Source organism: Phocoena sinus, chromosome 8 (genome assembly GCF_008692025.1).
Source record: "Phocoena sinus isolate mPhoSin1 chromosome 8, mPhoSin1.pri, whole genome shotgun sequence".
NCBI lineage: Eukaryota > Metazoa > Chordata > Mammalia > Artiodactyla > Phocoenidae > Phocoena > Phocoena sinus.
The window spans coordinates 99,773,367-99,845,455 of NC_045770.1; the positions used below are offsets into that span (position 1 = coordinate 99,773,367).

The following is a 72,089-nucleotide window of genomic DNA, read 5'->3' on the forward strand; positions in this document are numbered from 1 at the left end:
GTATCTTTATTTCAAGACCAGGATGTCTGGAAGCAAGTGTAAAAGCAGCGGTGATGTAGCTGGTAGTGCTAAGAAGTGCCAAGCGGTAACGATGGAACTTGCTGTGCAACACAGGGAACTCATGAATGAAGACCTGATGGAATTGGAGGCCCACAGAAAGGATGAGGAGAAACAAGAGAAAGAAAAAATAACTGAAGAAGCGAAGAGATTCACGATGCAGGAAATGGCAGGGGGATTTTCTTTATTTGAGGAGGCACTGTTAGTTTTTGAGGCACAGGACCAGAACATAGAATGGTACGCAAAGGCTGCAGCAGCGGTTCAGAATGCAATCCAGCGCTACGGTGTCACCTACGACGAGAACAAAAGAGCTACTACCCGGACATCACTGGATGGTTTTTTCAAGAGGGCAGATAGAACTGAATCCAGCAAGGAACCAGAACCTGTGCCCTCAACGTCAGGCGTGAGTGAAATTGCAGCTTGCTCTCCATCTGTTTTCTCTATTTCTTGTGTTTGTTTTTATATGTATTATTTGTGTGAAAAGTATTATAAACCTATTACAGTACACTATATAACTGATTGTGTTAGTTGGGTGCCTAGGCTAACTGTGTGGGACTTAACGAACAAATTGGACTTAACGAGTGCGCTCTCAGAACAGAACTCGTTCTTATGTAGGGGACTTACTGTACATTATATGTGCAGGCATTCTAGAGCATACAATGTAACAGCAACAAAATTGATCATGTGCAACTATAGTTTTAATTGTATATCTCAAAAAGTTTTTCACACAGATTTAGGGAAGATGGATATGAGAAGAATCTTTAAATCCTTACAGTGGTGAGAGGTTGGATTCATTTAGGTGTTCATCTCTGGATTGCCGGTCAGGTGAAAAGTGGCCAATGTGCACTAAGGAGGGGCATTCAGCAGCTGAAGGCAGCAGAGAGGACACAGAGAATAAAGATGACTGGGGATTCATGGCAGAGGTCAGCAGAGAAAGGAGATAAATGAAATCTATAACACAGTGGCATTTATGTACATTAAAAATGTATGATTCACTTTGTTATAAAGCAGAAACTAACACACCGTTGTAGAGCAATTATACTTCAATAAAGATGTTAAAAAAAAAAAAAAAAGAACTACCATATGACCCAGCAATCCCACTACTGGGCATATACCCAGAAAAAAAAAAAATGTATGTATGTATGTAAAACAGAAATATGCATTTCATAAGGATACAAATAAAATAATATGCACTAAGCTTATTATAATTGCTGCCTTTGATGCAGAGGAGAAAGCAGACAAAAAGCAACGGATAAGAGAGAGAGAGAATAAACGGTAATTCTTCACTTAATGCCCATTTTGCATCACAGAGGACATACTTATCAGTATGAAGTTCTACAAAAATAGCTGTCAATGGGTGAAATCTGCTTAACTTCAAGCTAAGGTTCAATTTTTCCCCCTAAAATAAAGTATATGAGCCACCTTGGTAGAAGGGACAATCTTTTTTGGAGAAATTAATTTTTTCTTTCCTATCTCATCCTCTAACCATCTGATTTTAATGATCTTTCAAATTTACCCGGTGGTACCCCAATCTGGCTTCACATTAGAATAACCTTGGGACCATTTTAAAAAGTGTCCGTGTGGGATGGTCTACTCCAGTGATACTGATTTAATGCCTTATAAACTCCCCAGAAAATTTCACTGGGCAGTTGAAAGTTGAGAACCACTGCACTAATGTTTTCTTATCTAGGCTATTTCTCTTTCTTCTAACAAATATCATGATAAATTCTCCTAGTTTCCTGAGGCACTCTAAAAACGCAATGTCTTCCTTCGAATTCTAAGACTATACCTCTACCAAATGTATTTTCCCCTTTATCCAAAAACAACATGAGGTCAAAACAGGAAACAAGGCTAGTTTCTGATCTTTGCTTTCTTTTTATTTGATGGCTCACTGTTTCCCACCTCTAGTTACAACAGTCCTTATCTATCATAACTTTTTAGTGTCTTACAATTACACAGAACAGTGTCATTTCTAGCAGGGCATGTGACTGAAAAAGCAGTGACTGAAAAACTTGCAAAGTTATAAGCTAATAAGCAGTGAATCAAACACATTTAACATATTCCAAAGTCAGAGACTTTATATGGTTAACTGATGGTTTTTCTCAACTAGAGTTTATATACTCGTTAAGACATATAAAGGTATTACCCTAGAAGAGCATAATTTTAGTAAGTATGTGTATACATCAGCATGCGTGGGTATAGGGATCAAACCAACAATGCAAGCATTGCTATTTAGTAACTGGATTAAGACAAGTACGTCTTGAGAAATACATCAGTTTTCAAATTGTCTGATGGGTCCCTTGTGAATGAACAGCTAGAACGTTGATTCCACTCACATAAAGATTTATTTTTTCCTTTTGGAAATCAGCAACTCGAATTTTTTGTTTTGTTTTGTTTTTTTGTTTTTTTTTTGCGGTACGCGGGCCTCTCACTGCTGTGGCCTCTCCCGTTGTGGAGCACAGGCTCCGGACGCACAGGCTCAGCGGCCATGGCTCACGGGCCCAGCCGATCTGCGGCATGTGGGATCTTCCCGGACAGGGGCACGAACCCGCGTCCCCTGCATCGGCAGGCGGACTCTCAACCACTGCGCCACCAGGGAAGCTCCAGCAACTCGAATTTTGAACTTGATTATTTGTTATGATATTTCAGCACCAAAAGCTAGCCCGCCTCCTTGAAAATATTTCCTCTTGTAATTAGGGGATATTGCACACAAGTGGAAGAAATCCCTACGAATCTTCTTTTGGAAGCACTTTCTCATAATCATTCTCTCTCTAAAAAATTGAAGCAGCTTCTCATTTTCATTTATTTATTTTGAGTTCACGTGAAGACCGTAGTTCCTAAGACCTCAACGTGCATTCTGTCTTTAATCTTGATACTGTTCCCTGAGGTGGGTACTAGGATCTGAAATTTACAAATGAGATAACTGAAGCCTTATTTAAGCAACTTCCTTTCTAAGCTCTTTCTTTCTACAGCTCTAAATTTAAACATGTTGAAAGGAACTGCTTTTGGGGGGTTTACTTCCTCATATTTCTTCCTTTCCTTCCCTTTCAGCACTTTTTGCCCTTCCTTTCTTCTTCAATATTCTATTTGTAATGGCTCTGGCTAACATGAGGCAGGGAGGGTCACAGTTTTCCTGCCATCATTTTAGCTATTTCTTTATGATTTCCATTTGTTCTTCTCTGTATTCAGTCCCTTCTTTCACTCCCAGATAGTTCCTTCAGAGGCCCTGCTCCAGGCTCCGTTGCCAGCCCTGTTCACAGAGTTCCTGTACGTTATGTTTTCTTGGTTGCTGGGCCCCTGCTCACTTTATATTCGGTGCCCCAGACTTCACAATCCCCCTTCCCAAGCTGTCTCTCGGTTATGGCATCTGGCCTTCTTTCTCTTTCCTGTGACCAAGTCTCCACTTATGCTCCAGTTTCTAGAACTAGAACTTCGCCTAGTTTGCTGTGAACAGTCTTCTTTTTCTCATAGACTTTCCCAACCTGACATGCGGATCAGGGACTGAGCCCCAGTTCTAGGCCTCCCCCTCAGGTCCTGCCTGGGACCTCACTAAGGATTGCGGTTTGAATCTTCACCTGTTATCTCTTTCCTTACTCCCTGCCTCTTTCCTCTGATTTTTCCATCACCTATTTCAGGACCTTATTTATTTAGGATGACTGTACCATTTATCTTCTAAACAGCGACACTTCTGAAAGCGAAAGGAGGCGTAATTAAAGTCCCACTGGGGGAACAGGCCTGACTGTCACTTCACCTGACCCAGAACCTGAGTTTTGCACACAGCTTGACTGTTTACCGTGTGATGTTGGGAAAGCTGGTCAACATTTCTATGCCATACTTTTCTATATAAAATTGGGTTGACGGTTATACCTAGAAGAGCTAGGTGTTACGAGAAAGAAAGGAGTGAATACATGGGAAGCATTTAGAATGGTGCCTGGTACATAGTAATCATTAAATGCATTTAAACTACAATTTGCATCATCTTTATGTTGTTGGCGAATGCATTAGCCTTTCTAAGACTGTGTGAATTGAATGTGATAATGAACCTAACCGCCCTCCCTCCTCCAGACACGACTCTTATAATCCAACTTGGTCTCTTCTTACCGCGCAAATAACTACCTCCATTCCTCAACCCTTTCCCACCCACCTCCCCATATTTCCGCTTGTATTTCTTGTCCTAACGATGTATTAAGCAACATCTCAAAGCCAGAAGACAGTTACTCCTGACACCAGTTTCCTAATCAACACTCAACCTTTGGGAGAGCACAGTGGAATCGAGAGGCCGCAGAGCCAGATGTGGTTAGCACACTCTGTCTGCAGGCCACCGAGAAAACATTTTCAATGACTCCTCTAAGGCAAAGGTACATCAAGCCTGAGGCAAAAGAGGCTGCTGTCTTCCAGAAAAGACACCATAAGTGATCCTTACTGAGTGGCTCCTGCTTGCAACGAAATGGGTTTGAGAGGATAGAATTTGGCCAATGCCTGAAGCCTCCAAGATAAATCCTAGAGATTCTCTCTCCACAGAAAGCCCCCTTTCCTTATTGTCTGTCAAAGGTGCCACCCAGTGGGCCACTGAGAATGTCTGCAGACTTTTTTGTTTGGTTGTTGACTAGAGATTTGGAACATTTAGTATGAGGATGGCTTCCCCTTAGAATTTGATTGTTACTCTGATGCCAAAGTAAAAAAATGCTAGACATAATTACGTAGTTATTGCTTTGGAGAATGTGGGCATGGATACACAGACACACACCCCTTAGATATATTAAGTCCAAATGGCTGTACCCACATTTGGCTGCCAGCTCTAGTAATGAGGGATGGTCTTCATATACTTGAAGTGTCGGATTTGGTGAGTGAATTTCTGCACAAGCTCAGAGGGACAGAAATGATACTCAAGCCAGATTACAGTTTCTGATCTCTAGCTCCTCAAATTTCTGGCTGTGTGGCCTTGGGCAAGGTACTTAACTCTTCTGATGTTCGGCTTCCTTGTCTGTAAAATGGAAAGGATCATAACGGTAGCCCCTTTCATATGGATATTGTGAGAGGTAAATTGGTGAAAATGAGTAACACTTATAGAACAATGTCTGAAACACACTAAAAGCTAGATGGGTGAACTTGGCTGAGGGGTTCTTAGGAAACCCACACTTCTCTCATTTAAAAAAAAAAAAAAAAAAAAAAAAAAAGAAAGCTAGGGCTTCCCTGGTGGTGCAATGGTTGGGAGTCTGCCTGCCAATGAAGGGGACACGGGTTCGGGACCTGGTCTGGGAGGATCCCACATGCCACGGGGCAATTGGGCCCACGAGCCACAACTACTGAGCCTGCGTGTCTGGAGCCTGTGCTCCACAACAAGAGAGGCCACAACAGTGAGAGGCCCACACACCGCGATGAGGAGTGGCCCCTGCTTGCCTCGCACAGAGACGAAGACCCAACACAGCCAAAAATAAATAAATAAAAATAAATAAATTTATTAAAAAAAAAAAAGAAAGCTAAATTGACCAAATTGTAGAACACAGTTGATTTTACCTGGAGGCTGAAAATTCTCCTTGATATTTATGGTTATTTTAGAAAGTCAGACTAAATAATGTGGTTAGAATAAATAGATAACCAACAAGGACCTATTGTATAGCACAGGGAACTCTACTGAATATTTTGTAATAACCTATAAGGGAAAAGAATCTGAAAAAAATAGTTATATACGTGTATATAACTGACTCACTTTGCTGTTCACATGAAACTAACACAACATTGTAAATCAACTACATTTCAATTTAAAAAAAAAGTGCTTAGAATAGATTTTCTCCCTCCAGAACTGCTCTGGAGTTTCTCTGTATGAGGGGTTCCAATCCTTGCAAACATATTTTCTATTATCATCCATAAGACGTGACTACATCAGGTTGGACCAAAAGTTTATTTATTTATTTGACGTGTACTAACTGAGTGCCCACCACATGACAGACTGCCATTTCAACGCTGAGAAGACAGAGAGATACAGTTAAGTATCCAGTCAGTTGAGGCTCAGACTCATAAGTGTATGACAAGGGAAAATTCTGAGAGTATCTAAAAGGGGTGCTTCATCCAGACTTGGCCAGGACCAAAAAAGTCTTCCTTTATCAAAGTATGACATGTGGGCTGAGATTCAGGCCGGAAGAAGAGCAGAAATTATTCAGGTGGAGCTTGAGGGGAAATGTGTTTCAGGGAGATGGGAATAGTACTGATGAAGGTTCCAGACTTCTGAGAGTTTGGGAGGATTGAAAGAAAGAAAAGGCTGGACTGAGCTCTGAGCTAGGGAGTGGTGAGGAAAGAAGCTGGAGATAGAACCAAGTAATTCTCTGATGATGAAGGAGCAATGCTCCCCACATTACATACATTTTAGCATATTAGATATTCTCTCTAAAATATATACCTATTTCCCAAGGGATAGTTTTTGAGCCTGGGCTTTGCAATGTTAATATGAAATTAAAATTATTTCCATCTTACACATGTGAAAACTGAGATCCCCACTACTAGGTCATACAACTAGTAACTGGTCAGATTTGGATTTGCAACTGGCTTCTCCATGGTTCTTAAACTTTTTCCATTGTGCTGTATTGCTATCCAGAAAGGTATCTTCCATATACTACCATATAATATAATGACTTAAAAAATGTTGGACCTTAAAGAATATGTCTCAAGTAGAATCTGAACTCACGAGCTGTATAAGTTTGAGAAAGTTGCTCAAGCCGTCCATGCCTCAATTTTCTCATTTTTAAAATGGGAATAATAATATTGTGACATAAAGTTGTCGGAGGGATTAAATATGTTAATACAGAAATTAGACAGTGCTTGGCACATAGCAGTGAGTGAGTATTCAATAAATGATACCTATTATTATTACTAGAATGTGACTAAAGCTATCTTCCTCACATAAGAGATCACTGCTCAGTGAAACCATATATGTGGATGTCCAGGATTGAAGAGAGGCAGGGACTACATAATATATCCATGCATGTAAGAATGAAAAAGGAATGGCTTTTTACTGTTCCAAAGTTAAGCGCCATGCCCCGGCCTGTTATAATGGTCTGATGATGCCTGCTATTCCAAGATAAAATGGAATTGAACAGTGTAAAAACTCTGCACCTCTGCCCCATTGGTGGAGAGTCATTTTGATGTATAGACAAAATGGAACGCTTTTGTTGCACTCAAAAAACATTATTAGTTAGTAGTAAAAGGGAAAACATCAAACTCTTGGATTTCTTTTCTATGACAGCCATCAACAACCCCACATGGCCTCCCAAGAAGTTGACAGTGCAGAGCTCGGGGCAGCCTTGGCAGGTGGTGGCCCAGGAAGCCAGGTGGAACCAGAGGTGGTGAATAATTCTGCCTACTGGCCCATTAATTGATCATAAAATTACCAAGAGGGGGCTTCCCTGGTGGCTCAGTGGTTGAGAGTCCGCCGCCGATGCAGGGGATGGGGGTTCGTGCCCCGGTCCTGGAAGATCCCACATGCCGCGGAGCGGCTGGGCCCATGAGCCATGGCCGCTGAGCCTGCGTGTCCGGAGCCTGTGCTCCGCAACAGAAGAGGCCACAACAGTGAGAGGCCCGCGTACCACAAAAAAAATAATAATAATAATAACCAAGAAGAACCAAAAGCCCTCAGGGTAAGTCAGCCTCAGTTAAAAACTTGGCTTAAGATGGAAAAAAAGAAATATCATGTGGAAAACCTTGTTTATGCCCATAAGGGGGAACTTCTGAGTTCCTCATCACTGAATCAATAATGCTGTTCCTTTAAGAAAAGAGTGGGGAATATATTAGACCGGAGGAGTAGAAATGCAGAGGCATAATCTCATGGTGGGGGACATCCTATCAACACTGGAGAATGGTTTTCATCATATTATGGCCCCAAAGTATGCTGGGAAGACAGTTCCACCCAGTCTATGTTATCAGCCGTATCTCCTTCACTCTTCTGCCACTTTCTGAAAGGAGTCTGTGAGAATGAGCAGAAGTAGGAGGAAAGGGGAAGTTGAAATGTTGCCACTGGAATCGGTGGGATTCCAGGGAACAGAAACCTCCCAGAGTAGGCTTCTGCCCAGTTAATTTAGGCTTCATTTTTTTGACCATTTCAAGCACTGATATCTCCCTTCTGAGGAAAATTAAAATGATCTCTTCTCCAAATACCATATGATATCGCTTATGTGTAGAATCTAAAATATGACACAAATGAACTTATCTACGAAAGAGAAACAGACTCACAGACATAGAGAATAGATTTGTGGTTGCCAAGGGGGAGGGCGGTAGGGGCGGGTTGGATTGGGAGCTTGGGATTAGCAGATGCAAACTATTATATATAGAACGGATAAACAACAAGGTCCCACTGTATAACACAGGGAACTATATTCAACATCCTGTAATAAAACCATAAAGGCAAAGAAAAATAAATAAATAAATAAAATGGTCTCTTCTCAATGTACACTAGTATTGGACCATTTATGCATTCTCTTTTTTTGCTTCTTACAGGCTATCCAGATCCTGAATGGAGCAATAATTCTGTCTCTGGGTGTTTTTATGGGTTCCTTACAAAACTTGCCCCATCCATCCAATTACATATTTTTCTTGATCGCTTATACAGGCTATCAGATATGGAGCGCTATATCTGTGAGTATTCAAATTTCACTGACCGTAGGCAATTTCTTAGATACCACTACTAGAAATGTATTTTGGCAACTTTTCTCTCAAATTTTAGGGGTGGCTTGGTAAACGATTGTGAGACTTATGAATTAAAAACTAGAATGAAGTTCTGAGAGGGTCATGAACATGTAGAGAGTTCCATTTATCAAAATTAGAGTCATGGAACTAACAGCAGGTCAAAATAATAACTAGGAAATTAGTGGATATGGATACTGAACCAAGAGGGCGGAGGAGAATGACGTGCTCTCACTCCCTCTTGCGAGAAAACCAGAATCACAACTAGCTGCTGGACAATCATCGACAGGAGGACACTGCAACTCACCAAAAAAGATACCCCACATCCAAAGAGAAAGGAGAAGCCAAAATGAAATGGCAAGAGGGGCTCAATCACAGTAAAATCAAATCCCATAACTGCTGGGTGGGTGACTCACAGACTGGAGAACACTTATACCACAGAAGTCCACCCACTGGAGTGAAGGTTCTGAGCCCCACGTCAGGCTTCCCAACCTGGGGGTCCAGCAACGGGAGGAGGAATTCCTAGAGAATCAGACCTTGAAGGCTAGTGGTATTTAATTGCAGGATGTCGACAGGACTGGGGGAAACAGAGACTCCACTCTTGGAGGGCACACACAAAGTAGTGTGTGCATCGGGACCCAGGGGAAGGAGCAGTGACCCCATAGGAGACTGAACCAGACCTACCTGCTAGTGTTGGAGAGTCTCCTGCAGAGGCAGGGGGTGTATGTGGCTCACCGTGGGGACAAGGACACTGGCAGTAAAAGTTCTGGGAAGTACTCATGGCGTGAGCCTTCCCAGAGTCTGCCATTAGCCCCACCAAAGAGCCCAGGTAGGCTCCAGTGTTGGGTTGCCTCGGGCCAAACAACCAACAGGGAGGGAACCCAGCCCCGCCCATGAGCAGTCAAGTGGATTAAAGTTTTACTGAGCTCTGCCCACCAGAGCAACAGTCAGCTCTACTCACCACCAGTCCCTCCCATCAGGAAACTTGCACAAGTTTGCATTCTTAGAGAGCCACATCCACCAGAGGGCAGACAGCAGAAGCAAGAAGAACTACAATCCTGCAGCCTGTGGAACAAAAACCACATTCACAGAAAGACAGACAAGATGAAAAGGCAGAGGGCTATGTACCGGATGAAGGAACAAGATAAAACCCCAGAAAAACAACTAAATGAAGTGGAGATAGGCAACCTTCCAGAAAAAGAATTCAGAATAATGATAGTGTAGGTGATCCAGGACCTTGGAAAACGAATGGAGGCAAAGATTGAGAAGATGCAAGAAATGCTGAACAAAGACCTAGAAGAATTAAAGAACAAACAAACAGAGATGAACAATACAATAACGGAAATGAAAACTACACTAGAAGGAATCAATAGCAGAATAACTGAGGCAGAAGAACAGATAAGTGACCTGGAAGACAGAATGGTGGAATTCACTGCTGCAGAACAGAATAAAGAAAAAAGAAGGAAAAGAAATGAAGACAGTGTAAGAGACCTCTGGGGCAACATTAAACACAACATTTGCATTATAGGGGTCCCAGAAGGAGAAGAGAGAGAGAAAGGGCCCGAGAAAATATCTGAAGAGATTATAATCGAAAACTTCCCTAACATGGGAAAGGAAATAGCCACCCAAGTCCAGGAAGCACAGAGTCCCATACAGGATAAACCCAAGGAGAAACATGCCAAGACACATAGTAATCAAATTGGCAAAATTTAAAGATAAAGAAAAATTATTGAAAGCAGCAAGGGAAAAACGACAAATAACATACAAGGGAACTCCCATACGGTTAACAGCTGATTTCTCAGCAGAAACTCTACAAGCCAGAAGGGAGTGGCATGATATACTTAAAGTGATGAAAGGGAAGAACCTACAACCAACATTACTCTAACCCAGCAAGGATCTCATTCAGATTTGATGGAGAAATCAAAACCTTTACAGACAAGCAAAAGCTAAGAGAATTCATCACCACCAAACCAGCTCTACAACAAATGCTAAAGGAACTTCTCTAAGTGGGAAACACAAGAGAAGAAAGAGACCTAACAAAAACAAACCCAAAACAATTAAGAAAATGGCCATAGGAACATACATACTGATAATTACCTGAAATGTCAATGGATTAAATGCACAAAGCCAAAGACACAGGCTTGCTGAATGGATACAAGAAAAAGACCCATATGTATGTTGTCTACAAGAGACCCACTTCAGACCTAGGGACACATACAGACTGAAAGTGAGGGGATGGAAAAAGATATTCCATGCAAATGGAAATCAAAAGAAAACTGGAGTAGCAATACTCATATCAGATAAAATAGACTTTAAAATAAAGACTGTTACAAGAGACAAGGAAGGACACTACATAATGATCGAGGGATCGATCCAAGAAGAAGATATAACAATTATAAATATATATATATACCCAACATAGGAGCACCTCAATACATAAGGCAACTGCTAACAGCTCTAAAAGAGGAAATTGACAATAACACAATAATAGTGGGGGACTTTAACACCTCACTTACACCAATGGACATATCATCCAAACAGAAAATTAATAAGGAAACACAAGCTTTCAATGACACAGTAGACCAGATAGATGTAATTGATATTTATAGGACGTTCCATCCAAAAACAGAAGGTTACACTTTCTTCTCAAGTGCACACGGAACATTCTCCAGGATAGATCACATTTTGGGTCACAAATCAAGCCTTAGTAAATTTAAGAAAATTGAAATCATATCAAGCATCTTTTCTGACCACAATGCTATGAGATTAGAAATGAATTACAGGAAAAAGACGTAAAAAACACAAACACATGGAGGCTAAACAATACGTTACTAAGTAACCAAGAGATCACTGAAGAAATCAAAGAGGAAACCAAAAATACCTAGAGACAAATGACAATGAAAACACGAAGATCCAAAACCTATGGGTTGCAGCAAAAGCAGTTCTAAGAGGGAAGTCTATAGCTATGCAAGCCTACCTCAAGAAACAAGAAAAATCTCAAATAAACAATCTAACCTCACACTTAAAGGAACTAGAGAAAGAAGAACAAACAAAACCCAAAGTTAGCAGAAGGAAAGAAAACATGAAGATCAGAGCAGAAATTAATGAAAGAGAAACAAAGAAAACAATAGCAAAGATCAATAAAACTCAAGCTGGTTCTTTGAGAAGATATACAAAATTGATAATCCATTAGCCAGACTCATCAAGCAAAAGAGGGAGAGGACTCAAATCAATAAAGTTAGAAATGAAAAAGGAGAAGTTACAACAGACACCACAGAAATACAAAGCATCCTAAGAGACTACTACAAGCAACTCTATGCTGATAAAATGGACAACCTGGAAGAAATGGACAAATGCTTAGGAAGGTAAAACCTTCCAAGACTGAACCAGCAAGAAATAGAAAATATGAAGAGACCAATCACAAGTAAGGAAATTGAGATGAAAAATCTTCCAACAAACAAAAGTCCAGGACCAGACGGCTTCACAGGTGAATTCTATCAAACATTTAGAGAAGAGCTAACACCCATCTGTCTCAAACTCTTCTAAATAATTGCAGAGGAAGGAACACTCCCAAACTCATTGTATGAGGCCACCATCACCCTTATACCAAAACCAGACAAAGATACTACAAAAAAAGAAAATTACAGACCAATATCAGTGATGAATATAGATGTAAAAATCCTCAACAAAATACCAGCAAATACAATCCAACAACACATTAGAAGGATCACACACATCATCAAGTAGGATTTATCCCAGGAATGCAAGGATTCTTCAATATACACAAATCAGTCAATGTGATACATCATATTAACAAATTGAAGAAGAAAAACCATATGATCCTCTCAATAGATGCAGAAAAAGCTCTTGACAAAATTCAACACCCATTTATGATAAAAACTCTCCAGAAAGTGGGCATAGAGGGAACGTACCTCAACATAATAAAGGCAATATATGACAAACCCACAGCAAACATCATTCTCAATGGGGAAAAACTGAAAGCATTTCCTCTAAGATCAGGAACAAGACAAGGATGTCCACTCTCACCACTATTATTCAACATAGTTTTGGAAGTCCTAGCCATGGCAATCAGAGAAGAAAAAGAAATAAGAGGAATCCAAATCAGAAAAGAAGAATTAAAACTGTCACTGTTTGCAGAATACATGATGCTATACATAGAGAATCCTAAAGATGCCACCAGAAAACTACTAGAGCTAATCAATGAATTTGGTAAAGTTGCAGGATACAAAATTAATGCACAGGAAACTCTTCATTCCTATACACTAATGATGAAAAATCTGAAAGAGAAATTAAGGAAACACTCCCATTTACCATGGCAACACAAAGACTAAAGTACCTAAGAATAAACCTACCTAGGGAGACAAAAGACCTGTATGCAGAAAACTAAAAGACACTGATGAAAGAAATTAAAGATGATACCAACAGATGGAGAGATATACCATGTTCTCGGATTGGAAGAATCAATATTGTAAACATGACTATACTACCTAAAGCAATCCACAGATTCAATGCAATCCCTATCAAATTACCAATGGCATTTTTTACAGAACTAGAACAAAAAATCTTAAAATTTGTATGGAGACACAAAAAACCCTGAATAGCCAAAGCAGTCTTGAAGGAAATAAATGGAGCTGGAGGAATCAGACTCTGTGACTTCAGACTATACTACAAAGCTACAGTAATCAAGACAATATGGTACTGGCACAAAAACAGACATATAGATCAATGGAACAGGATAGAAAGCCCAGAGATAAACCCACGCACCTATGGTCAACTAATCTATGACAAAGGAGGCAAGGATATACAATGGAGAAAAGACAGTCTCTTCAGTAAGTGGTGATGGGAAAACTGGACAGCTGCATGTAAAAGAATGAAATTAGAACACTCCCTAACACCATACACAAAAATAAACTCAAAATGGATTAGAGACCTAAATGTAAGACTGGACACTATAAAACTCTTAGAGGAAGACATAAGAAGAACACTCTTTGACATAAATCACAGCAAGATCTTTTTTGATCCGCCTCCTAGAGTAATGGAAATAAAAACAAATATAAATAAATGGGACCTAATGAAACTTCAAAGCTTTTGCACAGCAAAGGAAACCATAAACAAGACGAAAAGACAACCTTCAGAATGGGAGAAAATATTCGCAAAGAAATCAACGGACAAAGAGTTAATCTCCAAAATATATAAACAGCTCATGCACCTCAATATGAAAAAAACAAACAACCCAATCCAAATATGGGCAGAAGACCTAAGTAGACATTTTCCAAAGAAGACATACAGATGGCCAAGAAGCACACGAAAAGCTGCTCAACATCACTAATTATTAGAGAAATGAAAATCAAAACTACAATGAGGTACCACCTCACAGCAGTTAGAACAGGCGTCATCAGAAAATCTACAAACAACAAATGCTGGAGAGGGTGTGGAGAAAAGGGAACCCTCTTGCACTGTTGGTGGGAATGTAAATTGATACAGCCACTATGGAGAACAGTATGGAGGTTCCTTAAAAAACTAAAAATAAAATTACCATCTGATCCAGCAATCCCACTACTGGGCATATACCCAGAGAAAACCATAATTCCAAAAGACATATGCACCCCAATGTTCATTGCAGCAGTATTTACAATAGCCAGGCCATGGAAGCAACCTACATGCCCATTGACAGACGAATGGATAAAGAAGATGTGGTACATATATACAATGGAATATTACTCAGCCATAGAAAGGAATGAAATTGGGTCATTTGTTGAGACGTGGATGGATCTAGAATATGGGTATTTATTATATGATAAATTATGCACACCCATATAAACCTGTAAAAGGCCAAGAACAAAACAAAATGAAAATCTTATACATTTATTCAAAATTTAGACTCATTTAAAATTTTATTTGTATAAAATGATGAGCAAAGTCAAGTATAATTTTGTGTTCTAGAATGCGAATTTGAAAAGGAAGTTTGTACAAGTACCGCTAGGTATCTGCTAACCAAGGAAAGATCAAGAAAAGATGGTTGAGACTTAACATTCCTTTATGTGCTTCACTTCCTATTTGTAAGCAGTTTATTGTTTCAGGAACCTTATCTGTCGTAGTTGGGAAAAAAACCCATAAAAACACTGGTAAGTGAAGTTCTTCTTTTTCTACGGTCATAGGAGTAGAAATAAGTCATCCATTAACAGTAAGAGAGTTGAGGTTGGTGAATCCAGCCGAGACCCTGAGTGTCACTTAATGTGCAAGAAAGTTAATTTTCTTTTCTTAAGGCATTCAGGTGGTAGATCATCAGAAAATCATATAGATTGTGAATCTGGGATGATTACTACGACTATCTGATGAATCTGAAGCTTAGAAAAAGGCTTTTTGATATTTGTGTGTTCTTAAAGTTAACAAATTCTAATGATTTTCAGGGGGCACTCTCCTGCCATTAGTTTCACAGCTGAAAGCTAAGTAGTCTATATTTTTAGTGCTCATTAAACACTTAGTAAGTCTCTATTATGTGTTCCCACTCAAGCACCTGCCCATTTATACTACTTTTCTAGCCCATTCACATTTCTACTCTATCCTCAAATGCCAATGCCTTTTTTCTCATCTCTACTCTGTGTAGATTCCCTTGCTTCCTATTCCGAGAAACTCAAGCCATTGGAGGAGATATTTCAGACCCCCACTATAACTACTTCATGGGTCAGATCTGTACCGATATATTTTTTTTCATTCTAACCTCTTACCGTAGGTGATTCCTCTATGATTTTCTTCAAACCAGCACCCCTTCTGGAATGCTAGATTCTGTTTCTTTTTCTCCATGCAAGTGCATCACTCCAATTCTCTTCCTACTAGATCTTTTTAATCAGCCCATAAGCATCCAATAACTGCTAAGAAAAAAAAAATCTTGACCTTATTTTCTGCTGCAAGCTACAGTCACAATTCATCTTCCCTCCTGTAGCTAAACTCCTTAAAGGAATGCTCTACACTCTGTCTCCAATTCCTATCTACCCAGTTTCAACTAAACCCACTGCAATAAGGCTTCATTTTCTTCCCTATCACACTTCTGTAACTGCTCCCTTTAAGATCGCTGAACACTTCCACGTTGGTAACACAGAGCTCAATTCTCAGTCTTCATCTAACTGACCCGTTAGCAGTACTGGTCTCACGCTCCTCCTTCCAATAATTTCTTCACTTGGATTCCAGGAAAACTTGATTAGCTGCTTTTCCTCCTGTCTTCTTCTTTCCTCCCTCTCAATCTCCTTTCCGAGATCCTTTTCTTCTCTCCAACACTTTAATGTTGGGGCACCCCAAAGCTCCGTTCTTTGTCACCTCCTCTCTTCACTCCTCTGGTGATGTCATCCACTCTCATGGCTGTGACTGGCATCTACATGCCCACAACCCTGAAATAAACACTTCCAGCCTACATCTCTCTGCTGAACGTCAGACTGGCACACCTAATTGCTTAGAGTCCTAAAAAGTTCAAAACTCAACCCCTAATCTACCTCCTCAAACCATCTCCATCCACTGTCCTCATGTCAGCTGATGGGAACCCCATCCTTCCACATTGCCAGGCCTCAAACCTTAGAATTGGCTTAGGTTCTTCTTCCTTTGACAATCTTGAATCCAGTTTGTCAGCCAATCCTGTTGGCCCTACATTCGACGTATATCTGAGTTTGACATTTTCTCATCTTTCTACTGATAACACCTCATCTAATCTCCACCACCTCTCTTAACTGGGCTCCTTGCTTCTACCCTCGGCCCTCTCTAACTAGACTCTCTTGAGATATCAGTGTTCCCTTTAAAATAGAAATCAAATTGTGTTGCCACTTTGCTCAAAATCCTCTAGCTCTATGTTTTCCTTGGAGTAAGAACAGAAGTCCGTTGTGTGACCTGTGGGCTTTATGTGATCTGGCCCTCTGTTCACTTTCCACCTTCATTTTCTAATGCTCTTTGTTTTGGTCACTCCCCTCCAACACCCTACCCCCTTGCTTCCCTGGACCATACCTGGAACACTCTGGCCTCAGGCCTTTGAACTGACTGCAAGGACATGCCCCCCAGATGTCCTGGGGGGACTAACTCCCTCAGCTCCTTAACGCCTCTCCCCAGGGGTCATTTCTATTTAACATCACAAACTCCACTCCTCTCTCTGGATTTCCTGGTCCTCCTTACTTCCCTCTATTATCCCATAGCACTTAATCACTTTTAAAAATGCTATATAATTTATCTATTAGTATGCGTAATTGTCTTCTTTGTCTTTGCTACTAGAACGTAAACTCCATGAGGGTGGGGAGTCTTTGTTTACTGATGTTTTTCCAGGACCAACCTAGGTTATAGCTGGGTGTGTAAACCACTTTCAATGGCTATTTATTTAAATGACTGCAACCAAAGGAATGAAGTATGTGCTGCCTATATTAATGGAAATTTCTGTTTCTTTTTTAGATGGAAAGCAATTTTAGGGTGAACATCGCCAGTGCTACTATTGCACTAGTTGGACTTGTTTTTCTCTCAATAAATTTATTCGCTAATGACCCATTACTCAAGGATTGTCAGTCTTCTCAGCCACAGGACTTATGCATTTACAAAGAAGCTTCCTCAAGTGTATGCCTTTAAAAATTAGAGAAAGCCCACTCACAGCAGCGAAGACCCAATGCAGCCAAAAATAAATAAATAAAATAAATAAATTTTTAAAAATTATGTGTAATTATAAAATATTTCGACAATCTAAAATGTAGAGAAAATATACATCAGGTACCATGCTGCCTTCACTTGAATCTTGGTTCTGCCACTTAGTAGCCCTGTAATGAAGGGACAAATTAGATAACCTCGTTGTGTTTCAATTTTCTCATCACTGAAATGAGGATAGTGGTAGTATCAGTCTTAAAGGGTTGGTGTAAGGATTACGTAAATTAATATTTGATAAGCAATTAAAACTGCATATTATGTACTACTACTGTTACATTCTCCAGAGAGATTACATTTTTTAAAAATTTTATTCACATCTTGCATAATGAAACTAACTTGAGAGATTTACAATTTTCTGCGTGGTCTGGGATTTTCAAATAGTGACTCGTTGAAGTTTTGAATGGCTTCACTTTTGAATTTATTTGAGTATGGTATTTTAAAAGGGAAGTTCTTTAATAACCTTTTCAAAGTATTTTTTGTTCATGTTTAGGTGTTCTCCCTCTTCTGTGGTCAACTGAGAAATTAATATTTTCCTCCAAATTTGTCCATTTTCCCCCTGATGATTTATGAACTGTTATTTACTGACTTACTCCTAATCCTCCTGTTTGCTGATACTACTCATGCGAGTTTGTGTCCTCACATTTTTTTTTTTTTTTTTTTTTTGCGGTACGCGGGCCTCTCACTGCTGTGGCCTCTCCCGTTGCGGAGCACAGGCTCCGGACGCGCAGGCTCAGCGGCCATGGCTCATGGGCCCAGCCGCTCCGCGGCATGTGGGATCTTCCCGGACCGGGGCACGAACCCGTGTCCCCTGCATCGGCAGGCGGACTCTCAACCACTGCGCCACCAGGGAAGCCCTAAAACTCCAATTTTTAAAATGATTATTTTATAGGTTGCAATGTGCTTCTACTTATCTTTTCTTCATTGAGTCTTACCAAAGTCCTTCTGTCAAGCCCAGGTTTTATCTTGGGTAGGCTGGGGACAGGGAAGCAGTAGAGTGTGGTTTAGAATAGTTGGAATCCTGAAATCAATATTTTGACATTGCTTAGGGAGGGGATATTTTAGAAATATCTCAGAAAGAAAAAGAAATATATTACTCATAATCTGATTGTGACAAAAATGTAAGAGCTAAAAAACAATAGAGGAAAAATAAAATCAGAGAATGCTAAAGGGAGCAACTGGAACGCTTAAGGGTCACTGAGAGAGACAGAGAATGATGCCTTGATATTTAAAAAATATAACATTTTTTATTGCTCTTTGAATGTTCCTGGTGAACCTTTCTCCAAAGAGAATCCTCTGAAAAATCTCTATGAAGACCTATTGTCTCTGATGAATTAGCAGTTTGAGAAGACCTTGGAGTTTACAATCTGTAATTTGTGTACTGAGTCCAGGCATTTTCCTCCAAGTTTACCAGTAAGCTGGGGACATGGGAGAAGTGATTGATTGATCCATGTTTGGTTATCACTCATTCATTAACTCATTCAATAAATATAGTGTTCCTACCATGTGCTTTGTCATTGTGCTAAAAATTCAGAAATAAAATTGTAAGTTGTAGAATTATTTTGTTCCTATTTTCATTGAACGATAATGCATTTAGTCAAGTGTTTAAAATAAAACCCCAACCAAATAAGGGGTTATGTAAATGGCAACAATTTGATACTGATTAAAGAAGAATTTGAGTCATTAATTTAGGCATTTGCCTCAGAATGAATTGTCTCAACCATATCTGATTCAGAGGATATTTAGATGAGACTTTGGACTTAGTCCTGAAACAAATTAAGGCTATTGGGATGGACGGGTATATTCTGTATGCAAGGAGAACATGGAAAAGGCAAATTCTGGATGCCTGCCATCTCCCTAATAAGATGTTCACAAAGATTAAACAAAAGTTTATGAGGAACTTATCCAAAAAGAAAACATGGGAATTTTTTCCCAATTGTTTCTTTTAAAAATTAAATTAAGAAATAAATTTATTTTTTTAAAGTTTTAAATATTTTATAAAAATTTTAAAGGTTACTTACAGTTATTACAAAATATTGGCTGTATTTCCCATGCTGTACAATACATTCTTGAGCCTGTCTTACACCCAATAGTTTGTACCTTTCACTCTCCCCCCACTGCATTGCCCCCCTCCCCATACTGGTAACCACTAGTTTGTTGTCTATATCTGTGTCTGCTTCTTTTTTGTTTTATTCACTAATTTGTTGTAGTTTTTAGATTCCACATATAAGTGGTATCATACAGTATTTGTCTTTGTCTGACTTATTTCACTGCCATGGGAACATTTTTTAAAACAAAGCACATGGCTCTCTAGTCTGAAAATGGTTACTGGCTATCCAGTAAGATTAATGCATAAGATTTACAGTAAATCTTAACATTAGGTATGTCTTACCTCTATGGATTAAAAGGCATTATAAAAGTTTTCAGAGAGAAAATGCATGGCACATACAAATATCTGGAATTAAAAATTAGGGTGAAATTCTCAAAATGAAATCTAGATGCTGGAAGAAAACGGAGTGAATGATTCTGGGTCAAAAACATTTTCTGGTTCAAACTCTATATGTCTTTAGAATTCAATTAAGTCTAAGGGTATTAAAGAAAGGAAATGTTCAGGCCAACAAAGACTCAAAAATACCACCCAGGGCTTCCCTGGTGGTGCAGTGGTTGAGAGTCCGCCTGCCGATGCAGGGGACACGGATTCGTGCCCCGGTCCGGGAAGATCCCACATGCCGCGGAGCGGCTAGGCCCGTGAGCCATGGCTGCTGAGCCTGTGCGTCCAGAGCCTGTGCTCCACAACGGGAGAGGCCACAACAGTGAGAGGCCCGCATACCGCAAAAAAAAAAAAAACAAAAAAAAAACAAAAACAAAAAAAACACCCAGATACTGTTTCTCAGCATGTGACCAGGGAATATATTCTATCAACATGCAATAGCCTACTAAGAAAGAGTAAAAGGTGATATGGAGCAGGACCCTGTGGGGCTTCTGAGCACACAAGCCTTTCCGTGTCCCCCATTTCTTTGATTAGGAAATAGACTTCCTTCAGCCTCCAAGACCTTCCCTGAGTTCCAGCTGGGCAGGTTCAAACAGTTGTTAATTAGAAGGGAGGGGGATGCAGGACAAGGGAGCAGTCAAGAGAAACAACAGTGCAGCCTTGGGGCAGGGTCCTGATTCCCCTCAAGGGATACACACACGACAATATCTTTGAGCTGTTTGGCAGATACTGAAACGCCCACTAGGTGGCAGAAGTAAACAGTGTGCTGCCCACTAGCTCGGAGACCCCAGATGGGTTGGAACCAGAAGGATGATGACGTTGACTCCCGCTTACCTCCCCACCATCCAATCAGAAGAATGTCCACAGGCTGATCACACCCTCTTTGAACCATTACGATAAAACTCCTCACTACCCCCCTCCAGGTTGGAACACACAGTTTTGAGGGCATTAGCCTGCTGTTGCCTCCTTTGCCTGGCAAAGCAATAAAGCTGTTCTTTGCTACTTCACCCAAAACTCTGTCTCCGAGATTTAATTCCGTGTCGGGGTACAGAGGCTGGATTTGGCTTCAAAGGTGGGGCCAGGAAATAGGAAATCCGGTATAAAACAGGGCAATGGGAAGTCCTAGGATCATTCCTGAGTGGCATGTTTACTGGCAACCAGTCCAGATTGAAGCATGAGGTGACACAGGGGACTCCAGGAAAAGAAACATGTGATACATCACTCTCCAGGGTTAGCAAAATGAGGACTGATAGGCACTTTATGCAACATGTGTAAGGTATTAGGAGATGAACTTATGTCTAGAAAATAAGCCAATAAAGAACAGGAAGTCACTAAAAGTTGTGAAATAATACTGAAAATAGTAAAACTGAATTTGAACAAACATTCAGATATAATTATGTTACAAGGATAGGTAGAAAGGAAGAATGGGTTTAAGAAAGCAAACATGCTAATGATCCGTAATAAAGAATAGAACAGTTGATGTCCACGCCTTGTCTATGATGCTAGAGGTCTCATAATTTTCCTCTCTGAGCAGATGTTCTTCGTCACAAGTGGACAAACACAGTTCACACCTATAATTTTCCTTGTTGAAAAGTGTCATTTTGGAGAATAGAAGGAGTGTGAGCTAATAAAGAATTAACATGTGCTGGACCTTGGCAGTTAAGTGGCCTAGAGGCTGAGACAGCAGTTAAACTCCAATTTTAGAAAGAGATCAAAAAGATTTTAAGCCCTTGGATAGTCTACATAAATATTTCCGAAGTCATATAAATGAAGAGACAGAGGTTTTCTCTTCAAGTTTGAACTCAGCTCTAGGCCTTTTAGAAACACTCATCTTGTTTCATAAACAGTGTTTTCTCATTTCCTTCATTTTAATAACCACGTTTCCCATGGAACATTGGGAGCTTGTATCAGTCTCAGCCTCTCTCACCTGTGAACCATATTTATTGAAGCCATACTTGGCTCTGGGATGTAGAAATGAGAGAGAGAGAGGGGGGTGGGGACTGGAATTCCTTTGGGAGTATCAGAAAATAGCTCGAAGACATAGCAACTTACAATTTGCAACATGTAAATTCGTGCATGTTTAAGTGAACTGAGCATTCAGTTTGAGAAAACAATTGTTCAGATGGGATCTCAAAGCAAATTTCTTTTGCGTTTGGGGAAGTAAACCCAGTGTATATCTGAGAGAAGAAACTTTGCTTGTGAAAGAGGAAGCCAGATGATGACTGGGTGAAAAGCATGGACAGATGTGCTGCCAACAAGAGGAAATATAAGCTGTAGGAGGGAAGTGTTAGGGCCATTATCTCTTCCTTTCAGTCAGAGGCATGGTTAAAACTCATCTTGATAATATTGCCCCCACCAAAAAAAAAAAAAGACATTTTGTCATAGGCTTCAAAGCTTACTATTGTGAAAGATGAAAGAGTATGTCTATAAGGACCAAAAGTGAGGGCACAGAGATGATAAGCATCTCAGAAGGGGGTAAGAAGAAGATGCTGGTGAAAACTGAGATATGAAACAAGTTGAAGATCACGAGATACATCTCAGTTACAGATTTGCATGCTGCAAGTTTCTGTTGAAAATTCTCACAAAATAGCATTGTGTCCAAAGACCATCCTCAATGTTCCCTGTCTACAACTCAAGTTTAATTTCTAATTATTCTCTGCAAACATAATGAACTATTATAGACTACTCCCAGAAAACACCACAAACAGGCATTTTTTCAGGCCCTGTTTTAGCAGATGTGGTGTTAATTCCACTGAGGGAGAGGCAAATGAACGAAAACTCCTGAGGTTACCATTTGAAGTCTTGGCTGAAATGTGAACTTTCTCTGGGAATCTCTTACTTGACTTCTACATACCCTCTAAGAGGTAGAACTGTACATCCTCCTGTGTGTTCCAGCAGCCTCCGACATGCTGGTAATATATTATTTATCTTTGTTCTACTCTGCCAGATAGTGAGCCAGACAAAGGCGGGGACCATGGTGTTCATCTCCGCATGCTCAGTGACAAGAGCAGTGCCTGACATGGAGCATTAAGTCCCTTTTGGGACTTAATGTGTAAGTGAATGAGTTTCATTAACTCCAACAACATACTGGTCAGGTCCACCGATTCTGGAAGACACAGTGGGAGGATGGCATGTGGGTTAATACATTTTTGTTATGAAAGGTGCGCTAATGTATCTTTTAGTGTCCCCTGTTCACACAAACATCTTAAGTTTCTTGGAGAAAGAGAAGAAATTTGTATCACAAACCAGAGAGACAGTACAGATGTACAGAGGTAAAATTTATAGTATCTTTATAGTTTAATAAAGAGCCATTCAAGATTATGTCTATAATAAACTGAAATAAAAGAGTCCCAAATCTGTGAATCTCACCTGTACATTCATTTTGCTATGGTCTAGCTAGATATGCTATTAAAATAAGCACGTCAGTTTAGCTCCGACCCTAATTTAGGCATACTGCTCAGGCCAAGGCTGCTTAGATCTACTCATAGAATTTGTTATGAAGTTCATGCTCCTCAGTGTTTCCATGGGCCCATCCTTGCCATCACAAAAACCAAGGCAGTAGAGAGTCAACCTAACCTTTTAGTAGACAACGGAGTCTTCAGTGTGAAAACTTCTTAGCTTTCACACTATCAGGAATGGTTCCCAGGCCTTAGAACTCTGCCTGTCCAGTTTCTGAGACCATCTGCTACAAACAGCCATATATAAGCACTGTCCAAAAGACAGGAAGAAAGAGAAAGACAATAAATATTGAAGTCAAGGACAAATCCAGAGATTCAGAGACTAAGACACACTCATACTTGCAAACTGTGCTTCAGCCTTAGATTACGTGTGAAGCCAAGTCTTCCAGGGACAATTGGAGAACTTCTGGCATAGGAGTGGCTGAACCAGGTCACAAGCAGAGAAAGCACCAGGAGAGAAGCCAATCTCTTTATGTCCCGCGGTTCTCTCTCACCTTCTCAGTCCCCACTAAACCGACTCATTTTTAGGTTCTGTAAATCCTGCTGGTTTCAGGCAGAATTATCTTCCAGGAGTCTCAAATTTCCCCATTTCACTCTCATCCCTATTCAGTAGCCCACTCAACTTGGCTCTTCCTTATAACAAGAAAAGCCCTATTGATCTTAGCCAGGAAAATTATCTTTCTGACCAATGTCTTAAGCATGAAGATAGTTATCAGTGTCATGAGTCAACCCATCTTAACTGACCATCCGGAGACTCTGTGAGAGGGACCCCACCAAGGCTCATTGTAACACTGCTCTTCACCACCATATAGCTCAGTTAATGAAAAAATGGACACAGAACTTGCGAGAAGAACAGATCTTGCTCTCCCAAACCCACAAGAGCCCACAAGGTAGGTACAGGTTATTATTTTCTTCTATTTCCAGTCACTTAGTGAACCAGAGACAGTCACAGTGCTGGGGAGATGCCAAATCATGAACATAGGCATGGACCCATCAGGTTTAACTAAAATACAGTGTATAAAGAAGTTATTTGCTATACTTTTTCACTAGTTCTCTCTGGTTGATGGGGAAGAAGGTTTTTACTTAGCTTTTAAATTGGGAACAACTTAAGTTTTCTAACAAAAGAGGTTCCTATTCTGGGTATGGGGTAGGGGAGTTTGTGTTGGTTTGGCCAATTTTCTGTACGACATTACGGGAAAAAATCGAATGAACTTTTTGGCCAACCCATACTATCAGTAGAGATCTCTTGCCTATGTGTCTGATGTGTGTTAAGGGACAGAAGGTTTTCAAAATGACCTCGGGCTTCTTTCTGGTTAGTCTTTGTGAATCTCAAGCTGCGGGATCCTGCCCCACTGTTTAGAGGGGAAATGTTCCCAGAGTGAAATCTGGTGGAGATGTGCATAGTCTAGTTTTCCTTCGAATACCAAAAGTTAACACATGTTAAGACTTTCTTCTTAAAGGTTTTAGGAGAAACTAAAGACAGAGCTTTGGGAATCAATATTGGCTTGAATATCATTGCAAAATATTGAGTAGACTCTGAAGACACAGTATTTCCAGTTAGCTTCCTCTGAGGATGAAAACAGGAGTAGAGATCAACAAATCCTTCAAAACCATTCCTTTATGCACATGAAATTGAGTGTGTCATTGACAAAATATTTTCAGATACATTTCTATGTTAAAAAGACTGAGAGATGCATAGGTAAACATGTCTGTTGGATTATTTTTAGTTGTACGCATCAATACACATTAATGAGAAAGAACCTGGTAATAATTCTAGATTAAGAATAAGACTTGGGGGCTTCCCTGGTGGCGCAGTGGTTGAGGGCCCGCCTGCCGATGCAGGGGACGTGGGTTCGTGCCCCGGTCCGGGAAGATCCCACGTGCCGCGGAGCGGCTGGGCCCGTGGGCCGTGGCCGCTGAGCCTGCGCGTCCGGAGCCTGTGCTCCGCAATGGGAGAGGCCACAGCAGTGAGAGGTCCGTGCACCGAAAAAAAAAGAATAAGACTTGGCCTGGGGCTTTTGTTTTTGTTTTTTTTCCCTTTTGTTCCATCTAATCATTGATGAGACAGTAATCCTGGCCACTAACTTGGACCCTCTGAGCCTCAGAATCTCTTGTACTTTACAGTGAAGATTTTCATTGCAGGATTGTTTTGAAACATAAACAAGGACAATTCCCCTGTCAGTTGAGAGCTTTGCACAGGGAGTTAGAGCATTTTCTCATGGCTGCATTTCTGTTTAAACTTCATAGTGCGCCTGAAATTGAACTTTCAATAGTATCTCTCCATGATAACAACTTACCGGAGAAAGCTGCCCCATCCCCACCACGCCAAACGTGGCTGACTCTTTTGAAGAAGGAGCTGGAATTCCTGGGGGTGAGTGAGCCTCCTCTAATCACAACCAGAGTAAAGACTGGCTCTAAGGAAGTGTATTTGTTGGCATCCACATAGTTTCCCTACTCAGACTCAAGAGGAGTGAAATACCTGGTAGACGAAAACTTGACACTTACTGCACCCTGTTGGGTAAAAAGAAGCATTTCCTCATGAAGACCAGGATAAGAATAACAAATAGGATCTGTCAACTCTGGTCAGTTGCCAGTTGATTAATATCATGCTGTGAAGCATTTCTAATCTTTATCTTCTCTTAGATGGAAAGAGCCATTATTGATGTCTACCATGAGAATGTAAATAAAGACACAGGAGAAATGTACTGGCTATTCCTGCCTTAAGTCGTGCCTACATAAATTCTTAGAGTGGCCAGACGATAGTGGAAAATATTGCATTTGGATACTTTCTCAGGGCTGCCTAAGACACCAAAGCAATTTCTTACATTTCCCCTTGATTATAAGGAAATTGATGTAATCTTAGGAAAACGTCTTCTTATTTCACAAAACTTATGCATTTTTCTACAGGTAACACAAATTCTGATTAGTTTGATATGCCTTTACTTTGGAATAATCGTCTGCTCCGTGTTCAATAATTCAGAATTTAAAGAAGAATTTTTTTCATCATTTAAAGCAGGCTACCCATTCTGGGGAACAGTATTTGTGAGTATATGTCTAAAATTGTCTCTGAAATAACACTGTACATGGCTTTTCTTTTATTCAGATCAGATCTGACCAACTGTTTATTCTAGTATTTAGGATATATGAATATATTCTAATATGGAGATATGTAAATATACATACATATTTGCAGTTTACGAAGCACTTTGGGTTGAATGTGCTAACACATGTTTATCAGATGAGAAACCTGGGGTTAATAAAAGTTAAACGTATTACCCAAGAGGCATTTAGCTAATAAAAATTGAAACTAAACTTTCAGAACTCAATTTCAGAAAAATTTCCCTAACGCTATCCATCAATAAAGTTATCTTAGTGAAGGGAGGGGCAAGAGATTGCTGAGGTGAAGAGAACAAGACTGACATCTGAGGAACTTCTATTGTGCCCTAGAAACTCTTTTTTTTTTTCTGCGATACGCGGGCCTCTCACTGTGGTGGCCTCTCCCGTCGCGGAGCACAGGCTCCGGACGCGCAGGCTCAGCGGCCATGGCTCACGGGCCCAGCCGCTCCGCGGCACGTGGGATCTTCCCGGACCGGGGCAGGAACCCCTGTCCCCTGCATCGGCAGGCGGACTCTCAACCACTGCGCCACCAGGGAAGCCCCTTAGAAACTCTTTTAGGTGCTTTCTCGTTGTATCTTTTTTAGTCATTGTACTATTTAGAAACTAGACGGCTGAATGAGCTCACAAAAATATATAGCTTTATTGAAGTACAACTGACATACCATAAATGGCACATTTTAAGGTGTACAATTTGATAAATTTTGACACATGTATACACACGTGAAAACCTTACCACATCCATATAATGAACATACTCATAACTGCCCAAAGTTTCCTTGTTTCCCTTGGTAACCCTTCCCTTCCTCAAGCCCTATCTTCCCATCCTTAAGCAATCCCTTGTTTTTTGTCACTATAGATTGGTTTGCATTTCCTAGAGTTTTATATAAACGGAATTACACACCACGTTCTGTCTACTGTCTGGCTTCTTGCACTTGCATAATTATTTTCAATTAATCCATGCTGTTTTTTGTATCAACACTTCATTCACAAGGATATATTATTTTAACCCTAATCACATTGGCTTGGCACTCCGCTAAGTACTTAGGTCTCTGGTCACTCGTTCAAGACTCTCCTTGAACCTTTGCCATATTTTATTTGAAACTTCCTTACTGTCTTTTCATTTCAAACAGCTTATTAGCTGTCTCTCAGCTCATCACACAATCTGAATCTTTGGAATTTTGCTTTAATTTGTGCTACTGGCGGATACCTTCACTAGATCTTTCACCATACGCATTTTCATAATTACCACATGTCTATACGATACATGGCAGACTCTGGAGACAGACACATGTTTCTGGCCCAAAGGAGTTGACAACTACAACACACAAGTTGCTCATGAAAGCAAATGATCACAAAAAAACTAGAGTAGTGATATAACCATGCACCAGGGCTGCTGGAACTCGCAATATTTAATAGTAACCCATGGACTGTTCAGGGTTGGCATCACCTGGGAGCCTGCTAGAAATAAAGAATCTCAGGCCTCATCTAGGACTGAGTAAGAATTTGCATTTTAACAAGACTCTCATATAATTCATATGTACGTTTAATTCTGAGAAGCTCTCTCTAGGAAATAAAAAATAAAATAATAAAATTTAAAAGTAAAGGAGAGGGGCTTCCCTGGTGGCGCAGTGGTTGAGAGTCCGCCTGCCGATGCAGGGGACGCGGGTTCGTGCCCCGGTCCGGGAGGATCCCACGTGCCGCGGAGCGGCTGGGCCCGTGAGCCATGGCCGCTGGGCCTGCGCGTCCGGAGCCTGTGCTCCGCAACGGGAGAGGCCGCGACAGTGAGAGGCCCGCGTACCGCCAAAAAAAAAAAAAAAAAAAAAAAAAAATAAAAGTAAAGGAGAGCTTTATAGAATACCCACAACTTTACCTTCTGTTTGGAGGATGGGGGTGAAAGGGACACAGACAAGAACAGAGACTCACTGTGCTATTTTTTCTTTCCTCCTCCCTTTTGAACAGTTTGCCATTTCTGGATTTTTGTCAGTTATGTCTGAAAAGAAACATGCAACATATCTGGTGAGTTGCATTCTGTCTTTGTCCATCCTTGAGAAGGTAAGAAAAACCTAATTTTGAGAGTCTTGAAAAAGATATGTCGCCATCTCTTATGAGCAAATGTGGATATGCGATGTTTTTCCAATCTACTTGGTATTTCATGTAATCACTAAAAATAAAATCATTAGAATGCCAATTGTATCATTTAAAAACAATAAATGTAACTACTCTGACACTTGCTGAAAAAATAACCTCACACCTTCTCTGTCCTCATAATCTAGTCCTGTGATGAAATAGAGGACTCGTCTCCAATGAAGGAGTCTATTTGAGGAGAGGCTATGAGTATCCACGTGGCTTTTCCCGAATGCAGTCCTAGCAAGAAAGTTATAGGTCCTTATTACACAAGTACATTTTCAAGATTTCCCTTTTTCATCTATATTTTAAGCAAATGCAGAGTTTATTGGATATATCCAGCCCTGAAATGCAGATAGGTTTATTGAATACTGTGGCAGGTGCAGGACCAAGTCTAAATGTTGTTCTTTGTCATCAGATACGAGGAAGTCTGGGGGCAAACACTGTCAGCAGCATAGCTGGAGGAATAGGAATCATCACCCTGATCACTAACCTAAAGAACAGCTCAGCTTATATCTCCCGTTGCTGGGATATTTATGAGAACGACTTCTGCTTTGTGGCTTCTATTTCCATTGTATGTATTTCTTGCGGGAAGACTGAGATTCTGGGTCTTAATCTCAGTAAGACGCCTTCTCTTCCTTTCCATGAACACAATCCTTTCTTGCATCCTCAATCGCATAATGCAGTGTTCCGGAGGCTCATACCCAGAGATGTACCGGCCTCCTTCCCCTGCCCCCTGAGCTGATTTCTGCAAGGGTGGAGTCATCTGCTTTGAGTAACCATCTCCTGGTTTTCCCACGTGTCATCTTATAGGGACTGGTCTTGAGGGTGGGCGGTCATGAAAACAAGGGTTGCTGTAAGGGAATGTACTTCTGGGACACCTACCTTGTCACTCTAATTGTCTTTCTGGTTGTTATTCAACAGGAAATTGTGGCAATGATCCTGTTTCTCACCATTCTGGGGTTTTGCAGTGCTGTGTCACTCACCGTCTATGGGATTGGAGAAGTAACTGAAGGAAATAAGGTAGGCAGAGGCCTGAGATTAAATCCTAAACAATAAGCTAAAGAATTCGAGCTTTGTTGCTTAAAAGCATGGCCTGGGTTTCCTGCGACATTTCTTCCAGTTTCAGCATTCCGTTTCTCCAAGTTTCAGCACTTTGATTTCCAAATCTCAAGTTCTGAATCAAGTTTTCCACTCACAAATCTCATGGTACGTCCCTGCAACTGAGAAGTTTAGGAAAATCGGATCTTCATCATTTCAGAAAATGCACATGCTTTGAAGTTGATGAGCATGAGAGATGAATACACAGGTAGCAAGTGGTGGAGACACTCAGGTATCTGGGCTCATTTGCTTTCCCAGAATAGTTCTATTTGTTCCTGCTCTCTTTTTTCTTGGCTTTCACCTTCCCACTTGCTCTGAAACCTCAAGCTTGTCTCCTCCCTAATCCGTGACTACCAACTGCATTTCCACTTGTCTTACGCATTTTACACCTTTGATGTATGAAAAAGACTTACCAATACCTGATGCACATACATTTACTCAGATCTTCCAGATAAAACATGCTCTCTCCATCTGTCCACTTGCCTGAAGCATTCAAGTCTGGCTGCCTTTTCTGATCACTTTCCTCCAGAGATAAGACAAGAGATATACCAAAGTTCAGACACAGAATCTTCTCACCAACTTCTCAATGACTGACAGTTTCTTCTGAGCCCACTTGGCCAGACAATCTGGCTTGGTTTGTTAGAGATGGAGGTATTAATTACAGTGTAATGGGAGATGGTGAGATTCAGAAAGGCAAAAGGAGATGAGATATGCCTCTTAAGAAAGTCTTCTCGTGGCAGGAAGTTCTTGGTGATTGATAATGATTTTTTCCCTCATCAGATTCCAGAAGATCGTCTTTATGAAGAAGTAAACATCTATGCACCAATTTACAGTGAGTTGGAAGATAGAGGGGAGGCAACTTCTCCCACTGATTCGTAAGAATCGTGACTCCAGAACATTCTGATTCATAGCAAAGGATCTAGAAAGCCAAGGTCTTTGTTTAAGGGACTACTGGCAAAATTTCAATTCTTTCTGTGACCTGCCAATTTTACATTATGATTTATTCTCCAGATGACAAAATTCTATTTTTGTTGTTTCCATTCACTTAAATCCCCCTCCATTTGTAAATACGAAAGACTCCTATTTTTCTTGTTTTCTGTGGCTGTTTCACACCCATCCCTTCTGGGACGTCAACAGAAAACAAGAAAAATAAGCATTTACTCTGTGCCTAGAACTGTGCAAATAGAGAAAACAAGAGGAAGGCTGGTTGAGAGTGGAGTTAAACTTAACAGTTTGGTAATATTTGTCTCTTAGCCCCTTTTCGAGTTTACAAGAGCTGCAGCTGTCTGTGATAGATGCCCCCCACCCCTACGGGCTTATAAGCACCTTGAGGGCAAAGTCCACTCAGCAAACATAAACTGAGAACCAGCTAAGTAAAGTTTTTCATGTCTGTCTCTTTCACTTTGTGTATCCCAGTATTTTATCCATAGTGGGTGCTCAGTGTGAATTTATGGAGTGTAGGGGTGAATATTCAGGGAGGGTATATCACCAGGTCAAGACAGAGGTAGGGGAGAAAAGGAGAAAGAAATGATTCTGAAGGGAATTTGGAGGTGATAAGAAGACCTAATTGACCTATATTAAGAATAGAGTTAGTAGGACAGTCAGATGGCGGTTTGAATAGAGATTCTTCAGGTATGTATTAAACATTTTGGTGGAGCCGCATCAGGTTAGCAATGGATGCTTCCTGCTTGTGTTTGGTCTTATATGGACAAAACAACGTGGTATGTTAGAAGGATCACTGATTTATAAAGCGCAGGGAGTCTGCATTGGAATCCCAGGCCTATTGCTTATTAGTTGAGTGAGTTGTGGCAAATCATTTAACCTTTTACTTAATCTGGGTTTTCTCATCAGTAAAATTAACATATTAGGAATAATTTACCTGCCAGTGCTAAAAGTGTGTGTGGAAACACACACACACACACACACACACACAGTATAAATTAAAAGTGCTCTAAAAGAGAAAGAAATTATTAATAAATCAATTAATTCTTATATACATAAAGCAATCTACAAATCTTTGTACTCGCTAATGATATAAAATTTAAGTCCATTTGATCTGAAAGGCTCCACTATTTTTTTAAACAAAAATTTAATCCTAAGAGCCAAATATGTCAAGAGTAGTCAGTGAAAACAAAGCCACATTTGCTCAATGAAATCAGCTATGTTAAACAACAACAAAAATTTAACCCATTCTATATGAAAAAAAGTATGTCATTACCTTTGAAATAATTGTGTCCTCCATATGTTATTATTATTATTATTATTTACAATAGGTCCTTGTTGGTTATCTATTTTAAATATAGCAGTGTGTACAGGTCAATCCCAAACTCCCAATCTATGCTTCTCCCCCACCCTTCCCCGCTGGTAACCATAACCTGTCTTAAAGTCTCCACTTTCTAAACCCACTTCACTTTCTCTTTAATATGCTTTGTGCTTGACCACCTCATGTCAACATCCTAGCTTCAAATGTTCTGCCTCCTTCCCTTTTGTGCTTGCTTGAAGTTCTTCTTTCTGTAATGCTTATCTTAAATCTCACCTGATTCTTTAAGTTTTTCTAGTTGATTGCTCCTCTCTCTAGAAGATAAGTTTTTCTAATCGAATACACACACCCCTTATACTCTATATTAAACTTTCTATATGCAAATATTTTATGTCCCCTCAATGATAATATATTTTTTCAAAGGCAAAAAGTCTCATAAAAATCTGTATGTTGCATGAATCAGCAACACATTCACGGACACCATATTGTTCAGTAGTGTTTGCAGATTCATGAATAAGCAGCAGGGGGTTTTATTAAGTTACTCAGTATCTGGAGATGGAAACCGTAATGGAGAGATCACTTAATGAAGAACTTGAAAGAAGAATAAATTAACGAAGACATGAGCTAAAATGAAGTCAGTGGAAATGGAGAGAAATGATTGTGTCCAAAACATGGAGAGAAAGAGTAATTGGTCTTCTTGCTAACAAGCTGAATTAAAGGATAAAGTTAGAGAAGCAACTGGTCAATTAACACATTATGTGTTTAAGTCGATCAGAGAACAACGGGTAATGTTGAAAGAAATGATAGGAAGTGAGAAATATGAATTAATAAGTGAGGTGTACAGACAGACCCAGATTAAGTTCAGTTTTAGACTGTCCTTTTTAGGAGACCAAAGACAAATGCAACTAAAGAGTGCCTGGTGGTATCCAATGTAGAGTGCTGGTAAAGATGGAATTTGGTAATAGAGATTTAGTGTTGTTATAAGAGAGATCATTATTAAATGAAGCAGATTAACATTCTAAGGGAATTATTTTGAGATAAAAGTAAAGCCAAGTTAACCTGTACATGCCTGGAATCAGAGGGGAAAAGGAGAGAAAATATCTAAGGTAGAATATAAGGGAATTAGACAGAAAAATGCACTGTGAAACAGTAGATAGCAGGTAGCCCAAAGCAGAGAGAGGTTAGACAACAGAGAATAAATAATCATCAGAGACGGTATCTGCTGACTTGGGTAAGAGGAAAGTCTATAGTGATAAATCAAATCCAGTTAAGATGTAGAAATTGGGCAAAGAAATAGCAGTAGTGAATGAGTGCAAAAGGTGCAGAGAAATTCAAAACAGGGTTATGGTGATGAGTAGATGAATAAAATATTTGCAGAGGTATTTAGAGAGAGAGAATGGTGGTATGTGTGATGTAACAAATAAAGAGAGGAGACTGTGAATAGAAGATAACGAAGAAAAATTAAGTTCAGCCAAATGATTTTGTTGTTGTTGTTATTTTTATTTTTAAGAGAAGGAAAAAGTAGTTCACACCTTTAGCCTATGTAAAAGAGTCCTGTGGAGGGACTGAAAAAAATCAGCTGGGGGTATTATTCACAGATTAATTACTAAAATAATTAAGTACATTTAATTTACTTGGGATGCCAAAATTAAAAAGTGATAAGTAGATGTTAATTTCCCCAGATTATGAAAGTGATCACCTAACCACACAACCAATGACTTAAGTGAATTGTCATGTTTTTCTGACCTCAGGACCCTGGGTTTTCTACTTTCATTTTTCTGAAATTAAAATTTTGTTTCTCCAAACTTGACAGCAGCATAAAAATATACCCTTTCACTGCACAGCTGTATCACCATACTTGATCATCTACAATCACATCACTTTCATGGCATATGTACTCGAATCCACACTCCTAAACCTGGCCCACCAGGACCTCTAGAAGTGAATCCAGTCTATCTTCATACTGTGTGATATTTTACACCATTCTTTCCCCGACTCAATTAATGTTTTAACCACATCTTTGACTGTATTTCTATATACGTCACACAGTTTTGGTCTCAAGACCATTCTGACGATTGTTCTGCCCCTGCCCGCTTTTTATCACATGCTCACTTCAGGCACACACTGAGAACACAAATAGCATGCTCTTCACATCGTTAGTGCCCCAAATTATCTTTTTAAAAATGTCAACCTAAAGGTTATCTTCTCCATGAAGACTGCCTAATGCACACATATTCATCCAGCCATAAGATCCTGCTTCATAATCACTTTACCCCATGACTCAATGTATTATCGTGTATTGTTAGTATACTTATGACCTCCTTGGTGTATCCTCAGTCACTGGTATTTGTTCAATAAATCAGACTCATTTCACTTGATTTCTTCTCTGTGTGCACGTGTGTACACGAGGGTGGGGGACTGATCAAGGATAATTGGGAATCAAAGCATCAGTTCAGTGATGCTAAGGACCAAGAACAGTTTCTGGAGTCCTCCTTTTAAACAATGCTTTATCAAATGGGATAATCTATAAACAACCCCACAGACAGAAAAGAGCTTGTAAAAAGAATCATCAGCCATCTCGTCAATAAATGGTAGGATAAAGTTGAAAGGAACCTGGACCATAAGTCACATTTTACAAGTTAGCCCTGACTCTGATTTATTTGTTATGCTATGTGAACTTGGGACTGTCTTTTCCCTTGGAGGACCTCAGTTTTTCCATCTGAAAATGAGCAGTTTGGAACAAAAAAATCCCAGCTGAACTTCCTGCTTCCATATTCCCTGCTTTTAGATACTTAAGACTGTCGGCAATCACAATTACTAGGTTTGTGACTGGGATAGCAACAGCAATCAGTTATTTGATGCTATTTGATGTATGGTCCAGCAAGACATCTGGGACAATAACATTCATTCTAGACTCTCCTGACAAAAGCTAATCAAAGGTCTCTTTCTAAAAACTGTCTCAGAAAAAAACATTCCCAAATAATTCCCATTCTATGAGGTATGGCTCTACTTACAAAAAATTCTAATAAAACAGGGTACCATATTCATAATTTCAGCCTGGTTTAGAGTGTTGAAGTAAATTTATATGTACAAGGGTGTGAGAGGCCACTGGTAGTCACCATCTGTGTTTCATGAGTATTTCCCATCACTGGAAGACCTCTGCTCACTCCACAAACAGTTAAGTGGGCTCAACTTACGTCTCCTAAACAACTTTCATCTGGGACCCCCTGCATAGGGTTGTGTTGAACAACATTGCGGGGCAGGGATCGTTTAGAATGTGAATGTGGAACGTAATATACCCAGAAGCAAATTGTAGAAGCTACATTAGATACTAGCTCTATGATCTTGGATAACCCTTTAAATTTTATCTCAGTTCATTTTTCTTATCTCTTAAATGATTATATTAACTATAATTACTTCAAATGTACTATACATGCTCATAGATCGTGTAGCCAGTGCCTAGACTGGTGTATGGGACATATTTTTGCATGCATAAATATTGACGCCTAATCCTGAACCTACCCCAGCTCCTCAGGGGCCCTTGACAAGATGTACCAATACCTTGTTATTCCTGGTTGGAGGAAGTGGTTATGGGACAATTATGGTTATGGTGGTTATGGAAGGAAGCTATGAATATGCTGTGAATCCTGCCTTTTAGGAGTTCATATTCAAATATATATAGAGAAAGTTTCACTTGGCAAATAGAAGATTGTATTAGAACATAGAGGAAGAATACTTCTAGGATGGGGAGTCACCATGGGAAATTAACAATTAAATTAAAAAGCTGAACTGGAATTCTAAATCTTATGAGAGCATAAGAAAGAGAATAAAGCTAAGATTTAATTGAACTTCTGTTATGTCTTGACTTCTGCTGGAAGCCTAACTGGTGTTACTTCATCTTAATCTATAAAACAAACTTTTGAGGTAAGCAAATATCTCTTTTTTTAAAGCCGTAAGCTTCTCTACACAACAAGGATAAAACCAAGTTGCCCATGGTTGTTTAGTCAGTAGATCACAGAACTGGGGTTTAGATCCAGGCCAGTTTGTCTTTCGTATCCATGTTATTTCCACTTGGCTCTACTACCTCGCTTAGTTAGGGGAAGTGTGTAATAAGTGAGTCTTATCTTCCAAGGGATTGGTCATTCTTTCCTGCTATAGAAAACATGAGCGTTGGAGTGACACCAGCATCATGGCAGCATAAGACAGCCCTCCTTTGGTCCCCGCTTTTAAACAGCGAATTCTGAATCCATCCATGAACAAAAGTACCTCTGTGGGAGTTATGGGATTCAGCACCATACACCAAGGGACCCAGGAGTCTCACCCACCCAACCATGCATCAGACGTTAGGCAGACTGAGCTTGGTAGGGGCTGTGGAGCTAGCAGGAGTTTGTTAACTGGCCACAGCCCCTCTCAGCCCCAGCAGGCAAAAAGCAAAAGAGGGCTGACTTGGAAAGACATCCATAGATGAGAGAGGCTTTGTAGAAGTCCAGCCTCCCCAAGGAGAGAGTCCAGCTTTCCACTAGAGAAAAAAAAAAAGAACTGGACACATTGAAGAGGGCAAGAGAAACTTTGCTAGTGGTGCCCCTTCCTGGCGGTGGCACAGCATGGGGATGAAGTAGTCAGTGATGGCTTCTCCCCTCAGGAAAAAGAGAGAGCAGTGAGTGAGTTCCCAACTACCACAGCTATGGGGGATGCTGCTGGAGAAACCTGTTTCTCTCCTGCAGCACCCTGAGTATGAAGGCAGGACCTCCATAGCTGGGAGAAAGAAGAGATCAGGAAAGAGATAGATAAGAATATCAAAGGGCATTAAAGGAACATGGTTCCTGCTGACTGCCTCTTAGACTCAGCAGGAAGCCCGCTCACACTGCTGGGAGAACCTCTTCTGAGGTTCCCCACTTGGCCCGTGGGTAACCCCAATGCCCCAAGTGCTAAATCCACCCATTCCCCAACACTGTGTGCAGCAGCAAGAGAGCCCCAGTAAACAGTCTTCTCAAACAGGTCAGGGTCTGTGGACAAGGGAGACCCTGATACTGAAAAAACACAAGGGAGGTTTCCAGTAGCCAGTTTGGTGAGTTGTAACAACCAGAGAAGACAGAAGTTTCAGAATTTTGCCACAAGGAGTAAGAAGTGTGGAGCAGGTATCCATACGAGGTTGGAGGAAATACCAGCTATAAGCAGAACCAAGAAAACAGTATCTCTCTCTGGAAGACAAGTAGAGATTTGAGGAGGTGTCTGCTGATTCAAATGAGAAAACAGCAACACAAACTCCAAGGTACATGAAGAATCAAGGAAATACGCTACCACCAGAAGATGACAAGAATCCTCTAACAGCCGAATTCAAAGGCATGAAAGTTTGTGATTTAGCTGATAAAGAATTCAAAATAGCTGTTTTGAGGAAATTCAAGGAGGTACAAGGAAACAGAAAAATAATTTAAAGAAATCAGGGAAACAATTCATGAACAAAAAGAGTTATTGAACAAAGAGATAGAAATCATAAAAAAAGATCCTAACAGAAACTCTGGAGTTGAAGATTTCTTTTTCTTCCAGTTTTATTAAGATATAATTGACATACAGCCCTGTATAAGATTAAAGTGTACAACATACAGTAATAGTTCAACTTACATACATCATGAGATGAGTACCATAATAAGTTTAGCGAGCATCCATCATCTTGTATAGATACAAAATTAAAGGAATAAAAAAAGCTTTTCCTTGTGATGAGAACTCTGAGGATTTGCTCTGGTCACAACTTTCGTACGTAACATTCAGCAGCGTTCATTGTATTTATCATGTTGTGCATTACATCCCTGGTATTTATTTATCTCATAACTGGAGGTTTATACCTTTTGACTACCATCGTCTTTTCTTTCTACTGACTAATTTATGTTCCCTTTTATCAGGAAGAAGGAGATTTAGAATGGAACAGGGTGCTAGGGTGGAAGCAGATGTCTGTCCCCAGAGATGACTCTCCAAAACTAAAATTGAGGGGTTTAGTATGTGTGGAAGTACAAATACAAGCTATAGGTTCAATGTTGCCTTTCTTCCATGTCTTTGTGAAAGTGTTCAACTATATTTGTGGATCTATAGTGCTATACCTAATGTCAGGCCCAACTTTTACATCTCGGAGATTAGTCGCTAAATATCAAATTTTTATTCTTGGTTATTGTTAAATATTGGTTCTGTATGTTACCACCGATGGTGTTGAAGATGATTCCATTTCCAGTGTAGGAGAAGGTGACCTCATAGAGTTTTGTAGAAAGGAGAACGTCTCTGCAAAACAACCTTATCTTTCTTGCCTTTCTTCCTTTTCCAGTCATAATGTAGTAAGATATGCAGTCTCTTATAATAATTATGTACTCTTTTTTATTTGGCTTTTTTTTTTGGCTTTTTTATTTGGATTTCACCCAGCAAACTTATCTTGGTGCTCATCCATGTTTTTGTGTGTACAGGGTAGTAGTATTCCATTGTATGGATGTACCACAATTTGTTTATCAGTTTGCCTATTGATGGGCATTTGGACTGCCTCCAAGTTTGGGCTCTGACAAATTAAACTATTATGAACATTCATGTTCAAGTCTTTATAGGGATACAAGCTTTAATTTCTCTTAGGTAAATTCCTTTCCACTTAAAGTGAAAAGGCTGAGTCATATGGAAGATGTTTGACATTTAAGAACCTGCCAGATGGTTTCCAAAGTGATTGTACCATTTTACATTTCCACCAGCAGTGTATGAAAGATCCCATTTCCCAACATCAATGCCAGCACCTGGTATGGCCAGTCTTTAAAATTTTACCATGCTAATAGATGTGAAGTATTACCACACTGTGATTTTAATTTGTATTTACCCAGTGACTAATGATTTTGAGCTTCTTTTCATGTCATCATTTGGTGACGTATCTGTTCAAATCTTTTGATTTCTTTTAGACTGAATTGTTTGCTTTCTGATTATGGCGCTTTGAGAGGTCTTTATATACTTGCATACAAGTCCTTTATCTTAAATATGATTTGAAACTTTTTACTCCCAGCCTTTTGCATCTTTCTATTCTAGAGGAATGGACACTCAGGTTGCTTCCATGTCCTGGCTATTGCAAACAGAGCTGCAACGAACATTGTGGTACATGACTCATTTGAATTATGGTTTTCTCAGGGTATATACCCTGTAGTGGGATTGCTGGGTCATATGATAGTTCTATTTTTAGTTTTTAAAGGAACCTCCATACTGTTCCTCATGGTGGCTGTATCAATCTACATTCCCCACCAACAGTGCAAGAGGGTTCCCTTTCCTCCATACGCTCTCCAGCATTGTTTGTAGATCTTTTGATGATGGTCATTCTGACTGGTATGAGGTGGTATCTCATTGTAGCTTTGATTTGCATTTCTCTAATGATTAGTGATGTTGAGCATCCTTTCATGTGTTTGTTGGCAATCTGTACATCTTCCTTGGAGAAATGTCTATTTCTCTGCCCATTTTTGGATTGGGTTGTTTTTTTGATATTGAGCTGCATGAGCTGCTTGTATATTTTGGAGATTAATCCTTTATCAGTTGCTTATTTGCAAATATTTTCTCCCATTCTGAGGGTTGTCTTTTCGTCTTGTTTATGGTTTCTTTTCTGTGCAAAAGCTTTGAAGTTTCATTAGGTCCCATTTGTTTATTTTTGTTTTTATTTCCATTTCTCTAGGAGGTGGGTCAAAAAGGATCTTGCTATTATTTATGTCATAGAGTGTTCTGCCTATATTTTCCTCTAAGAATTTTATAGTGTCTGGCCTTACATTTAGGTTTCTAATCCATTTTGAGTTTATTTTTGTGTATGATGTTAGGGAGTGCTCTAATTTCATTCTTTTACATGTAGTTGTCCAGTTTTCCCAGCAACACTTATTGAAGAGGCTGGCTTTTCTCCATTGTATATTCTTGCCTCCTTTATCAAAAATAAGGTGACCATATATGTGTGGGTTCACCTCTGGGATTTCTATCCTGTTCCATTGATCTATATTTCTGTTTTTGTGCCAGTACCATACTGTCTTGATTACTGTAGCTTTGTAGTATAGTCTGAAGTCAGGGAGCCTGACTCCTCCAGCTCCATTTTTCTTTCTCAAGATTGCTTTGGCTATTCGGGGGCTTTTGTGTTTCCATACAAATTGTGAAATTTTTTGTTCTGCTTCTGTGAAAAATGCCAGTGGTAGTTTGACAGGGATTGCATTGAATGTTTAGATTGCTTTGGGTAGTATAGTCATTTTCACAATGGTGATTCTTCCAATCCAAGACCATGGAATCTCTCTCCATCTGTTTGAATCATCTTTAATTTCTTTCATCAGCGTCTTATAGTTTTCTGCATACAGGTCTTTTGTCTCCCTAGGTAGGTTTATTCCTAGGTATTTTATTCTTTTTGCTACAATGGCAAATGGGAGTGTTTCCTTAATTTCTCTTTAAGATTTTTCATCATTAGTGTATAGGAATGCAAGAGATTTCTGTGCATTAATTTTGTATCCTGTTACTTTACCAAATTCATTGATTAGCTCTAGTAGTTTTCTGGTAGCATCTTTAGGATTCTCTATGGACAGTATCATGTCATTTGCAAACAGTGACAGCTTTACTTCTTCTTTTCCGATTTGGATTCCTTTTATTTATTTTTCTTCTCTGATTGCTGTGGCTAAAACTTCCAAAACTATGTTGAATAATAGTGGTGAAGGTGGACAAACTCGTCTTGTTCCTGATCTTAGAGGAAATGGTTTCATTTTTCACCATTGAGAGTGATGTTGGCTGTGGGTCTGTCATATATGGTCTTTATAATGTTGAGGTAAGTTCCCTCTATGCCTACTTTCTGGAGGGTTTTTATCATAAATGGGTGTTGAATTTTGTCAAAAGCTTTTTCTGCATCTATTGAGATGATCATATGGTTTTTCTCCTTCAGTTTGTTAATATGGTTTATCACCTTGATTGATTTGTCTATATTGAAGAATCCCTGCGTTCCTGGGATAAACCCCACTTGATCGGGTTTTATGATCCTTTTAATGTGCTGCTGGATTCTGTTTGCTAGTATTTGTTGAGGATTTTTGCATCTATGTTCATCAGTGATTTTGGCCTATAGTTTCCTTTCTTTGTGACCTCTTTGCCTGGTTTTGATATCAGGGTGATGCTGGCCTCGTAGAGTGAGTTTTGGAGTATTCCCCCCTCTGTTATATTTTGGAAGAGTTTGAGAAGGATAGGTGTTAGCTCTTCTCTAAATGTTGATAGAATTCGCCTGTGAAGCCATCTGGTCCTGGGCTTTTGCTTTTTGGAAGATTTTTAATCACAGTCTCAATTTCAGTGCTTGTGATTGTTTATATTTTCCACTTCTTCCTGGTTCAGTCTTGGAAGGTTGTGCTTTTTTAAGAATTTGTCCATTTCTTCGAGGTTGTCCATTTTATTGGCATAGAGTTGCTTGTAGTAATCTCATGATCCTTTTATTTCTGCAGTGTCAGTTGTTACTTCTCCTTTTTCATTTCTAATTCTGTTGATTTGAGTCTTCTCCCTCTTTTCTTGATGAGTCTGGCTAATGGTTTATCACCTTTGTTTATCTTCTCAAAGAACCAGCTTTTAGTTTTATTGATCTTTGTTATTGTTTTCTCCATTTCTTTTTCATTTATTTCTGATCTGACCTTTATGATTCGTTTCCTTCTGCTAACTTTGGGGTTTTTTTGTTCCTCTTTCTCTAATTGCTTTAGGTGTAAGGTTAGGTCGTTTACTTGAGATGCTTCTTGTTTCTTGAGGTAGGATTGTATTGCTATAAACTTCCCTCTTAGAACTGCTTCTGCTGCATCCTATAGGTTTTGGGTCATCGTGTTTTCATTGTCATTTGTTTCTAGGTATTTTTTTATTTCCTCTTTGATTTCTTTAGTGATCTCGTGGTTATTCAGTAACATATTGTTTAGCCTCCATATGCTTGTATTTTTTACAGATTTTTTCCTGTCATTTATATCTGGTCTCATAGTGTTGTGGTCAGAAAAGATACTTGGTATGATCAACTTTCTTAAATTTACCAAGGTTTGATTTGTGACCCAAGATATGAACTATACTGGAGAATGTTCCATGAGCACTTCAGTAGAAAGTGTATTCTGTTGTTTTTGGATGGAATGTCCTATAAATATCAATTAAGTCCATCTTGTTTAATGTATCATTTAAAGCTTGTGTTTCCTTATTTATTTTCATTTTGGATGATCTGTCCATTGGTGAAACTGGGGTGTTAAAGTCCCCTACTATGATTGTGTTAGTCAGTTTCCCCTTTTATGGCTGTTAGCATTTGCCTATGTATTGAGGTGCTCCTATGTTGGGTGCATAAATATTTACAATTGTTACATCTTCTTCTTGGATTGATCCCTTGATCATTATGTAGTGTCCTTCTTTGTCTCTTGTAATAGTCTTTGTTTCAAAGTCTATTTTTTCTGATATGAGAATTGCTACTCCAGCTTTCTTTTGATTTCCATTTGCATGGAATATCTTTTTCTATCCCCTCACTTTCAGTCTGTATTTGTCCCTAGGTCTGAAGTGTGTCTCTTGTAGACAGCATATATATGGGTTTTGTTTTGTATCCATTCAGCCAGTCTATGTCTTTTGGTTGGAGCATTTAATGTGTTTACCTTTAAGGTAATTATCGATATGTATGTTCCTATTACCATTTTCTTAATTGTTTTGGGTTTGTCATTGTAGGTCTTTTCGTTTCCTTGTGTTTCCTGCCTAGAGAAGTTGCTTTAGCATTTGTTGTAAAGCTTGTTTGGTGGTGCTGAATTCTCTTAGCTTTTGCTTATCTGTAAAGGTTTCAATTTCTCCGTCAAATCCAAATTAGATCCTTGCTGGGTAGAGTAATCTGGGTTGGAGTTTTTCCCTTTCATCAGTTTCAATATGTCCTGCCACTCCTTTCTGGCTTGCAGAGTTTCTGCTGAAAGAGCAGCTGTTAACCTTATGGGGATTCCCTTGTATGTTATTTGTTGTTTTTCCCTTGTGGCTTTTAATATTTTTTCTTTGAGTTAATTTCTGATAGTTTGATTAATATGTGCCTAGGCATGTTTCTCCTTGGATTTATCCTGTATGGGACTCTCTGTGCTTCCTGGACTTGATTAACTCTTTCTTTTCCCATATTAGGGAAGTTTTCAACTATAATCTCTCAAATATTTTCTCAGTCCCTTTTACTCTTCTCCTTCTGGGACCCCTATAATTTGAACATTGGTGCATTTAATGTTGTCCCAGAGGTGTCTAAGACTGTCCTCAATTCTTTTCATTCTGTTTTCTTTATTCTGCTCTGCGGTAGTTATTTCCACTATTTTATCTTCCAGGTTACTTATTCGTTCTTCTGCCTCAGTTATTCTGCTATTGATTCCTTCTAGAGAATTTTTAATTTCATTTATTGTATTGTTCATCATTGTTTCTTTTCTCTTTAGTTCTTCTAGGTCCTTGTCAAACGTTTCTTGTATTTTCTCCATTCTATTTCCAAGATTTTGGATCATCTTTACTATCATTACTCTGAATTCTCTTTCAGGTAGACTGCCTGTTTCCTCTTCATTTGTTTTGTCTGGTGGGTTTTTACCTTGTTCCTTCATCTGCTGTGTGTTTTTCTGTCTTCTCATTTTGCTTAACTTACTGTGTTTGTGGTCTCCTTTTTGCAGGCTGCAGGTTCATAGTTCCCTTCATTTTTGGTGTCTGCCCCCAGTGGGTGAGGTTGGTTCAGTGGGTTGTGTACGCTTCCTGGTGGAGGGGACTGGTGCCTGTGTTCTGGTTGATGAGGCTGGATCTTGTCTTTCTGGTGGGCAGGACCACATCCGGTGGTATGTTTTGGGGTGTCTGTGACTTTATTATGATTTTAGACAGCCTGTCTGCTAATGGGTGTGGTTGTGTTCCTTCTTGCTAGTTGTTTGGCATAGGGTGTCCAGCACTGTAGCTTGCTGGTTATTGAGTGGAGTTGGTTCTTAGCATTGAGATGGAGATCTCTGGGAGAGCGTTTGCCATTTAATATTACATGGACCTGGGAGGTCTCTGGTGGACCAATGTCCTGAACTCAGCTCTCCCACCTTAGAGGCACAGGCCTGACACCTGGCCAGAACACCAAGACCCTGTCAGCCACATGGCTCAGAAGAAAAGGGAGAAAAAAATAAATAAATAAAATAATTAAAATAAAAAATTATTAAAAATAAAAAAATTAATAAGTAATAAAAAAAAGAAAGAAGAGAGCAACCAAACCAAAAAACAAATCCACCAATGATAACAAGTGCTAAAAAGTATACTAAAAAAAAAAAGACAGACAGAACCCTTGGACAAATGGTAAAAGCAAAGCTATACAGACAAAATCACACAATGAAGCATACACATACACATTCAAAAAAAGAGAAAAAGGAAAAAAATCTATATATATATAAAAAAAGGAAGAGAGCAACCAAAGCAATAAAGAAATCTACCAATGATAATAAACTCTAAATACTAAAGTAAGACAAACATAAAACCAGAAACCAATTAGATGCAGAATGCAAACCCCAAGTCCACTGTGGTCCACAGCTGCTCCCAAAGTCCACTGCCTCAATTTTGGGATGACTCATTGTCTATTCAGGTATTCCAGAGATGCAGGGTACATCAAGTTGATTGTGGAGATTCAATCCACTGCTCCTGAGGGTGCTGGGAGAAATTTCCCTTTGTCTTCTTTGTTCGCACAGCTCCTGGGGTTCAGCTTTGGATTTGGCCCTGCCTCTGCCTGTAGGTTGCCTGAGGGCGTCTGTTCCCCACCCCACCACAGACAGGACGGGGTTAAAGGAGCAGCTGATTACTGGGTTACAGGAGTGAGCAGCTGGCTCACTCAGGGCGGGGGGAGGGAGGGGTATGGATGCAGGGTGAGCCTGCAGCGGCAGAAGCTGGCATGACATTGCAACAGTCTGAGGCACGCTGTGTATTCTCCCGGGGAAGGTGTCCCTGGATCACGGGACCCTGGAAGTGGTGGGCTGCACAGGCTCCTGGTAGGGGAGGTGTAGATTGTGATCTGTGCTTGCACACAGGCTTCTTGTTGGCTGCAGCAGCAGCCTTAGTGTTTCACGCCCGTCTGTGGTGTCCACACTGATAGCCGTGGCTCGTGCCTGTCTCTGGTGCTTGTTTAGGCGGTGCTCTGAATCCCCTCTCCTCGTGCACCCCGAAACAATGGTCTCTTGCCTCTTAGGCAGGTCCACACTTTTTCCCGGACTCCCTCTCGGATAGCTGTGTTGCACTAGCTTCCTTCAGGCTGTGCTCACGCAGCCAACCCCCGTCCTCTCCCTGGGATCTGAACTCTGAAGCCTGAGCCTCAGCTCCCAGCCCCCGCCCACCCCAGCAGGTGAGCAGACAAGCCTCTCGGGCTGGTGAGTGCTGGTCGGCACCGATCCTCTGTGCAGGAATCTCTCCGCTTTGCCCTCTGCACCCCTGTTGCTGAGCTCTCCTCTGTGGCTCCGAAGCTTCCCCCGCTGCCCACCCCGCCTCTCCGCCAGTGAAGGGGCTTCCTAGTGTATGGAAACTTTTTGTCCTTCACAGCTCCCTCCCAGAGGTGCAGGTCACATTCCTTTTTCTTTTGTCTCTGTTTTTTTTTTTTTTTTCCTTTGCCCTACCCAGGTACGTGGGGAGTTTCTTGCATTTTGGGAAGTCTGAGGCCTTCTGCCAGCGTTCAGTAGGTGTCCTGTAGGAGTTGTTCCACGTGTAGATGTATTTCTGATGTATTTGTGGGGAGGAAGGTGATCTCCACGTCTTACTCCTCCGCCATCTTGAAGGTCTCTCTGGATGCTTTCTTTTTCTGCTTTATTGCCCTGGCTAGAACATCCAGCACAATGTTGAACTGAAGTTGCAAGAGCAGACATCCTTATCTTTTTCCTGTAGTTAGGGAGAAAGCATCTAGTCTTTCACCGTTAAGTATGATGGATGTTGGCTGAGGACTTTTTTCAGATGGACTTTATCATGTTGAGGACATTCTCCTCTCTTTCTAGTGTATTGCACATGTTTATAATGAGTGTTGAATTTAGTCAAATGCTTTTCTCTGCCTATTGAGATGATCTTGTGGTTTTTGTCCTTTATTCTATTGGTATGGTGTATGGCATTGATTTATTTTTTTTTATCTTAAATAGACCTTACATTCCTGGGATAAATCCCACTTGGTCATGGTGCATGACCCTTTTTAAATGTTGTTGGATTCAGTTTTCTAGTATTTTGTTAAAGACGTTTGCCTCTATATTTATAAGGGATATTGGTCTATAGTTGTCCTTTTTTGTGATGTCTTTGACTTTTTGTGTCTGGTTAAAACTGACCTTACAGAATTAGCTGGGAAATATTCTTTCCTTCTTATACTTTTTGGGAGATTTTGTGAAGTAATGGTATTAAATTTTCTATAAACGCTTGTAAGAATTCACCACTGAAGTCATCTGGGCTTGGGCTTTTCTTTGTGGGAATTTACAAAATTACTTGTTATAGGTATATTCAGATTTTCTATTTCTTCTTGAGTTAGTTTCAGTGGTTTGTGTCTTTCTAGGAGTTTGTCCCTTATTGTCAGCATGCAGGAATGAAGAAATATGCCAATACTAATTTTCAAAGAAGACCGTCTTGGTAGTACCATGTTTGTAGGGTTGTTTATCAATATTCTAGAACACTGAACTAACCCAGAGAGGAGAAAATAGCCAAGAGGGTAAGCACATCACCATCAATGGCATCTGTCATTTGTTGGCAGATGGGGGGGGTGGAGTTTTGTTCCAATAGTCTTGAGTGAAAGCAATTTACTTGGTAATTCTGAGGTGCTTGGGCCACCTGTCTTTTAGCTGTCCTATCTTTTGGACCATTTACTTCTGGAGAAACTCTAGAGGACTACAGCTTTAGGTCAGTAAAGGTATGTGGTGGTAGTGATGGTGGTGGTGTTAGTAAGATCTTATCTAACAAGGCTCAAGTGTACTCTTTCTCTGATGAAGTATCCGAAATAACCAGTCTCCTGCCTAAGGTGACAAAGAATGATAAATAGCTGTCAAGGGAAAACAGTCCAGATCTGTTAGTGGAACAAACTGACAAATTTATTACATAATCCATATTCTCAGAATGGGAGTCAAATCATGCATTGACATATAACACAGAATTAATTTCTAAGGACTCAGTCAATGATTAACCAGGAAGTAAGAAGATATTAGGAACAGTGAGAGCCTTGGAAATCCACCCCTGCCTGCCGACATAAGGAATCAGCTGGCTCTGACAGGTGGAATTTGTGAAAAAGAATCTCTCTGACAGCCAATTTCTCGTACATAGACAAGACTAAAAAAAGTCTTCTAAGATTTTAATGAGTAATTAAAGATAGTTGGTGCTAGAACCGATATTGGTCAAAGAGACCTTTCACTCATTAGTCCCTGTAGCTGCCTAAGAAGACAGAATTATAAAATCTATCATGACTCCTGCCCTATGACTTCTGCTTATAACATCTTTTTTTTTTTTTTTTTTTTTTTTTTTTTTATGCTTTACGCGGGCCTCTCACTGTTGTGGCCCCTCCCGTTGCGGAGGACAGGCTCCGGACGCGCAGGCCCAGCGGCCATGGCTCACGGGCCCAGCCGCTCCGCGGCATGCGGGATCCTCCCAGACCGGGGCACGAACCCGTGTCCCCTGCATCGGCAGGCGGACTCTCAACCACTGCGCCACCAGGGAAGCCCGACTTCTTCTTATAGATGTACAAAAGTATAGATAAAACGCAGATGGGTGGACAGGATGGCTAGTGGCAAAGTTCTGGCAGAACTTCACTAGACGAAAAAGAAAACAAGAACAAATCTGAAGAGACAATGAAAAAGTCCTGGGAGACCAGAGTCCTAGGACAAATAAACCCTGATCAGTGACAAGTGCTACACTCACCTCACCAGCATGGATGTGCAAACCCCAGACAGGGAGGCTCACTGGGATCCAGTGAAATAGGCACTAGATGAGTCAAAGGACCAGGACCATAATGGTGAGGGGTCTGGCTAGACCTCTCTGGGGCCTCCATGACTGTCTGGCACCTTCAAAGACCACTAGGAAAATCTATGACAATTAAAAGCTTAATTTATTAAATTTGCTAACAGAGGAGAGTACAGAGTCTCAGACTCAACGGGGAAAGTAGGGAAGGGTATTAATAGGGTTTCATCAGCTCGAGTTAGTCGTAAGGTGGTTTTAGGGGACAGTAACAGTAGTCTAGGAAGGAACTGGCTAGATTTGCAAACTACAAGAGTTGCAGGGACAGTCAATGGTCTTATTTTTGGAAAACATGAATTAACATAAAATTGCCATTAAAACAGTTCTCTGTGGTCTTATCTTGAATAATAATAAGGCTCTGAAAAACCTTATGTTAAAACCTTGAACTTAGATAATAGTCTTGCACACCATGCTTTGGTGCACTTTATCAATTTGCTGAGTTATTTTTCAAACCATGGTTTCTTTTCATTTCTTAATTCTCAGTAATCATAAGTAAAACTGAAAAAAAATTCAAAGAATATGAAAATTACAAAAAGGAGAAAGTTGAAGCAACTGGATGGACAGCTAACTTCCCAAAAGCATTAATAAAAGCCAGAAGACAGCAGAACAATATCTTCAATATGCTGAATAAAATAACTGCCAACCAATAATCTATTGCTACACCCATTAAAATATCTTACAAGAATGAAGGTGATATGAAGAATTTTCAGAGATACAAAAATTGAGTTTGCCTCCTGCAGACCCACATTAAAGGAATAATAAAGAATGAACTCCAAATAGAAGGAAAATTATAGCACAATGAGATGCAACAAGTAATAAAGAACAAAGGATGGGATAAATATGTGGACACTCACAAACAAATCCTGCTTGTGTAATGCAGTAATAATAATATATACTAGGATTAAAAATAAAGTATTTAAAATACCAGGCAACATTAACATACAACTAGAAATGGGAGCAAATGATGTTTTTGCTATTTGTGTTTGCTAAGGGCTTTAGTTTTACCTGAGAAGAGGGTAAAGGTTTGAGGAACTTTAGACTTTGGTATGCTTTAATGCTTAAGATATCATCAAAAGTAAGAAACTAGAGCTAATAGATATATTTACCCAACAATGACAGAATACACATTTTATAGCACATACCAATAAAAATGACTATATATTGGTAAATAAAACAACTACAGATTAATACTGAAGGTTGAAGTCATACAGTGAATGTTTTATGCAAAAAAAACAGAGCAATTAGAAGTAAAGAAGGAAAAGAGAGGAGAGGAGAGGAGAGAGGAGGGAAGGAGAGGCGGGGGGAAGGGGAGGAGAGGGGAGGGAAAGGGGGGAGAGGAGGGAAGGGGAGAGGAGGGAAGGGGAGAGGAGGAGAGAGGCATCCAAATCAGAAAGGAAGAAATAAAACTGCATGTTTGTAGATGACATGATATTATATATAGAACACGCTGAATACTCCACAAAAAAATTGTTAAAACTAAGAAACAACTTCAGTAAAGTTGTAGGATATAGAATCAATAAACAAAAGTCAGTTGCATTTCTATACACTAACAAACTATCAGAAAGAAAAATTAAGGAAACAATCCCATTTAAAATTGCATCAAAAAAAGATAAAATGTACAGAAATAAATTTAACCAAGGAGGTGAAAGATTGGCACACTGAAAACTATGACATTGATTAAAGAAATTAAAGAAGATATGAAGAAATGGAAAGATATTCCCTGCTCATGGATTAGAAGAATTAATATCATTAAAATGTCCATACTACCCAAAGCAATCAACAGAGTCAATGCAATCCCTACCAAAATTCCAATGGCATTTTTTACAAATATAGAAAAAAAATCCTAAAATTTGTATGGAACCACAAAAGACCAGAAATAGCCAAAGCAATCTTGAGAAAGAGAAAGCTGAAGGCATTACACTTCCTGATTTCAAACCATATTACAAAGCTATAGTCATCAAAACAGTACAGTATTGGCATAAAATCAGAGAGATGGATCAGTGGAACAGAATAGAGAGCCCAGAAATAAACCCACACATATATGGTCAATTAATTTATGACAAAGGAGCCAAGAATATACAATGAGGAAAGGACAATCTCTCCAATAAATGGTGTTGGGAAAAACCAGACAGTCACTTGCAACAGAATAAAACTGGACCACTATCTTACACCATACACAAAAATAAACTCAAAATGGATTAAAGACTTGAATGAAAGACCTAAAACCATAAAACTCCTAGAGGAAAACATAGGTGGTAATCTCCTTGACATTGGTCTTGGTAATGATATTTTGGATTTGACACCAAAAGCAAAAGCAACAAAAGCAAAAATAAACAAGTGGAACAAAATCAAACTAAAAATCTTCTGCACAGAAAAGGAAACCATCAATAAGATAAAAAGTCAACCTATGGAATAGGAGAAAATATTTGCAAATAATATATCTGACACAGGTCTAATATAGAAAATATATTTGAAAAGCCAATCAACTCAACAGCAAAAAATAAATCCAATTAAAAAATGGGAAGAAAAAAAAAAAAAAAAATGGGAAGAAGGTCTGAATAGATTTTTTTTTTCCAGAGGACATACAAAAGGCCAATAGGTACATGAAAAGATGCTCAGCATCATGAATCATCAGGAAAATGCAAATCAAAACCACAATGAGATATCATCTCACACCTGGCAGAATGGCTATTTATCAAAAAGACAAGAAATAACAAGTGTTACAGCCAGAATGTGAAGAAAAGGGAACCCTTGTGCACTGTTAGTAGGAAAGTAAATTAGTGCCACTACTATAGAAAACAGTATGGAGGTTGCTAAAAAACAATTAAAAGTAGAACTACCATAGGATCTAGCAATTCCACTCTGGTATTTATCCAAAGTAAACTAAAACAGTAACTCAAGAAGTGTACCCCCATGTTCACTGCAGCATTATTTACAATAGCCAAGACATAGAAACAACCTGTCCACTGAGGGATGAATGCATAAAGAAAATATGATACACACACACACACACACACACACACACACACACACACACACAGATATTATTCAGCCATGAAAAAGAAAGAAATCCTACCATTTGCAACAACATGGATGGACCTTGAGAACATTTTGCTGAGTGAGATATGTCAGACATTGAAAGACAAATACTGTATGATATCACTTATACATGGAATCCAGAGAAGTCAAATTTATAGAAACAGAGTAGAATGGTGTTTACCACGGGCTGGTGGGTGGGAGATTTGGGGAGACATTGGTCAAAGGGTATAAACTTCCATTTACAAGATGAGTAAGTTCTGGAGATCTAGTGCACAGCATAGTGATTACTGTTAACACTACTGTATTACACACTTGAATGTTGTTAAGAGATTAGATTGTAAATGTTCTCATCACAGAAAAGAAATGATAATTATGTGACGTGACAGGTGGTGGCTAATGAACACTAAGGTGTAATATATAAATGTATCAAATCAACATGTTGTACACCTTCAACTTACACAATATGTCAACTCTATCTCCATTTTTTTAAAGAAGTAAGTGAAAATGGAGGCACAGAATGGGAGATAATCTCCTCAATACATATATCTGACAGAGGACCCATATCCAGAATACATTAAGCACTCCAGAAAATAAATAATAAAAAGACCAAAAAATAAATGAGTAGGACCTGAAGAAGCAGTTCACAAAGAAAGACATACCAATAGCTAGTGAGCATGTAAGTATGTGCTCAACCTTATTAATTACCAGAGAAATGCAAATTAAAATCACAATTAAGATACCACTGCACACACACCAGAATGACTTTAATTAAAAGAACTGGCAAAACCAAGTGCTGGCAGGAATGTGAAGCAAATGAAATTCTTATCCATTTTTGGTGGGAGTGTAAAATGGTTCAACCACCTTGGAAAATTATGTGGTAGCTTTTAACAAAATTAAGCATAGACCTATTTCATGTCTCAGAAATACATACAAGAATGTTCTTGGGAAATCTATTCATAGCAATTAAAAACCTGAAACAATTCAAATGTCTATCAGCAACACAGTGGCTGAACAAACTGTGACTATTCAAACAACAGGATACTGATGCATGCAGCAACATGGATGAAATTCAATCCATTATCCTGAACAAGCAAATTCAGATACAAAAATTAACAGGCAAATTTAACAAATGGTGTTGGAAATCAGAATAGTGGTTCCCTCTAGAGGGGGTAGGGAGATTGACTAGGAAGAGACACTAGAGAACTTACTGAGGTGATGGAAATGTATGATATATCTGATCTAGAAAGCAAAAAAGGGTAAAAAATATATACATTGACATTAAAACTCTGGCATGAAAAAGAATTGGTAAACTATTTTTTAAAGCAGACAACAGCAAAGTTTTAATGTTTTTATATACAAAGAGAAAACAGAAGTGACAAAAAGTCAAGAACAATGAAAAAATAGGCAAAGATTATGAGGAAGGAACAAAAATGCAAATGTAGCAGCCAAAGACACTCAGAGTGATGCTCAAATTCAATAGTAGGGAAGTGCCAAGTAAATTAACAATAGACTAGGATTTACATACACTTGATTGGCAAAAACTAAAGAGATATAAAAAATTACCACTGGCAGGGAAATGGTGAAAAGGATGCTCCTGGATTGTATATCAGTGGTAGAAATGTGAACTGTTACTACCTTTTTGAAAAGCAAGGAGACATTCACTTATATGAAAGATACACATAACTTTAACCCAGGTAGCCATCCCCACAGCAATTACATCACCTATATATAGGATATGGTGCAAGAATGCTTATTGCAGCATTGTTCAGAGTAGTAAAAACAGAAAACAGGCAAAAACACCCAAAGAAACAAAAAGCAGAAAAGAAGAGGAAATAAATTCTTTCCTGTTACTAAAGAATAAATGAATTATGGTAACTACACCAAGAGATACTATGTGACTCTAAAATAAACAATTCTTCAACCTAGAGTCAAAACATGCAAACATGACTGCAGAACAGAATGTTAACCATATTCACCTTTACAAACCTTTGCCAGCAAAATACAAGTGTGTCCAGCCTCTGGGCTCCTGAGGAGGTGTGCGTCCCTGTAGGCACTCTTAGTTATCAAAATACAAAATATTTTAAAGGTCTTTAGTGGTAACAAAAAGAACACAAGAAGTTACTATTAGCGTCTTTTGTTGTGTCTTCTTCTGTATTTTCCTCTTTTTCTGAGCCTGTAGTTTTCTCTTCTCCCCTTTTTCTTTCCTTTTCTATTTTTGCTCCTTTTTCGTGCTTCTTAATCTTCTTTCTTTCTCCTTCAACAGACCACTTTTTTGTGTGTGTGTGCAGTACGCGGGCCTCTCACTGTTGTGGCCTCTCCCGTTGCAGAGCACAGGCTCCGGACGCGCGGCTCAACGGCCATGGCTCACGGACCCAGCTGCTCCGCAGCATGTGGGATCTTCCCGGACCGGGGCACGAACCCGTGTCCCCTGCATCGGCAGGCGGACTCTCAACCACTGCGCCACCAGGGAAGACCAGACCACTTTTTAAATATTATTTCTTTGTATTGCATATATTTGTGAAATGGAGTATTTCCTACATGTAATTTAGAAAGTAGATGATTTTGTTTAACGTTCTCTAGAAAATAACATGCTGTTCTATACTGTGTTCCGCTGTGCCACGCTGTACCATACTGTGCTAAAATAGCTGCATGCTCTCCTGATCCTCCAGTAATTTGATTCCTGAGCATCAGATACACTTGAGACACGTGGAAGAGCTTTTCTTACCTGGGCACTGACAGCTACCTCATCATCATCAGAAATTACTATTATATTAGTATTACTGTACTAATACCATGACTCTTTTCTTCTTCTGTTACAGGGAATTTTGATTAAATTGATGGCATTCAGCATTATTGAATTATTCATTTCCCTGTCTTTCTCAATGATGAGGGGACCAGCTGACCGTGGTGATTGTGAGGAATGCTGTTGACTAGCACTGTGAGAATAAAGACATGATATAATATTACTGAGAGGTGAATTATACTTGTGAGGAAAAGCCAGGAGGCACATAGAATCTTAAGGCCAGCAACTCCTTGAAGCAAAGGGGAGTGACTCAACGGAGTGGGGTCTGGGAACATTTTGGCTGATAAAACACATCCTGCCTCTTTGTAAGGCCATCTCCTCCTCTCCCCAAATCACATGGTTGCCTTGGTGTCACCTCCTTTGTTAGTCATGCATTCACTGAACAAAAGGACAGCAATGGGTTGGTTGTCACGGTTTAAACAGAGAAATGAACCAGAACCCAGGGTGTGGCGAGACCAGGTCCAAGACGTCTCCTGCTGCTTTCTCCAAGAGACTCTACCTAGGGGTTCCTGCTCCACTGCTGTGTGGGAAGATGAGTTGGCTGGAAGAATGGCTTGGCCCACAGGTTCTACATCGATCAATGTTGGCCACTTGTAACAACTAGAATCGTTAACAATAATTAGGGCAAATAGTGGTGGAAGCCACTACAAGGTTCCAGGTGCCACGCTAAGTGCTCATTTAATCTCACAAAAATCTAAGGGGCAAATTTTATTATTATACTCATTTAACAGGCAATGAAGCTGAGGCACAGAGAGGGTACGTCATGTACCCAAGGTCACAAAGTGTGCAGTGGCAAAGTCATGGTATCAACAGGTGGTCTGGCTCCAGAGCCCAAGGTCTTACTCTCTATACCAACATACCAATGTCTCTTAAACTTTTGGTCTCAGAACCCCTTGACACTCTGAAAACTTATTCGACTCATTACACATTAATACAAGTAACATTTTTACTAAAAGAACTCTATTTTCCAAAATAAAAAAATTTAGTGTGGAGAGTGGCACTGATATAGTTTTGCAAATTTCTCTTTATTTTTAGGTTACTTGACACCCTTTTATTTTTTTAACTTTATTAAGTTGTAGTTTATTCACCAAAAACACTGCACACTTTTAACGTGTGCATACGCCCCAGTACCATCACCATCACCAAGGTACTAAGCATATCCATCACCTCCAACATGTTCCTTGTGTTCTTTTGTGGGGCCCTGGTCTCGGTTTTTGGTAGAAAACACTTAACATGAGGTCTATCCTCTTAACCTATTTTCAAGTGCACAATTCTGTATTATTAACTATAAATACTCTGCTGTACAGCAGATCTCTAGAATTGACTCATCTTGTGTAACTTTACACCCACTGAAAAACAAATCCACATCTAATTTGACTGCACATTCAAGGGTAACTTTTAGAAGGCCCAGGGCACCGCACACCGCCACATACCAATTAAATCAGAATGTGGTGAGAGCCGAACATCGATCATTTTTGAAGGTTCCCAGGTGATTCCAATGCAGAGCAAAGCTTAGAAACCACTGCTTCACTCTGGCTTACCAGAAGACAGCTGGATTCTCCTGGCTGCTTTTGCATTCCATCTGTCCTAGTGTCGCATGTCCTGTAGCCCGTGGAGAATACTGCCGTAAGCCCGTGTAAAGGGGAAATAAGGCCTTAGCATTACGATGAAAATTGTTCTGAGGTCACAGACCCCCTACAAGGGTCTCAAGAACTCCCGGAGGTTCCCAGACCGCCCTTTAAGAACAGCTGCCTGACGTTATACTGCCTTCCACTGACAGAATACCTGAGAAGTGTTAAGGATCTTACCTCTATCATCATCTCAGTTACTTGTCATGACCGCCCTCTGACAGAGGTATAACTAGCCCAGGTCACAGACGTGAAACTGAAGCTCAGACTGGTTAACTTGTCTGAGACCACAGAAGCGAGTATGATTTAGAACAAGGATGTGATTCAAGATCCCTGACTCCAAATCCTATTACCCTCTGCCTCTTTTGGCATAGAAAAAACTCAGCACACTCCAAGAATAACCTAGCAGGCTTTCATTTCTGCGACAAACTGGGAGGAGAAAGGCCTACAGTTGCATAAGTGAAGGCAGGGGATGGGGGCCAGTGGGGTTCCTATGAAAAATATTTGGCAGCTTAGTTAGGTTCTGACGGGTGGGGTTTGAGATGTATTTAAGGGTGAGAGGCCTGGTCACCTAATGGTAAATAAGGGTTTTTAAGTCAGGCCTGGGTTTAAACGTTGGTTTTGCCATTTAAAGTAAAGTGACTTGAACAAATCATTTAACCTTTGTGAGCATTACATTCCTCCACTAAAATGTAATAATAACACCCACCTGATGCGTTTTCTGTGCGCCTCAAATGAAACATGGGAACTGATTCTGTGAATGTTTGGAGCCTAAAAAACCACTCAGAAAATGGTAGGTTTTCTTTTAAATTTATAACTGAAGTTTTCTTGCTTCCCAAACATCACTATCACTTACTATGTGACTTTGAGCCAGTCTCCCCCGAAGTTCCCACTGAACTTTGGTTTCCACAATTACAAAACTGTAGGTGTTATATGGACAGTGCCTGGCATATAAGCAGATATTCAACTAATGTTATTTTTTTAATGTAAAGTAGTCCCTCAGAACAGAAGGAAGGCCTCATAAACTACAAAGCTCTTAAGTACTCGAAATTATATTTTCCTTAGTAGTAATTATTTTTTATAAATACAACATTGGGACTTTCAACTTATAACCAAGTTCTATTTGCAAAAGGATCTTTATAGTTTCACCTCCGAGGGACCCTGCGTCTCCTTTACCAATTCTCTGAAACCAAAACGCTCTAACACCGAATGATTCTGGGTACCAATGCCTTGTTGAACAGTTGGGAACACACCATAATATTACTTTCTGATACTGGATAGCATTGTGATAGTCATCTGGATGGGAGAAAAAAACCACATCAGGACCACCGCCTCTCACAGCACCGCAGAGAACATGGCGGTTCAGAAAAACCAGCCCTGCTTTCCAGAGACGCACAGGACAATGGCCGAATAGGGCAAGGACACAAACAATTATGACGTAGAATGTAGTTCTCATAAGAGTGGCAAAATGTCTCAAGGATAAAAAAGATGGGAGCGTTAGGAGGTGGGGGGAATAAAAGAAAGACAAATTCCTATGAGGCAAATATTAACTTAATAAAAGGTTAGTTAATAAACTTCGATGTAGACTTTAAGGAAGCAATCATCCTTTGGAAGCAGGAAAGCCACTAGACAATCACAAGAGGTTTAACCGAGAGAGAGAAATATTAGATGTGTAATAGACCTAATAAAATAAGCTCAAACATTACAGAGGGGAAAAAAAGATGGAATAAAGAAAGTCCTACTGAATCCAAATCCAGATCATAGGAGGATTTCAACACAAACACTGAAAGGTCAATTAATCCAAATTGGCACCAAGGTGAACGTTTATATAAATTCAAGTTCAAGCTTATTACAGGAAGAATCACATATAAAACCACCTACGTGATCTCACTGTAGCAAACCAGAGTAGCAAACACCCCAAGACAGGCTTGGGGAAATACACAGGGCCTACACAGAGATAAGGATGTGAAAAATCCGGTTGTGAAACTCCAATTCAACCCTCATTAATGCATTGCGTTTGCCAAGTTCTGACCTGCTCCCACAGTCACTGAAATGAAGGCACACTCCTCCAGCCACCCGTAATCCAGGACTCAGACCTCCGGCCTCACAATCATCCACAACTCAGACCCAGTGTCATTAGCATCCCTACACCACCAACCATTCAAGCACTTCAGCAGATATCCATAGACCCCCAACCGGAACCTTAAATGGGTGGCGGATCTTATGTTTCCACTTCTCTTCTCTCTATAGCATTAATGAGAGGTGACCCCCTGGCTCTTACCTGTGTATACTTGATGACAGCAAGTTCTCTATTCAAACGTTAGCCTGTTCCACTAACGAACTGCTCCAATGGTGGGTGGGGACATGGCATTTTTTTCTATGTTGCCCCCAAATCAGCCTCTCCAGAATGACTTTTACCCATTGGTTCTAACCCTCTGATTCCAAACCATCTTAAAGAAAAGAAAGGCAGAGGGAGAATTGGAGAAGAGAGGAGAGAGAGTGAGAGAGAAGATATGAATGAACCTCAGATTCAGCAACAGAGCTGCCACGTTTCAGCCCTTTAGACTCGGCAAACGATTACCTAACGGCAGCCCTGGGTCGCTAATGAAATACATCAATGGATAAGAAAATGACAAAAGTAAGAAAACTCCAAAATATGAACATAAAGGTTGTATATGGTAGGGCAGTGGATACAGTACCTTTGGGCAAAACTTTCTTTGATGCGTCTCCCAAATGTTTACTCTCCTGGCCACCAGCTTCCTCTGCTTCCTCACCTGATCTAGTGCTGGGCTTCATGGCCACACAGCTCTGGCCCTGACTGAAAAGAGAGGGGACGCTAGGGTACTAGACAGATGGAGGGAAAAGGTGGGTTTGTAGGTAAAAGTACTATTTCAATGTACATCCCCAAATATGGAACTCTTGCCTCAAGCTTCTGGGGACATGTTCCACAGCACCAAAAGATATTTTTAGGCCATTTCTACTAAATTCAACACGAGACATACACGGTCCCACTCGAACCCTAAGTGCGGCCAAATGAGGATGACATTTGAAGAGGATACACACAACACTTCCAAGGGTACAGGCTTAATAATTTTTCAATCTCTCTGCATGGATGCCTCCTTCCCACCCACCCATTCCTAAAAAAGTAACAGAAAAAGGTAAAAGTCCTAACAGCCCATCTTTGCAGAATTTCTAGAGCCCTTCGTGCCCTTGGGGACCCCCCATCCACACCTGCTTACAGGGTGGGGGCCTACATAGTTCTTCTAATTAAGGCAGTGTAAAGTACGCCCGGCAGTCCCCTGGGATCTTTTTCAAGAAGTGAAACCTCCTGGTAAGGCAGAAACTTTTTTGTATATCCTCTCCAGCTCTGATAAGTGTGTATTAAACTAAAGTAATTGGGGGCAAAACCCAAGGTAGCAGAAGCCACTAATTTCCTGTCACCTGGTATCTATCCGCAATCCCAGGCCTGGTCCATCTCACTCGCCCGCTGTGTACTTGAGAACCTGGCTGTCTAAGCGAACTCGGCAGCAAGCATCCACGTCAGCCCTTGAGCCTTATGACCTTGGAGACTCAGGTAAGGAATCCATTCGCTCTGCTTAAGTGTCTAAAAGGAGTGACAGATAAGGCATGAGGCATAGGATGGTTTGGGAGACTGGAGATTCTTGGCTTTAATTCTAGGGCTTCCCTGGTCAGGTCTTCTGATAGTGTCATCATTTGAGGAAAGGCGATACCAAGGCCTGCTGTCTGTCCACCTACTACCTTAACCACTCACTCTCTCTCTCTCTCTCTCTAGAATGACCCTGGCCAATCTACAAAAGTAGTAAATTGCCACATGTAGATTAAAGCACGGTTACTACCTGCTGGGCTCAAACCTGAGCTCTACCATCAACAAGCCATATAACCTCAGGCAAGTTACTAAACCTCTATGCTCCTCGGTTTCCTCACCTATAAAGCGGGGGCAATAGTAATACCCACTGCGTTATGAAGAATAAATGAGCTAAAATCCTAACGCTCTTAGAACAGCCTCGAACCAAATAAGAAAATAAACAGTCACGGCTGTAACGAAAATAACTCCACGCCTCTCGCTTTAAATGCTTTTGTCTCCAAAGCTATCCCACTAAATGTGAATACCCCTAGATGTTGTTAAGCCTCTCGGGCGAACATTTTCTGGAGGGGATTGGTGGACACCAAATCGAGCACAAAACCCTGCCTCAAATCCATCACAGAAACCGAGAGAGAGAGAGAGTGGGCACTGGAGACTAGAGGAAGATCTGATGAAGGCCGACAAAGACGACCTCTAACCCTGCCGTCACGGTCTCCTGAAACCAGTTTATAACATTCCCTTCCCCTGTTGCCCATAACATGGCTTGATCGCACTGACTGACCGGTGAGAGGAAATCAATCACCTTTTGGTCCGACATCCCGAGTGTCTGTAAACCTGTCCCGAGGAAGTAGTTCAGTTTAATGTTCAGTTTACCATTTCTTGAGCTCATGGTGTATAGGAAACAGGTTCCCTGTGTAATCCCAGTAAGGCGTTCCCAAAAGGAATTTACACTCCATTAGAGGGACTAACAATATGACATGAGAAAGAGAACCCTTGGTGACAAGTAAGGAATGCAAAGAGCTGTGGGCTTTGAAGGAGAATTCCTGGCCAGGAAGAGCCTCGGGTGATGTGAACGTCTGATGGGCAGCGGCACTGAAAGTGAAGGGGGTGGGAGGAGAAGCATTTCAAAGTTGAGAGGGTTCAAAGAAGAAAGCGGGAGAGGCATCCAGACCAGTGGCTCTGTGGGGAGTAGTGGGATGTGAGCTTAAGAGATTACGGAGAGGCTGTGAGCGACCAGGTAAAGGGTTTTCCCTGGCAGGCAATGACAGATCAGAGATGAGTTCAAGTTCAGCGTCACTTCGGCAGGGATTTAAGGGAGTCTGATCTAGCTGCCTTGTGGAGGATGGGTTAGAAAAGAGAGAGACAGAAGGCAGAAAAGCAAGATTTCTGTGCTAAACCAGTAGAGGAAATGAGAGGAGAGGAAATGAGAATGAAACTCATGAGGTGACACTGGCACCTGCAAAATACGATACTTTACAGAGGTAGAAACTACCTGACTTAGCTTCCATGTGGGAGACGAAGGAGCTGGAGCGGAATATGGCTCCAACTTTTTAAGCCTGGGTGACAGGGATACAGATGTGAAGCCATCCGAGGGATGATGCCTGGCTTTGCAGCACGTTCTTTCTCTCGTGGAGCTTTTATGCCCCCACCTCGCAGCATGCGGGGTCGTAGTTCCCCAACCAGGGATCAGATCTGTGCCCCCCGCAGCAGAAGCACAGAGTCTTAACCACCGGGATGCCCGGGAAGACCCTGCAGCACAGTCTTTGAAGAAGGCAGTTTCACCTGAGTGGCTCTGGCAGGAAGCAGCCGCCGAGTGTCGAGGAGTGAGTGGGTAGTGAGGAAGTGGAAGCAGAGAGGAAGCTTTTAAGACGCTGGGAGTATAGGACTGGGGAGACTGGGCAGTGGCTGGGACAGTCCTGGATTAAAGGAAGGGGTTTTGGGACTGGGGAGACACCGCAGCACATTTTAATCATAACAGAGGTTCCAGGGATGATAATTATTCGTTGAGCCTTTAGTAGTTTATAAATTGCAAATTATCTCGTGTTCTCAAAACAAAACTTTGAATAGAGAGATCAGATCACAAAGGTAGCAAGCAACAGAGCTAGGACTAGCTCAATACTCCCCAAATATAGCAAGAGATTGAAGATGCAACCAATCTCTTTAAAGGACTAACGACACAGTAGAAGGAGACGGGCTGTAGAGCAAAGGCAGAGGAAAAGGAAGTATTAAGAATATTATTCCTCAGAGACAAGCGCACAGGAGGCCACAAGGGATGAAAATGCAAAACTATTTGAGCGGCAAAGGAGGAAGTGGAGGTAACAAAATCTGGGCGGCTTTGAACTTCTGAGTAAATGATGGAAGTATTAGACCTAAAAGTCATTATTCAAACCAAAGCCCATAAACGCTGTGAGATCTTCTTCAGTAGAAGGACATGGAAATAGTGGTGCCTTTTAAGAACCCAAGAAGATTTGCAGAAATTGCTGTAATAAAACAGGGCAGTGTCTGATAAACTGAGTCCTGATTTTAGCATAGTTCGGTGATAATAAAATCTTATGACCGCATTTTGACCAATGTGATCAGCAACCACTACTAGTGTACCAACTCGTCTTTGAGCATAACTGGAAAACACACAGTTGGGACAAACAGTCATGGTGAACAATTAAAGAAAAAATATATATAGGGTAAGGCTACAGGAATCTACAATAACCTGATGAGTCTGTGGTCTAGTTTCACATATTCCCATAGAATAAAATGAATAAAAGCTTTCATTACCCAGTCAGTCTACAATGACCTGGCATGCATATATATACACACACACACACACACACACATGCCATAAAAAATGAAGTAGCATAGAGAAACAAGTATGTTTGTGTTTATAAACTATTTTACAGTGGTATGTGTTGCAGGCTTTGTAGAAATATAGTGGCCATAGTGAGACACCATTTTAAGAGAAATAAAATATTCCCCTCCAATGGTCATTGTTGCCATTAGTCATGGCAGACAAAGCCCAAGTAGGACTTGTTTACATAAGAGCTTTATCTGACTAACAATATAGACACAGCCTTAGGCAGATGAAAAGTGAGGAGAAATTAGAACAATGGTAGTCCAGTCATCTCCTTCTGTCCAGATAATTGATGACCTTTGCTTTATAAGTTGTCCTCATTAAAACGAGCCCTCTGGAGAGGAGTGTGGTAACCTCAGCTCATTCCATACTTACGGTGGGAAAATTAATTAAGCTCTCAGAAGCCCCATTTCCACAACTGCAGAAAAGAAGAAACTGCCCACTTAGCAGGGAAGGTGCGGGAGGGTGGGAACTAAGTAGCACAGAGTGCGCGCTCAGTGAGCAACTCTAACTGTGTGGTCCAGCCCGAGGTGCAGCAGAGAAAGCACGAGCCTCGGAGCCCTAGGGGCTGCCGTTCTGGCTTGGTTCCATCACTAAGTGCAAGGTCTTTAACAAGGCATGTCTCATCCTTGGGTCACAGTTTCCTCATTTATCAGATGAACGGAATGGTTTCTGAGGTCTGACTGGCCCTAAAAACTCTGCCTGAATCCGTCTGTAAACACCTTAGTGGTCTATATTAAAATATTCCCTCCTGTTGGTGGTCTTGCGGGGTGGTTTGTGGTGCAAAGCGGATCCCTAAGAGCACATGACATCTGGTAATCTAGGGCTGGGGTAAAATCAGGTGTGAAGCTCCCACAGCCTCCCCTCTTCCCCTTCAGCCATGGCCCAGACAGATACTCTGTTTTCAACTGATTTATAGTCATCCAAATCGCACATCTATTTGAAGGAAAAGGAAGAGATTCATAAGTGAAAGGCTGAATTCCTATTCCCCACGGGGGACAAAGCAGCCTGGTACCACAGAGACCTTGTTGGCTAGGTCCAAGCCCTCATTTTAAATCTCTGATGGTTGTGTAACTTTGAACAAGTTACCTAACTTCTCGGTGCCCTTGTTACCCTTTCTACAAAACAGAGGCCACGATTCATCCCTTGTCTGCCCTGTGAGGCTCAGATGAGATGCCAGATGTGAAATGTCTTTGTTACTAGGAAGTGGGTACAGATGTGAGGCCTGGGAGACTCCCGAGCCCCTGTCTTCCAGCATACCTGCAGGTGCCCAGCCCTGCGTGACTTTAGGAAGATAAGTAAGCTGGACAGACAGCCTTGGCCTCCAAGGCCCCTTACATGACTTACAGTCGGTAAAGACAAGACCAAAATTGCGTCCCTAAAGAGAGATTTCCAGGTCCCAGGAAAGACCCAATAGAATTCATGAAAGTAACTGACATAAAGAAATGAATACTGAAGGGAATCACGTGATGAAGAAGGTAGAACAGTCTTAAAATGTTAGAGCTGGAAAGGGACATTTCTATTCAGAAACTGATCACGATGAAGGACGAACAGCATTTACTACTTTCTGCCTGTGTACTAGGCACTTTCACTTACGTTAACTTATTTATTTCTCACAACATGTCTCTGAAAGTGGTATTGTTCTCATTTTTCAGATGGGAAAAATAGAAACTACTGCTCCTAAAGGTAAAAATATTAAGAACAAGAACAAAAACAAAAGCAGCTAATAATGATTCAGACATGGGTGCTTTTTTTTTTTTTTTTTTTTGCGGTACGCGGGCCTCTCACTGCTGTGGCCTCTCCCGTTGCGGAGCACAGGTTCCGGACGCGCAGGCCCAGCGGCCATGGCTCACGGGCCCAGCCGCTCCGTGGCATGTGGGATCTTCCCGGACCGGGGCACGAACCCGTGTCCCCTGCATCGGCCGGCGGACTCTCAACCACTGCACCACCAGGGAAGCCCCAGACATGGGTGTTTTGCGTACATTTACTTCTTCAATAATATTCATGAAGAAACTACTAAATCCAGGCATAATTTTAAATACTAAACAAGAGAGAACACAAGGAATTTATATTCTAGTGGGGAGAGACTGACAGTAAACAAGCAAGCAAATACAGTAATTCCTCACAGTGATAAGTGCTACCAAATAAATAAAATGGGATGTTGTGAGAGAGATGCATTGTGGATTGAGGGTTCAGGAAAGGGTTCTTTGAGAGGCTGACATTTGAGCTATCCCTGAACGGAAAGAAACCAGCCATGCACACACCATCAGCCCATTTAAGTCTCACAGCAACCCTATGAGATAAGAATGATTACTATCCCCATTTTACAGTTGGAGAAGTTGAGGCCCAGAGAGTTTAAAGAACTTACCCAGAGTTTCACAGCAAATAGAAGAATCATGATCTAAACCTAGGCAGTCTGATTCAGAGGCCACAGTCTCACACAGAACCTTCAAGAGCCTCCTTGAAGTGATTTACTCAAGGTGGCAGAGCTAGCGGGAGGAGGGAAGATTGACTCGGCCCCTCTCGACTCCAACAGTCTTCACCATCCTCCATCACGGTGACTCTGGCCCATCCCAATGGACAAAAGCAGGTAAGCAAAAGGACAAGGACGAGCCCACACAGAACACATTTTCCAATATGAAAGCACAAGAAAAGCATCCAGAAATGACAGACGCACAGAACACAGAGAATATGAGCGTGACGTTCTCGACAAAGAGGAAACATGTCCCAAATGTGTCTGTCAAGAATACTGGCAGGGGCTTCCCTGGTGGCGCAGCGGTTGAGAGTCCGCCTGCCGATGCAGGGGACACGGGTTCGTGCCCCGGTCCGGGAAGATCGCACATGCCGCGGAGTGGCTGGGCCCGTGAGCCATGGCCACTGAGCCTGCGCGTCCGGAGCCTGTGCTCCGCAACTGGAGAGGCCACAACAGTGAGAGGCCCGCGCACCGCAAAAAAAAAAAAAAAAAAAAATACTGGCAGGGATCCCTGGGCCCATAAACCCTTGCATGAGATGCCCCCTCCAGATCCTGCCTTAGAACATGGCAGGAGGCCTTGCTTTAGATCCAAAGTCACTAGGAAGAGGCCGTGTCTGCCTTCAGTGACACCCACAGAGAGGTGCACAACACGAGATAAAAGACTGCCAAGAATCCTGTTCTCTCTCTCCTCATTTTATTATTTGTTTTATTTTTAGGACTTTTGAGGGTGAAATGACGACGCCCAGAAATTCCATGAGTGGAGCTTTCCCGGCAGGCCCTATTGCCATGCAGCCTGTTCAGAAACTAATTCCCAGGAGGGTGCCTTCAGTGGTGGGCGCCACACAGAGCTTCTTCATGAGGGAATCTAAGGCTTTGGGGGTAAGTCAGTTGCCCTCCATTCCACATCCTAGGGACTCTCTGGCCTACAGAAGCAGATGCTGTAGGCCAGGTACAAAATTCAGTCCGACTGGAAGGTATCTGATCCCACCTGAGGTGATCTTTATGTCTGACACAGGGGGCCAAATCAGGGACGTACAGAGAGACTATCATGGTGATCTTATGCCACTTGATCTTGAGGCTTGCATAGTTAGGGGTCTTCCATCCCAGTTCATCACCAGCATACCACATATACCTGCCTTGGAAACGCCCCAGGTGGTGGGGAAAATGAATCAGAACAAGACAAAGGTCTTGGCACCTTCACCGCTTGCTTTGGACATCTTACACAGCCCCATCCAGGTCAGGAACCAGGGCTTCCGGCCTCACTTTCACTTTCTGACCTGACGATGACGTCAGTTCATCCATCAGTGCCCCTATTCTCTCCCCAGGCTGTCCAGATTATGAATGGGCTCTTCCACATTGCCCTGGGCGGCCTCCTGTTGCTTCACGCGGAGGTCTATGCACCCATCTGCGTAACTCTGTGGTACCCTCTCTGGGGAGGCATTATGGTAAGTAAAAACTAACAACCATTTGGGGGGCGATACAGACAAAAAGGTTAAAAAGCGCCACAGGAATATACCAGGTTATTTCTGTGTTGAGGAAAGCACAGGAGTAGGGAACAGGTTATCTGGTTGACGTGATTTAGTGGAAAGAGAGGTTGACTGCATTGAGCATGAATCCCATGGTTGAGAGTCAGTGGTCATGCTTCATGGGAATTCAGAGAAAGCTGCCCTACATGGATCTACACAGGGAGGAAAGACTTCTCAGAGCAGGACCTCTCCAAAGTCAATGTCCAGCATGAAGCGGGCTGGGTACTATACGTTTGGACTGTAGAGCATGGTGTTTCAGAAAGCAAACTTCCTCCCACCTGGTCCTTCTTCCCTACAATTCTCTTTAGTTACTATCTCACGTGGTGAAATTAGTCCCATCCCAAATAAATCTCCCCTCACTTATCAGCAGAGCAGTATTCTTTATGGCTGTTTCACATGCCTGTTTTCCAAGCTTGTAACCCTGTCTGGATGTGGTATGGGACGGTGATGTTTTCATCACCATTACACCTTCATAGATGCGACTATGAAGACAGGTCCAGGATTGAAATTTTCAGCACAAGGAGAGATGGATTAGTGAAAGAGTTTCCTCCATCTTACAGCTTGAATAGTAGAAAAGGAAGATGAGAAATAATGACCACTTCCTGTAGCAGCCCATGTTTGAATGAAGTGCCTACGACATTCAGGCCAAGTATTTCTTCTACATCAATTCACTCATCATTGCCATCAACGCCATTTAAAACACTGTGAACTCCAAAGAGCAATTCCCCAAATTACAAAAAGGAAAACTGAAAATAAAACTTTTAGATTCACAGTGTGAGTACTAATTGACGTGGAAATGTGAATTCTGCCTCTGGTCTTACTATATTCCTAGTCACAGCTCCCCATCTGATTGAATAAAAGGCATGGACTGCATGGCATTGAGCTGAATAAAGGAGAAATATGCTGAAAAATGAATAAATCCATTAAAAAGGACGGGATAGCTTAGTGAAAGTGGTTGAAAGTGTGGATAGCTTTTTTACAACCAGTTCTCAATGTTAAAAAGTGATCTCCTTCTCTGCCCCCCTCTCTCTCTCTGCTGCTTCTCCTGTCTCGCCCCTGCCCTTCCCCACCCACCACCTCTCTTTTTACAGTATATCATTTCTGGATCACTCCTGGCAGCAGCGGAGAAAAACTCCATGAAGAGTTTGGCAAGTAATCGTATGTCCTTCTTTCCCACACATCAGAGAAGTAGCTATTTTCTCGGTTGAAAAGAAGGACCCTTGAAGACCTTTGGAGTTACAGTAGCACTGAGTTATCGCTCAATCCGAAGAAGCAAAAGATCCTCTATGATGCCGTTGTGATTTCATTCATAAAACACATGGAAATGAGATATTCATGGAAACAGAATTAAAGGCAGATCGTTGAAGAGCATGCTTATGGTCTTAGGAATGTGAGATGCTGTGTGAGACTGAGATTTCTTTCAAAATCTTGTCATTTCTCTCAGACCAGCATTTAGGAAAACTGTCTAATCAACGCTATGACTGACTCAAGTCCTAGTTAACCTTCAGCTGTAACCCTGAGCAAGTCAGTTTACCCCTATGTACCTCTGAATTTTATTTTATTTTTTGCGGTACGCGGGCCTCTCACTGTTGTGGCCTCTCCCGTTGCGGAGCACAGGCTCCGGACACGCAGGCTCAGCGGCCATGGCTCACGGGCCCAGCCGCTCCGCGGCATGTGGGATCTTCCCAGACCGGGGCACGAACCCGTGTCCCCTGCATCGGCAGGCAGACTCTCAACCACTGAGCCACCAGGGAAGCCCTGTACCTCTGAATTTTAACCTATAAAATGGAGATAATAGTCCTTGCTACCATATGAAACTCTCCTGAGGATAAAATGGAGTAATATATATGAGGGTGCTTCAGAGGCTATAAAGAGCTAGAGTGGTCTTGTGCATATAACCCCTCAGGACACATTTACACCCAGAAAGAACCCCGATTCTGTACAGGTCAAGAGCTTACCAGCAAGCTTCCTTCTTCAACTTTTCTCCACTTACTAAGCTGTTACTAATTTGAGTCACTTCCGAAGTCAATGGAGATAGAGGAGATTGAGATGGCTCCTGTCTAGAGGTGGTCTGACAAACTCAGTTTGGGGGAAAAGAAAAACTGTTTATGAAGATCAAGTTGTATTTATTCTCCAAATACAGTCAGTCCTACTGACTTGCCATCTGTAGGTCATACAACCAGGGATGAAATATGTGTCTTAAGATAATCATCAATAACCCCACACCATTATGGTACTTTTTGCACATACCTTCTTGTTTCGAACTCTTATCATCTCGGCAAGGTAGAACATTCACACTGACATCCTCTTACCTGTGCTACCCGGAGACATCAGCCTTAATTGTATTTTGAAAGATGATAGACTGGGGCTGACTGCAACCTGGGGCAAGAGGGAGGGAATAGGTGTTACCATTTGCTTGTTTCCACTTGATGGTACAGACCTAGAGGGCTCTATGTGCTCTTTCCCTACCTATACCCACAATACCATCCTGCTTCACTGTGATCTAATCTGAATACTATTCATTTCATTTACTCAACAATTGTGTATTGAATGTCTACTAGTATTCTGGTGGCAGTGGCAGTGAAAGGAAGTACAAGGATTACTCCTAGGATGTTTTCTTGATGAACTGATTGGATGGTGGTGGCATAAGTGAGATGGGGAAATCTGCGAAAGGGACAAGGTTCAGACATGAAGCTTTTCATTTTATAGTGACAAAGAGACTAAAAACAACTGAGAGAAATAGAACTTAGTATGATTTAGGTGTAGTGCCTTTCTGAGTCAGGGGAATGGGATCTGGAATTCCTTCCTAGCTTATATTCTTCAATTGGTAATTAAACTCAATTAATAAATCTTTATGTCTCTATTTCAGGTCAGAGGGAGAATAATAATGAACTCATTGAGCCTCTTTGCTGCTATTTCTGGAATAATTTTTTTGATCATGGACATATTTAATCTGACAATTTCCCATTTTTTTAAAATGGAGAATCTGAACCTTACTAAGGCTCCCACACCACACATTAACATATACAACTGTGAACCAGCTAACCCCGCTGACAAAAACTCTCTATCTATGCAATATTGTGACAGCATACGGTTTTTGTTCTTGGTAAGTGTGAAACTGGATTTATTTTCAGGGAGGAAGTATGGCATTTTTCTTATGACCATCAACTCTAGATCCAGACTGTCTGTGTCTGCTACTTATTGCCTATATGGCGTTGAGCAAGAATTCTGATCACATTGTCTCATTTTCTTCAACTGTAAAATGGGGAAGGTGATAGTATTTATTACTGTTTATAGTATTTATAGGGCTGTTTTGAGGGATGAGTTAATACATGGAAAGCACTTAGAACAGTGTCTGGTACAAAGAAAGTGCTATTTAAGTGTTTGCTTTAACATTTATTATTATTATATCATTAACAGAAAATTTATTATTATTATTGATTAAGATGAACACTGAAGAACCTAAGTTGTATTAAACATCATTTGCCTCAAGGAGTTTTTTTTTTTTTTTGCGGTACGCGGGGCTCTCACTGCGGTGGCCTCTCCCGTTGCGGAGCACAGGCTCCGGAACGCACAGGCTCAGCCGGCCATGGCTCACGGGCCCAGCCGCTCCGCGGCATGTGGGATCTTCCCGGACCGGGGCACGAACCCGTGACCCCTGCATCGGCAGGCGGACTCCCAACCACTGCGCCACCAGGGAAGCCCCCTCAAGGAGTTTTTAGTGTAGAGCTTGAAGGGGAGAAAAATGCATCTCCCAAGTGTGGAGAGGTTTCCTTAGTGTGATACTATACCACCTAAAGCTGGATACAGTTCAATTTGGGACTCAATAATTGTTCTCGCCTACACAGAATTGATTCTTCAACTAATTATTACTGCTTTACTTTCTGTCAGCAACATGCCCTATCTGTTATGTGCCAGGAGTTGTGCTAAGGGTTAGGGTTACGTGGATACTAGCAGTTCTCACAGTCAGTCATTATTTCCCTAAAGAATCGATCTTTCAGTCCACAGTCACTTACTGAGCACCAGCCATGTTCTTGTATTTTCATTATTACCTTTTCACCCTCACTTTTCTGTTCTTCAGGGCATTTTTGCAGTGATGTTGCTCTTTGCCTTCCTCCAGAAACTTGTGACAGCTGGCACTGTTGAGAACGAATGGAAAAAAATATGCTCCAGACCCAAAGCTGTAAGTAGAAGCCATGCTGTTCACAAACTCCCTGTAGGAAAATCACATCTACAAAGAGTCATTGACGCAGAGTGTAATCTGATGAGCCTGGGAACATCATGAAAAGTGATCCTAGCATATTTCTGGAAAGCAGAAAATACCAGTAATGGAGAAAAGTGTCTTGAAATCTGAAATAGATTTAAAGGTTAGACAGAGGATACAGTCCTATGCTATGTACATCCTCTTACTAACCTTGCTGGACTTCAAGTCATCCCTCTTGACTTCAGAATTCCATACTTAATGCATAAAAACAGGATGGCTGAAGGCTGATTAAAGCCACTATTTCTTGCACCTCATTTCTCAGTATTCCCTTCTCCTCCCCTCTTTCTTTCTAATCCCTCTTCCAAAACAATGGGTTCAAAGAGGCTCCACAATTGGGAGATATGAATATCCCAGTGACAGGTCTATTATCAACTGCTTCAGAACCATAGGATGTTAGCTTTGGAAGAGAATTTAGAAATCATCGTCAATTCCTTCATTTTGCAGATGAGGAAGACAGGATTGGAGAGAGAAAGTTACTTTCCCAAGGTTATCTCCAATAAAGGCCAGTCAAAACTAAAATCTAAATTCCTCTATTATTGCAGTGTTATTTCCCAGACACTGTGCTATCATTCCAGGCAAGTGTCTGCTCGCCTTGAGGATGAGCCTTGATAAGTGATTTGATAAGGATCTGAGCATCTGGGAGATCAATCCTGGTACTGGGAAGCATATAGAAAGTAACATGAATAGCATAAAAACCAGGAGGCATTTGATATTCATACAGATTGCTGAGAAATGTGCCAGTGATAAAGGTCAAGAAAAGTTGGTTCAATTTTGTGTTCCAGAACGTAGTTCTCCTGTCAGCAGAAGAAAAAAAGGAACAGGCAATTGAAATAAAAGAAGAAGTGGTTGAGCAGATTGAAATTTCTTCCCAACCAAAGAATGAAGAGGACATTGAAATTATTCCAGTCCAAGAAGAAGAAGAAGAAGAAGAAGAAGAAACAGAAATAACCTTTCCAGAACCTCCCCAAGATCAGGAAGCCTCACCAACAGAAAATGATAGTGTCCCTTAAACTAGTTTTTTTCTGTTTTCTGTTTTCTTTTTTTTTAGACATTAACATTCACAGCTTCCAAGAGACTTATTTACCCCCATTTCTGAAGGCACTCTGCACGCAGCCTCCATGTCGCTCTGGTCTTTGCATGGAGTGACCACAGCTCCCTTCGCCCCGTCCTCATTCAGAGGATGAACATAGGCCATTGTAGTAGACTGTATCATCATGTTTCTTGTTTAGGACAGCTTTCTTACGTTAAAAAAATAGGCTGAATAAGGGCTTCAGAATGTGGTTTCTCACTGGTCTGTTCCTTGGATAAGGTGTAGTAGTAGTCACAGCAGTAGTAGTTCGTTTGTTTTTTCATTTTTTCCCTCTGCAATAGGCAGACTCTGCACCAGATGAAAAATGTAAGTGACTGCTCCATGCCGTCCCTAAGCTATCTTTAATTCCTTCCACATCTACATTTTTCGAGGAGTCTCATTTGCACCACTGTTTTCCGGAAAGCAAAAAATAATAATGAGGTACAATAAAGATCCCATTCCGTCTATCTTTATATGGGGCTGACACTGTGGCTTCCACACCCCACTGGGGCAGCTCTAAGTGGCCAGTCCTCACCCCTGTCTTTGTACAAACAGCACCGCTTACACATCTCCGTCTGTCTTAACTTCCCCTAACTCCTCTTCTAGGCTCTTGGTTGCACTGTCTACCTACTTTTAGCCTTTAGGCAAAGGAAGAAAGAATGATAGAAAAAGTGCCACGAGGAGTACCCAAATTACAAAGGATAATCAATACTTGTATTTGTATAATATTTTCCAGTTCACCAAGTATTTTATCAAATAATTGCAATTGAGCTTCCACGATCAAGGAAAAAAAATCCCTATCCCTATTTTACAAATGTTCAAAGAGAAAATAAGTAAATAAATAAGTAAAGGTAATTTGTCAGTGGTCACAGCAAGTAATTTTGAGAGCCTGTTTCATACCTAGATCTTCTTATTCAAATGCTATAA

General features: G+C 40.8%; 3 protein-coding genes across 3 annotated transcripts in view; all 3 read left to right on the top strand.

Moving 5' to 3' along the window:
* Positions 1-6,583: 6,583 nt before the first annotated feature.
* Positions 6,584-17,378, top strand: MS4A3 (membrane spanning 4-domains A3). The gene is given in 3 exon segments (XM_032641210.1): positions 6,584-7,460; positions 8,545-8,682; positions 17,176-17,378. Coding segments are annotated over 3 exon segments (456 nt in total). The 5' UTR covers positions 6,584-7,313; the 3' UTR covers positions 17,347-17,378.
* Positions 17,379-24,116: 6,738 nt separating this feature from the next.
* Positions 24,117-34,337, top strand: LOC116758492 (high affinity immunoglobulin epsilon receptor subunit beta-like). The gene is made up of 7 exons (XM_032641348.1): positions 24,117-24,254; positions 25,612-25,735; positions 26,272-26,406; positions 28,441-28,497; positions 29,024-29,179; positions 29,530-29,628; positions 30,487-34,337. The coding sequence occupies exons 1-7, from the start codon at positions 24,193-24,195 to the stop codon at positions 30,583-30,585; spliced, it is 732 nt and encodes a 243-aa protein (XP_032497239.1). The 5' UTR covers positions 24,117-24,192; the 3' UTR covers positions 30,586-34,337.
* Positions 34,338-58,789: 24,452 nt separating this feature from the next.
* The window catches only part of LOC116758749 (B-lymphocyte antigen CD20-like), a 13,925-nt gene continuing 625 nt past the window's right edge, over positions 58,790-72,089 (top strand). The window contains exons 1-7 of the mRNA XM_032641890.1: positions 58,790-58,955; positions 65,020-65,182; positions 65,629-65,748; positions 66,921-66,977; positions 68,699-68,935; positions 69,911-70,012; positions 70,876-72,089. The exon at positions 70,876-72,089 is cut by the window's right edge and continues 625 nt beyond it. Of these exons, the coding sequence (XP_032497781.1) occupies positions 65,036-65,182; positions 65,629-65,748; positions 66,921-66,977; positions 68,699-68,935; positions 69,911-70,012; positions 70,876-71,103 (891 nt within the window). The 5' untranslated portion in view covers positions 58,790-58,955; positions 65,020-65,035 and the 3' untranslated portion in view covers positions 71,104-72,089. The remainder of the gene's footprint in view (positions 58,956-65,019; positions 65,183-65,628; positions 65,749-66,920; positions 66,978-68,698; positions 68,936-69,910; positions 70,013-70,875) is intronic.

What these genes read in the sequence shown, in the direction of transcription:
- LOC116758492 (XM_032641348.1), top strand. Translation starts at nt 24,193, where the DNA reads ATGGACACAGAACTTGCGAGAAGAACAGATCTTGCTCTCCCAAACCCA. An exon ending in AGGAGCTGGAATTCCTGGGG is followed by an intron (nt 25,736 to 26,271) that starts GTGAGTGAGCCT and finishes ATTTTTCTACAG; the next exon opens with GTAACACAAATTCTGATTAG. An exon ending in AGAAACATGCAACATATCTG is followed by an intron (nt 28,498 to 29,023) that starts GTGAGTTGCATT and finishes CTTTGTCATCAG; the next exon opens with ATACGAGGAAGTCTGGGGGC.